Source organism: Capricornis sumatraensis, chromosome 6 (assembly GCF_032405125.1).
Source record: "Capricornis sumatraensis isolate serow.1 chromosome 6, serow.2, whole genome shotgun sequence".
NCBI lineage: Eukaryota > Metazoa > Chordata > Mammalia > Artiodactyla > Bovidae > Capricornis > Capricornis sumatraensis.
In genome coordinates this window covers 33457123-33529211 of record NC_091074.1, presented here as the reverse complement: position 1 = coordinate 33529211, position 72089 = coordinate 33457123, and the positions used below count along the sequence as shown (strand labels likewise).

The 72089-nt window shown below is 39.3% G+C and overlaps 3 protein-coding genes and 2 non-coding genes across 5 annotated transcripts in view; 1 reads left to right on the top strand and 4 right to left on the bottom strand.

Annotated features, from left to right (window-relative positions):
- The first annotated feature begins 20767 nt into the window (after positions 1–20767).
- Positions 20768–22335, top strand: RRAGA (Ras related GTP binding A). The gene has a single exon (XM_068974039.1). The coding sequence runs from the start codon at positions 20981–20983 to the stop codon at positions 21920–21922; it is 942 nt and encodes a 313-aa protein (XP_068830140.1). The 5' UTR covers positions 20768–20980; the 3' UTR covers positions 21923–22335.
- A 6238-nt stretch (positions 22336–28573) lies between these two features.
- On the bottom strand, positions 28574–66605 carry HAUS6 (HAUS augmin like complex subunit 6). Its single transcript, XM_068974331.1, has 17 exons — positions 66478–66605; positions 62558–62653; positions 59662–59740; positions 59026–59158; positions 55874–56021; positions 54189–54254; positions 53802–53850; positions 50906–51076; positions 48877–49070; positions 48028–48049; positions 47452–47554; positions 40650–40731; positions 35495–35561; positions 34998–35183; positions 32749–32884; positions 30132–31172; positions 28574–28679 (listed from the first exon to the last, which is right to left on the bottom strand). Exons 1-17 carry the CDS (start codon positions 66603–66605, stop codon positions 28618–28620), a joined length of 2763 nt encoding a protein of 920 aa, XP_068830432.1. The 3' UTR covers positions 28574–28617.
- On the bottom strand, positions 31749–31820 carry TRNAC-GCA (transfer RNA cysteine (anticodon GCA)). The gene has a single exon. It is a non-coding gene; the product is annotated as a tRNA-Cys (tRNA).
- On the bottom strand, positions 35643–35776 carry LOC138081572 (small Cajal body-specific RNA 8). The gene has a single exon (XR_011145027.1). It is a non-coding gene; the product is annotated as a small Cajal body-specific RNA 8 (non-coding RNA).
- Positions 66606–70793: 4188 nt separating the features above from the next.
- PLIN2 (perilipin 2) overlaps positions 70794–72089 on the bottom strand; it is a 14571-nt gene continuing 13275 nt past the window's right edge. The window contains exon 9 of the mRNA XM_068974140.1: positions 70794–71078. Coding sequence (XP_068830241.1) covers positions 70938–71078 — 141 coding nt within the window. The 3' untranslated portion in view covers positions 70794–70937. The remainder of the gene's footprint in view (positions 71079–72089) is intronic.

Below are 72089 nucleotides of genomic sequence, written 5' to 3'. Positions count from 1 at the left end.
AGCTGTGTCAAGGGTAGATTCGATCTTTGCGGACGTTCCCTATCCTCCACATTTAATTGAGTTCCCCACGCACTCAGCACATCACTCTGCTTTCATTCTCTGCAGAGCATTTAACTACCTACCAGTTAATAAGGGCTTCCCAGGTGGCTCAGTGGTAAAGAACCCGCTTGCCAATGCAGGAGACATAAGTTCAATCCCCAGGTCAAGAAGATCCCCTGGAGAAGGAAATAGCAACCCGCTCCAGTATTCTTGCCTGACAAATCCCATGGACAGAGGAGCCTAGTGGGCTACAGTCCATGGAGTCGCAAAGAGTCAGACACAACTGAGCAACTAAACAACAACCAGTTAATAAAATTAACACTCTCTCCTAGAGTGCAAGCTCTCCATGAGAGAGGAGATCTTGTACACACTTCTCAGAGCCTCACAACCTAGCACACAGACTGACATCTTATTTATATTTATAGAATAACACTTATCTGTGCTCTTCAAAATGTACGCCAGGCCTTGTTCTGCTTGCTTAATAAAGGCACAATCCTCACAGAAACCCTCTGAGGTAGGCTCTGTTGTCATCTGCATTTTTTTTTTCTGGCCAAACCATGCAACATGTGGGATCTTAGTTCCCTGACCAGGGATCTAACCCATGTCCCCTGCACTGGGAGAGCAGAGTCTCACCCTATCGTCACCTGCATTTTACAGATGCGGACACTGTTGCACACAGGAGGAGACTATGCTGTCAGACGGTTCGCCAAGACACTGCTGCTGAGCAGAAAGCTGGGAATTGAACCCACAGGGTCTGGCTTCACAATCTCTGCTAAGTCCTGCACCCGGCTGGCTCTCATAGTAAATCATCAGTGAGTTATCTGTTGAATTTCAAAAAATGCCAAGAATGGAACGGAGACTATACACTTTTAAAATATATATATTAAGAACTATAAATCCATTCAGATCTAACTGAATTACAGGCTTAAGTTCAGCCTGATTCAGATACTGGATATTTAACAGAAAAAAGAAGAGGAAAATGCTGCTCCTTTAAGTGCTTCTTTGGGGGAGAAGAGTGTCTTATCTGTCATTTGCCTGTTCCAATCCATCAACAGCTCTCTCTGCCCTGAGAGCTCACGTTCTGAGGCCCTGACAGGCCCCCAAGTGCTCAGTGTGGGTGTGATGTCTCCACATCTCTGTCTAGGATGGTGTAGACATCCCCCCACCACCACATTTTCCTTCAGAGCTCGTCATACCATGCCAGGCCTGTTAAGCACAGTTTTCACCCCTGTCTTCCACTTGCACAGGCTTCCCTGACAGCTCAATGGTAAAGAATCTGCCTGCAGTGCAGGAGACACAGGAGGTTCCAGTTCGATCTCTGGGTCAGGAAGATCCCCTGGAGGAGGAAATGGCAACCCACTCCAGTACTCTTGCCTGGATAATCCCATGGAGGGAGGAGCCTGGTAGGCTATAGTCCACGGGGTCGCAAAGAATTGGACATGACTGAGCACACTGGAAAAGACTCTGATGCTGGGAGGGACTGGGGGCAGGAGGAGAAGGGGACGACCAAGGATGAGATGGCTGGATGGCATCACTGACTCGATGGACGTGAGTCTGAGTGAACTCCAGGAGTTGGTGCCAGACAGGGAGGCCTGGCGTGCTTCGTTTCATGGGGTCACAAAGAGTCGGACACGACTGAGCGACTGGACTGAACTGAGCACATTCCACTTGCACAAGCTTCCACAGCTACAAAGCAGCAGAGTCAGGGTTCAAAACCGGGCAGTCTGACTCCGGCACTGACTCTCCTGACCGCCCCAGGAAAGCAATTTGCCCGTCCCGGAGCAGCAGCAGAGCTTGCATGGCGCGCCCTCCCAGTGATCTGCGCCACCTCTGCAGTCCCGTGTCACTCATTTCATTCATCCTGCGCATCTGTAGCTTAGCTGCTCCCACCCCACCCCCCATGAGATACTTCATCTCCTCAGATGAACTTTCTCATCTGAAGGCCAGTCTGAAATATTTGTTATCGATGGAGGGAACAGTGTTTAAAACTATCCAGGGCAGGATGGAATTGGAGCACACTTTCTCTAAACTCATCCACTTAGAAACTCTAAGACTAAGTAGATCATTTTAACTACTGTAATTTGAATTACCACAAAGTTGTACTCTGCAATTTCCTAATATCTGAAATTTGACTAATAATACATATTGACTTATACTCTTTTTATAAGATTAAAGGTATTTATGAACACACACTAATTTTGATATCACAAAAATACCATTATTTTTAAACAGGATATAACATTTGAGTGCCTAAGTGTACAACAAAAATAATTCAGTGTTAAAGTGAAAGGTTCCCCACCCCACCCCCCCACATTTGGCTTCTCTATCTGGATTCTGTTAAAGATAAAAAGCCACCAGCAAGCATCTATTAAAAGCTGCTCTTTGTCTTTTTTTTCTTAATAAGAATTTATGAAGTCAATTTTATTTAAATTAAAAACAAGAATTCTTCTTGAAACATGTAATATCAAACCAACTCCTCGATTTTTTTTCCCCCTTCCTCTTAATTTGTAACAGAGACTCTAAGAAAATAAAATCTAAGGTTAAGGAAATTTCCACCGATGTGAAGAAAATATTTTCCAAAATTAAAATAACAAGTTCCTCCCTGGTTAACATAACTGATTTAAGTTGCAGACACATGGCTGCCCCTGAGATCACCTTCCTCCCCAGCCCCATGCAAGGGCCAAATCCACATCCTTTTCAGCAATTTGCAAGTCCTCTATGGGACTACCTTTTTTATGAAATGCTGCGCATACTACCAATGCTACATAAATATTTCATGATACATTACCCAGGCCTGGAATTTCCTGCAAGATTGCATGAAGTCTTTAAAACAGTGCACTGCAAGTCATAAAATAATCAGATATAAAAGTAAGCTGGATCAATCCCTTGATTAACCACAATTTTTTTTAACAAGAATTTCAGAAAAAATAGTGTTACTACAACTTAATCTCAGGAGAGAGATTTGCTATTTATATTACTTTACTAAAAGGCTTTTAGAATTATACTTTTTTTTTTAACATTAGGTAATATTTCTCAACTGGACAGGAGCCCTCCCATTATCATCTACAGTCAAAAATGACCCAGTATGACTTGAATGCAGATGGAAGACTGAATTTAACATCCAGCAGTCTGATACACAGTAAAAGATAAAGAAAATTTAATTGTTGACCTAATTGTCCCTTAATCTTAATAAAATATGTTCTCAGATATTAAAATTAATCCTTCAAATTCCTTGTCTGTAAAATAAAAGCTGGGAACCATTAAGATCCCTTCTAGCTTTAAGAAGCTGATTAACAATTTATTTTATCGTCAGCCCTCCCCTCAACCGCCCCCCCCCACCCCCGCCCCGACCCCCTCCCCAGTTGCAAATTTAGTCATCTGGGATAAGAACAGCTCTGTAAACAGAAAACACCCCCAGGGAAAATGAAGGCTAAGATCAAGGAATCAAATTTCCAAACTAAGCAACGCTCCCCAGGTTGAGAAACAAAGGTAATAATGTATGAAAAAATGGTTTTAAAATTTTTAATTTTCAAAACACTAGAGAAATGTAAGGTGGTCTAATATTGAAGACTTTGAAAGTTTGGCATTTTTTCAGGAACAGGAAGTGCTGGGGACATTCAGACAATCTTAGTATGTGGAAAAGTAGGGTCTCTACACTCGGACACTCAGACACTTCAACGTAGCTGTTGTGTCAAGAAAAGTGATGAGATGGTTAGAAACAATTTTTAAATGCTTAACTTGCTGTATTTCTACATCTCATGAATATGTTCGGTTATCTGGCATTGACTGTACTGAAAAAGAAAGTATAACACTTTATGGTAATAAACCAATTGCCAGATTTTGGGGTACTGTTGTGGACATAAAGCCTTGGGCTCAATTCAGGAAAATGCGTTTGGTTTTTTCAAACCAGCAAAGCTCTTTAAAAAGTTTTATGAGGGGTTGAAGTCTCCAGATTTAAATACTTGCAACACCTCCTGGATCATCGAAAAAGCGTGAGAGTTCCAGAAAAAATATCTACTTCTGCTTTATGGACTATGCCACAGCCTTTGATTGTGTGGATCACAACAAACTATGGAAAATTCTTCAAGAGATGGGAATACCAGACCATCTGACCTACCTCTTGAGAAATCTGTATGCAAGTCAAGAAGCAACAGTTAGAACTGGACATGGAACAACAGACTGGTTCCAAATCGGGAAAGGAATACAACAAGGCTGTATATTGTCACCCTGTTTAACTTATATGCAGAGTACATCATGGGAAATGCTGGACTGAATGAAGCACAAGCTGGAATCAAGATTGCCAGGAGAAATACCAATAACCTCATATACGCAGATGACACCACCCTTATGGCAGAAAGAGAAGAACTAAGGGCCTCTTGATGAAAGTGAAAGAGGAGAGTGAAAAAGTTGGCTTAAAACTCAACGTTCAGAAAACTAAGATCATGGCATCTGGCCCCATCACTTCATGGAAAATAGATGGAGAAACAATGGAAACACTGAGAGACTATTTTTATGGGCTCCAAAATCACTGCAGATGGTGACTGAAACCATGAAATTAAAAGACGCTTGCTCCTTGGAAGGAAAGTCATGACTGGCCTAGGCAGCATATTAAAAAGCAGAGACATTACTTTGCCAAAAAAGGTCCATCTAGTCAAAGAGATGGTTTTTCCAGCAGTCATGTAGGGATGTGAGAGTTGGACTATAAGGAAAGCTGAATGCCAAAGAATTGATGCTTTTAAACTGTAGCGTTAGAGAAGACTCTCGAGAGTCCCTTGGACTACAAGGAGATCCAATCAATCCATTCTAAAGGAAATCAGTCCTGAATACTCATTGGGATTGATGCTGAAGCTGAAACTCCAATACTTTGGCCACCTGATGCAAAAGACTGACTCACTGGAAAAGATCCTGATGCTGGAAAAGAGAACGTGGGAGGAGAAGGGGATGACAGAGGATGAGATGGTTGGATGGCATCACTGACTCGATGGACATGAGTCTGAGCAGGCTCTGGGAGTAGGTGATGGACAGGAAAGCCTGGTGTGCTGCAGTCCATGGGGTCGCAGAGTCGGACATGAATGAGCAACTGAACTGAACACCTTCTCTTTGTCACCTGTGATCTACCCCTCAAGGTATACCACTTCCTGAGCTCTGCTGAGTCCTAAACTGTAACTGCTTATTTTAGAAAACTTAAGGTAAATCTATTTTTAAAAAAAGGAAAGAAAAACCCAGAACAAGGTATTGTTTTCCTTTTAGGCTGATCTGGCAGTGAGTTGGTCAGGAGAAGGCTGCCATCTTGTGGCCAAAAGGAAGAACTGCCTCCAAGAGTTCTCTTCCTCCAGCCTGCAGCAGCAGCTCCCAGGGAAGAAGCCTACCCATCCAGGGCTCCATGTACATCCTGAGCCTCCCCAATAAGAACAACAAAGTGTTCCAAAATCAAAGTTGAAAGGACATTAAAGAACTGTTTGCTCAAACAAAGCCCTAGGAGGAAGAGGAAAGAAGAGATAGGGGCGTCCCTCCCTGGCTGGCAGGCCCACGGGCCTCCACAAGCCTCCTCATTTTAAAAACATGGGGAAACTGAAGCCACGGGAGACTGAGCCACTCAGAATCAAGGCCCCCCTCTCCCCCTGAACGGTTGTCTCATCTGACCACAGGGTCCGGCTTCACACATGCTTTTCCGCTAGATTTCTCATCACTTTTATTTCCCATAATCTCAGGCTGGCAAAGTAAAAAATGTTTGACTTCTAGAGCTTAGAGAACACCTATGAAATTCCTCACATTCCTCCCCTACCCATTTCTAAGCAGACTTAATTGGAGGTGAGGAGGAAGACTTCCAAATAATAAGACTCTAGGTCAGTGATGCCCAACGTAACTCTGCAATGATGGAAATGTTCCCTAGTTGTACTGTGCAATAGAACGGAACACACGTAGCTACTGAGTATTTCGAATGACACTACACACACAACTGAGTACGTGACTAAAGAATTGACATTTTCATTTGATTTAACTTTAAATACTTTAGATGAAGTTGCCACACATGACTAGTAGCTAACCTAGGAGACAGCAGAGCTCGCCTCCCTAATCCATTCCAGCATATCACCTTGACAAACAAAATCCGTCTATCCAAACACATACATTTCGACTGCTCAACAGAGAATAGTGTGTTAGTATTACACAGCACACAGGGCTCTGCCTTCCAAGAATATACAAAGCGGGGAGAAAGCATGCAGACAGGTAACTAGAAACATTAACATAAAATGGGGTCCTTCTCTGATGGGGAGCTACAGGGTTGGGTTAGCAAGACATGCAACTGACCCAGGGCCTTAAAAGGTCATGGAGCAGAGAAGGGACACAGATACTTAAAAGGGGGCAGCAAAGGGAAGGGAACAGAGACAGGAAGCCACAGGGTCTGCCTAGGGGAGGACAGGAAGCCCAACCCAGTGTAAGGAGCGGTTTCATGGAAGGAGATCATAGACAGAACTAGAAAGGTATGTAAGGACCTGTTTCCAAACTTAAACATTAGAGACCCAAGGGGAGAACAATGAGATTTAAAAGGAAGGGACCAATATAGCCTGTAAAGGCAGGCTGAAAACTTTAAAGATGGTTACATGCTGGGGATGGTGGAAGAGATGGTTCAAGTTTTCAAACCCGAGATAATAAGACAAGAATGTCCACTCTTATCGCTTTTATTCAACACAGTTTTGAAAGTCCTAGTCATGGCAATCAGAGACAAACAAATAAAAATAAAAGGAATCCAAGTTGGAGACGTAAAACTGTCACTATTTGCAGATGACATGACCCTAGACATAGAAAATACTAAAGATGTTACCAGAAAATTGCTAGAGCTCATCAATGAATTTGGTAATGTTGCAGAATACAAAATTAATACACAGATATCTCTTGCATCCCTATACACTCACAATGAAAGATCAGAAAGAGGAATTAAGGAAACAATCCCATTTACCATGACACCAGAAAGAATAAAATATCTAGGGATAAACCTACCTCAGGAGGCAAAAGATCCACACTCAGAAAACTATAAAATGAAAGAAGTCAAAAATGACACAAGCAGAGAGAGATACCATGCTCTTCGACTAAAAGAATCAATATTGTCAAAATGACAATACCACCCAAAGTAATACACAGATGCAATGCAATCCCTATCAAATTAACGATAGCATTTTCCGCAGAATTAGAACAAAAACTTTTACAATATATATGAAAATACAAAAGACCCCAAATAGCCAAAGCAAACATAAGAAAAATGGAGCTGGAGGAATCAGGCTCCCTGACTTCAGACTATACTATAAAGGTGCCTCAAAACAGCATGGTCCCGGCACAAAAAACAGAACTATGGATCAATGGAATCAGATAGAAAGTCCAGCAATAAACCCACACACCTATGGTCCCCTACTCTATGATGAAGGAGACAAGAACATACAATGGAGACAAGAGAGCTTCTTCAGTAAGTGGTGTTAGGAAAACTGGACAGTTACATGTAGAAGAATGAAATCAGAACACTCTAACACTATACACACACACAACCCAAAATGGATTAAAGACCTAAATGCAAGAAACCATAAGACTCCTAGAAGAAAACATAAGCAGAACACTGACAAAAATCACAGCAAGATCTTTTTTGATCCACCTCTTAGAGTAATGAAAATTAAAATAAGTAAACAAGTGGAACTTAATTAAACTCAAAACCTTTTTGCACAGCAAAGAAAACCATAAACAAAAAGACAACCCACAAAAGGTGAGAAAATAATTGCAAATGAAGTGACCAACAAGGAATTAATCGCCAAAATTACAAATAGCTTATGCAGTTCAATATCAAAAAAACACCCAATCAAAAAATAGGAAGATCTAAATAGACATTTCTCTAAAGAGGACACACAAGTGGCCAAAAGGCACATGAAAAGATGCTCAATATCACTAATTATTAGGGAAATACGAATCAAAACTACAATGAGGAATCATCTCACACCAGTCAGAATGGCCAGCATCAAAAAAATCTAGAAACAATAACTGTTGGAGAGGGTGCAGAGAAAAGGGAAACCTCCTACGCTGTTGATGAGAATGTACATCGGTGTGGTTGCTATGGAGAACAGTGTGGCGGTGCCTTAAAAAACTAAAAATAGAGCTACCTTATAATCCAGCAACCCCACTCCCGGGCATATGTCTGAAGAAAACCATAATTCAGTAAGATATGCGTACCTCCGTGCTCACTGCAGCACTACTTACAACAGCCAGGACATGGAGGCAACCTAAACGCCCATCAGCAGAGAATGGATGGAGATGTGGTACACGTCTGCAACAGAACACGACTCAGCCATTAGAAAAGGACGTTTGCAGCAACATGAATGGGCCTGGAGACTGTCATGCTGAGTGAGGTCAGCCAAGCAGAGACAAATAGCATGGTGTTGCTTATACGAGGAGTCTTTAAAAAGTGGTACTAATGAACGTATTTACAAAATGGGAATAGCGCCCCAAACATAGAAAACAAACCTATGGTTCCCAAGGGAGGCAAGAGGAGATCGGGGTTGGCATATACACACTACTATACATAAAGTAGATAATGAGAATCTACTGTATATCACAGGGAACTCTACTTAATACTCTACAATGCCCTATATGGGAAAAGGATCTAAAAAGAGTGGAAATAGGTATAACTGATTAACTCCACTGTACAACAGAAACAAGACTGTAAATCAACTATACACCAGTAAACGTTAAATTAAAAAAAATAAAACCAGTGTAAATGGACCATCTAAGGCAACATTAATGGGGCAGATACTGGGAGAGAGGGATCATGCCGACTGTTTAAAGCTGAGGTTGATGAAATAAAGAGATGGACCAACAAGCACTTTGAGAACTGAAATGAGACTAAAAGAAGAGAAAGGCTGATGAATATGAGAGTCAAACCAGAGACCCCTGACTGAAATCCGAGTGGAAGGGTAGGTACAGGAGGAGGAGGAAGGAAGGAAAGAAGAGACCCACAGATAGACTCTGCATCTGATGGGAAATAAGCTATTTTCAAGGACAGAAGAGAAACTGAGAAGGAATATCCCCTACTATAGAATTGGGACAGAGACTTCTCTCTGCACATCCTCTGCACCTCTGAAATGAACATTCCTGCCTTCCTAACTGGAATGGATACTGTGCAAAGATGGAGATTGTATCAGATATTTCAATCCCAACAGCCACAAGAGAACAAATTAAGCCCCCGTCCTACCTGAATAACTCAGTATCTTAAGAGAAGATGAGAGGGTATGTAAAGGGCACCGGGAGAGGGTGTCGTACAAGTTTTCCCTCACTAGTGCGGAAAATTAGCCCCAGATTACAGCACTGCTCTGGATCTGCCTAACAAAGCTTAAAAACAAGACCCATGCTTCTACTTGATCTAGCTCAGTGGTTCCCAATCCTGGCAAATGGGAAAATCGCCAAAAGACAGCTGGTGATTTAACAGCCTGGGCAACCAGTATTGTTTTAAGCTCCCCAGGTGACTCTTGTGAGCAGCCCAGGTTGAGAACCACCCACCGACACCCGAGATGTGTAAGGCTGCTCACCCAGTTTCTAGAGTCCTTTTTAAATCTCCCCACTCCGGATGCCATTTTCAGTATTCATGTAACATAGCTGGCAAACACCTACTGCAGCTTCCAACATGATAACACATTTCCAACACAATCCATTAACAGAAGTCTCACACACACTTTCTCATTGAAACCTTAGAGAATCCTGGAGAAGACGGGTTACCCGCACAAGACCCCACAGTTAGCAACCATCCAAGAGGGCTGACCTCAGAGCCACCCCTCTTTTCTGTTGCTCCTCTGCTGTTCTCAAGCCCAACAATTTCTAAGATGCCCTTGGGAAGCAGGTGAAAGAAGCCACCTTAGGCATTGTGAGATATAGGAGAGAAATCAACAACTCTGACCAAAACCCACAATCTCTCCAAGACCACGAGCTTCACCGAAGTATGGTTCTTAAAGGCAATGGCCAGGAGAGAACCGTGAAAAAAGAGCTTCTTTTCCTTATTCTTGTTCAACTCTACACCACTGTGGACACGAATTTTAGAAATACCTTACACTTCTAAGTAGACGATGTCTCTGAGTGAGAAACTCCAGTTACATGAAAGGATTCCTCTTCCCCATCACAGACGCTTCCAAAAGGAAACCAACAAAAGATGCAAGACATGGCCCGACCTGGCCAGAGGTTTTGTGACCTCGCCCAACACGCCCTGGGCTGCAGGGGGGGAGCGCACAAACTCTACGTATCTGTGCCCACTTTCAGCCTCCGTGCAGTTCTGCGTGGAAGGACCACAGAGACGCCCTAAGGACCAGCCACCGTCGCTGGGACTCACTCAACACGGCCGCGGTAACTGCTAGTTGGCAACACGCCAGTCTAAATGACACCAACAAGGGGGCGCATCCACCATGGTGCTACCGGAGCCCAGGGTCAGGTCTCACTGACTTTCGGAGTCTGAAAACCCAGGCTGGCGGGCCCTGGGCGCGCGCGGCAGCCTTACCCGCAGGAGCACAGTTCGCAGACGCATTTCCCCTTCGTCGAGGCCATCCTGAGGCCTGGGAGTCCTCGCCGAGCATCCGCCGCCGCCGCCGAAGAGACCCCGACGGCCTCGCAGGGAGCGCGCCAAGTTTCGAGGGCCTTGGCAAATACTCTGAATACTGACCCCAAAGAAAACGTAAGCGGCCCTTTTGCCAAGTCCGGGCTTGCGTTTCCTTCCCTGAGCGGGCCTCGCACCGGAGCAGCACCGGAGCAGCACCGAGCGTGGACCGCGCCGGCCGGGCGACCTCCCCCTGCGCGCGCAGCCCGGGCCTCTGCCCGCCCCACCCACGCACAAGCCGAGCAGCCCGGCCCGCGGGGCCTCTGTGACATCACCCGGGTCGTGACATACACCTGTGGGTGGCAGTGATGGCACAAGCACCTGCGCCTGTGAGGTCAGGAAGCTTCCCGCCGCTGACCTGGCGGGCCCAGGACCAAGGTTCCCCATCGGGCTTTGTTGAAATCGCAGGGAAAGCGAAGGATATGAGGACTTCGGAAAGTTCCTGGGTGTACAAGTCCTGAAGCAGCCTGCTCACTTGGACGAAAAAGGCTGAAAACCCCACTGTCATCACACTAGGTGGCATTTTTTATCTCTAGAACCTATGGTGCCCCTGGGTATAGAAAGGCACCCACTGATTTCCAGAAGGCTGGACTAAAACACCATTTCCAGATCTTTCTTGTGGAAATCGTGCCTGCAGCTCCCCCCATAGACCTTGCTCTGAAAACAAACCAGTTACAGGGTGCCTGGGGCTAAACTGCCAACTGGGTCCTCAGTCACTCCCCCAGGTGCTAGTAATGATGCTGGGCCCTGGTCCTCAAGTTGGAGCCCACATCAGAATGACCTGGCTTGATGAAAGCCAGATTGCCCAAGCCACCCCCAAGTTTCTGATTCAGTCAGTCTCAGTTCAGTCCGGTCCCTCAGTCGTGTCTGACTCTTTGCCACCTCATGGACTGTAGCACGCCAGGCCTCCCTGTCCATCACCAACTCCCGGAGTCTACTCAAACTCACGTCCATTGAGTCAGTGATGCCATCTAGCCATCCTCTGTCATCCCCTTCTCCTCCCACCTTTAATCTTTCCTGGCATCAGGGTCTTTTCAAATGAGTCAGTTCGGTTTAGGTGGCCAAAGTATTGGAGTTTCAGCTTCAGCATCAGTCCTTCCAATGAATATTCAGGACTGATCTCCTTTCGGATGGACTGGTTGGATCTCCTTGCAGTCCAAGGGACTCTAAAGAGTCTTCTCCAACCCCACAGTTCAAAAGCATCAATTCTTCGGCGCTCAGCTTTCTTTATAGTCCAACTCCCACATCCATACATGACTACTGGAAAAACCATAGCGTTGACTAGATGGACCTTTGTTGGCAAAGTAATGTCTCTGCTTTTTAATATGCTGTCTAGGTTGGTCATAACTTTTCTTCAGGAGCAAATGTCTTTTAATTTCATGGGTGCAGGCACCATTTGATTTTAGAGCCCCCCAAAATTAAGTTTTCCCATCTATTTTCCATGATCGGACCAGATGCCATGATCTTAGTTTTCTGAATGTTGAGTTTTAAGCCAACTTTTTCACTCTCCTCTTTCACTTTCATCAAGAGGCCCTTTAGTTCTTCGCTTTCTCCCATAAGGGTGTTGTCATCTGTGTATCTGAGGTTATTGATATTTCTCCCAGCAATAGGTCTGGGGTGGGCCTAAGAAGATCTGAGCCACACAGATGCTGCTAGGCCAGGGACCACACTTTGAGAAGCACAGTTTGGGAGATTATTTTGCCCTTTCTATAACTAGTCAGCCCCTGGTACAGTGTTTCTTCAGCTATCCTCACCCTGAGAACCACTACAGATCCTGCCCAGAAGCCACTGGCATCAAACTTTCTAATCTGGGACCCTAGTTTCAACAAGAAGCCTAGTGATTTGGATCAGAAGCAAGCTGCAGAGGCACTGCTCTAGCAGCTGCTGTGGAAAGAAACATGCTTTTCCAGTTAGGAGACATGAGAGCTTCAAGTATTGACAATCCCATGCTTTTCTTCCCCACACTTCCTAACTCTTGCATTAGTTGTCGGGGTTTGGTTTGTTTGTTTGTTTGCTTGTTTGGCTGCACTGGGTCTCAGTTGGGGGCACTCGGCATCTTTGATGCCGTTGTAGGTGAGAACTCTTAGCTGTGGCACGTTGGATCTAGTCCCTGACCGGGGTGGAACTCAGGCCCCCTACACTAGGAGCATAGTCTTAGCCATTGGACCACCAGGGAGGTCCCACCACCACCATCATTAGTTTTTGTGAAAGACTGCTTCAGTAAGTCAGAGGCATTTTAGACTGCAGAAGACTTCAGAGTTTTTTTAGATTTTTTCTTTCATGTAAGGCTCTAGAATGTGTGTGCTAAGTCACTTCAGTCATGTCCAACGCTTTGCAACCCTGTGGACTGTAGCCCACTGGGCTCCTCTGTCCATGCGATTCTCCAGGCAAAAATACTGGAGTGGGTTGCTATGCCTTCCTCCAGGGGATTTTCCCAACTCAGGGATCGAACCCATGTCTCTTATGTCTCTCGCATTGGCAGACGGGTTCTTTACCACTAGCACTGCCTGGGAAGCCCCAAACCTCCAGAATAGAGGTCAGCAAACTATTCCCAACAGGCCAAATTCAGCCCGCCACCTGTCTTTGTATAACCAGCAAACCAAGAAACTTTTTACATTTTTTATAATAGTTGTGTATTTATTTACTTGTTTGGCTTCACTGGGTGTTAGTTGCAGCACATGGGGTCTTCCATCTTCATTTCAGCACGTGGGATCTTCAACTCCAGCATGTGCAATTTTTTAATTGCAGCCTGCAAACACTTAGTTGCAGCATATGGGATCTAATACCTTGACCAGGAGTCGAACCCAGGCCCCCTGCATTGGGAGTGCAGAGTCTTAGCCACTGGACCACCATGGAAATCGCCCTCACTAGTTTTTCTGGAAGAGTGCATTAGTAAGTCAGAGGCATTTTAGACTGCAGAAGACTTCAGAGTGTTTTTGGATGTTTTTCTTCCATGTAAAGCTTCAGAATAGAGGTCAGCAAACGATTGCCAACAGGCCAAATTCAGCCAGCCACATGTCTTTGTATGGCCAGCAAACAAAGAATGTTTCTATATATAATTTTTTTTAATAGTTACATATTTTCATACTCGTTTTGCTGTGCTGGGTCTTCGTTGCAGCACATGAACTCTTACTTGCAGCATGTGGGATCTAATTCCCTGACCAGGGGTCGAAGCCAGGTCCCCTGCATTGGAGCACAGAATCTTAGCCACTGGATCACCAGGGAAGTCCCTCCATTTTTTAATGTTTGAGAAAAATCGAAAGAATATTACATGACCCATGAAACTAACATGACCCACTAAACTATAAAACTGAGTTTCAGTATCTACAAATTAAGTTTTGAATTTTGTCCAAAAATTTGTGGAAATATTCCTGATTTTGCCTCTTGGCCCACGAAAGCTAAAATATTTACTGTAAGACTTTTTACAGAGAAAGTTTGCTGACCCCAGCTCTAAAAAGTCAAAGCGGGAGGTCCAGAGGGGAGCAAACCTTACCCATCATTCTTAAAAACAGGGAAGTTGAAGCTGCTCCTTGCCTTCTCAGTAGGAGGTCAGGGCCTGAAAGGGGAGGGTGGAAACCTGAGGGGACAAGATGGAAGTGTGGGAGCTATTGGAAGCCAAGGAAAAGCCTGCACGCCATCCCTTGTCATTAACAGAGAACATCACGTGGGCCTTAGAGAGGAACTACAGTGATGACCACCAGCCTTCCCTTGGTGCTTAAAGATTATCTATGAATCTTCCAGAAGAAGAATGGCACACTCATGCCTCCAACCCCCATTCAGACCACCCTTACAGGTAGCAACTTTGTCAATTAACCCACGGCCCTCCCAACTTCCCCCATCTCTGCTCTCAACAGAGGGTGGAGATCTTGAAAGATGAAGATGGTAAGGACAAAAATGGTCTCATTTTCAGCCTCAAAAATTGCCTCAGCACCAGTACAAGACCACCTTTCCTCCCCCTCCATGTGACACCTTACTGCTCATATTTCATCAGTTCCAGCCAATGCAGCCCTAACTTGTATAAACACTTCTCTAACTGGGTTCCCAAATGTCCCTTCCTATGAAGAATTTACAGTCATTTGCTATGCATTATCAGCCTTGTGTTCTTTCCCTTAAGTTCTCTTGTCTATCTTTAAAACTGACATAAATCTATCATACCCATATTACAAGTAAGGAGACTGAAGCTAAGCGGTAAACTCACCCAAGATAACACAGGTAGTGAGGACTAGAGTTGAGATTCAAGCCCTTGAATCCTTCTTTTCAAACTCTTCCACCCAGGAAAAAGAATGAATGGGTAACCTGGAGACCTTAAGGACCACTGCAAATGGCATTTTATCTTAAAAATTTGTATTCACTTCATAATATTGAAGCAGAGAGGAATCTATGGTCCTTGCCCGCCGCCACTGCACCCCCCTCCCCCACCATGCCCTCTGCCTGCCTTCTGTCTGTGGAAACCTTTAGTCAAAAATAAGTTTAATCAGAGAAGTGAGAAATGCAGAAACAAAGGAAAACAATCAAAAGAGACTAAATAATAATAATGTAGTCACTAAGCATAGTTGAGGACCTTTGGTTCTTTCTCAAGCACTATAGATAATATTCTGAGCCCTATCCTGTGAGCTGTCTTACAGATACTAAACACCAGGTGGACATGTTAACTACATAATGACCAGACTGTACCCAGGACATGAGCTGCCACAGTTCCAAGAATTGGCCTCAAGGAAATGGGAACAAACAGACCTTGGAAGTGAAGATGAACTATACCTAAAACTACCCAGATGACCAATTTGAAGATGACTGTCAGAGCCATGTACTGTTTCTGCATGTAGCCCCCTCCTTCTGTCTATAAAATCTCTTGCCCCACTGGTTGCTGGCAGAATGGGGCGGGTTATGGGCGGGGGTTGAGGGAGGGCTGCCAAGTCAGCCTTTGGACAGATACCCGCCACCCTTCCCCCACAGTTGCCAGCAACTGAATTAAAGGAAAGTTTCCTTTCCACCAACCTGGCCTGTTTACTGGCTTTGAGGCAGTAAGCAGTCAGACCCACATACACTGTTTCAGTAACAATATGGCCATCTTTAATATTTCCCCAAAACCTTTTTATAAAATTGACATTCAGTGAAGCTACATAATTTTTTTCTGGGCTTCTAACCCATTCAAATGTACTGCTATGTATACCATCTGAAAGTCTACTCTTTGTGGAATATTGTTAAAAATCTACAGTTACTCCTCTGAGTACAAAGTACTTCAGCAAGATTGTGTTTTTTAGCATCTCTAACCATTTGGAATTGCTTACCTTCATTGGCACCAATAGAAGACTAGCCCATTGTGACATGTAAATTGGGCATCTACCATTCATTCATTCCACAAACACTTATTGATCTCTTATGATGAACCAGACACTCCACTGAATGACAGAGACAAGGGGCAGAGGCCTCACGGAATTTAACATAGGAGAAGCAAGTGACCAAAATATTACCCAAGAGTATCATTATGGACTGTGTTAAGTATCAAGAAGGATAAATAGGGTGACCTAGTGAATCCTATCAAATATTTGAGAAAGAAAGAATACAAATCCTACACATAATCTTTTAGAAAATAAAGAAACAGTATGGAGATTCCTTCAAAAAGAACTGGAAAAAGGACTGCCAGAAAAGACTACCCAGAAATCCCATTGCTGGGCATATACACCAAGGAAACAAGAATTGAAAGAGACACATGTACCCCAACGTTCACTGCAGCACTGTTTACAATAGCCAGGACATGGAAGCAACCTAGATGCCCATCGGCAGACGTATGGCTAAGGAAGTTGTGGTACATATACACAGTGGAAAAAAAGAATGCATTTGAGTCAATTCTAATGAGGTGAATGAAACTGGAACCTATTATACAGAGTGAAGTTAAGTCAGAAAGAGAAACATCAATACAGTATATTAACACATATATATGGAATTTAGAAAGATGGTAATGATGACCCTATATGCAGGGCAGCAAAAGAGACACAGATATAAAGAACAGACTTTGGGACTCTGTGGGAGAAAGTGAGGGGGGACGATATGAAAGAATAGCATTGAAACATGCATATTACAATATGTAAAATAGATGAACAGTACAAGTTTGATGCATGAAGCAGGGTACTTAAAGACAGCGCCCTGGGACAACCCAGAGGGATGGGGTGGGGAGGGTTGTGGGTGGGGATTCAGGATGCGGAACACATGTACACCAGTGGCTGATTTGTGTCGATGTACAGCAAAAATCACCACAATATTATAAAGTAATTAGCCTCCAATTAAAATAAATTACTTTAAAATTTAAAAAAAGAAAATAAACACTTCCCAATTAATTCTGTAAGGCCAGTATTACTCTGATTCCAAAGCCAGGCAAAAGTGTCACACAAGAACTACAGACCACTATCTCTTGTAAATCTAAATGTAAAAATCCTTTTAAAATATCAGCAAACTGAACCAGCAATATATATAAAGGATTATATTCCATGACCAAGAGGAGTTTATCCCAGAAATACAAGGCTGTTTTAATACTGGAAAAATCAATTAACGTAATATACCACATCAACAGAATGAAAGACAAAAATATTTGATCTCTCAGCGATTCAGAAAAGGCATTAACAAAATCCAATACCCATTCTTGATTTTGTTTTTTTACAAATTCCTCAGGAAATTAGGAAAAGAAGGGAGTTTCTTTGGAGGACTTCCCTGATGGTCCAGTGGTTAAGAATCCACTTGCCAATGCAGGGGACACGGGTTCAATCCCTGATCCAGGAAGATTCTATATGCCAACGTGCAATTAAGCCCATGTACCACTACTGAGCCCCCGCTCTCAAGCCCACGAGCCACAGCTACTGAAGGTGGTATGCTTAGAGCCCGTGCTCCACAAGAGAAGCCAACAAAATGAGAAACTCCCACCTCGCAACCAGAAAGTAGCCCCCACTCACCACAACTAGAGCAAAGCCCACGCACAGCACTGAAGACCCAGAATAGCCAAAAATAAGTGAGTTAAATTCTTCTTAAAAAGAAGGGCAATTCCTCAACCTGATAAAGAACATCTGCAAAAAAGCTACAACTAACATCATGCTTAGCAGTAAGACAGATAGCTTAGTTGCCCTGCTGAGATGCAAGCCTCTTTTAACATATGCAAATTAATCAGTGTGATACACCATATTAAAATGAAACATCAAAATCACATGTTCATCTCAACAGGTGCAGAAGAAGCATTTGACAACGTTCAACTTCCATTCATAATAAAAATTCTCAACAAAGTAGATGCAAAAGGAAATTTCCTCAACATAATAAAGGCCATTTATGAAAAGTCACAGCCAACATCATAAACAATGGGGAGAAAACAGAAAACTTTTTTCCTATGATTCAATACAAGGCAAGAATGCTCACTCTCGCCACTTCTATTTAACACAGTAGTAGAAATACTGTAAATATCAATCAGACCAAAAAAAAAAGGATAAAAGGCATCCAAATCAGAAAGGAGGAAGTAAAATTCTCACTGTACAGTGACATGATTTTATACATCAAAAACCCTAAATACACACACACACATATATATCTTAGGACTATTAAATTCAGTAAAGTTGCAGGATTAAAAATTCATGCATAAAAAGCAGTTGTGCTTCCAAAAACAGACACAAAGATCAACGGAACAGAAGAGAGAGCCCAGAAATAAATCCATGCATTTAAGACAAAGGCAAGAATAAAAAAAGGAGAAAAATCAGCCTCCTCAATAAGTGGGTGCTAGAGAATCTGAACAGCTATTTGTAAAAGAATGAAATTAACATTATATATGAAACTAACACCATATACAAAAATAAACTCAGACTGAAATGTAAGACTGACTGGAAACCATAAAACTCCTAGAAGAAAACAAAGGTAGAACAAACACCCTTTGACATAAATAGTAGCAATATTTCTTTGGATCTAATTCCTAAAAGCAAAGGAAATAAAAGCAAAATTAAACAAAAGAACTCAAAAGCTTTTGTACAGCAAAGTGAAAGTGAAAATTGTTTAGTCGCTTGTCTGACTCTTTGGGACCCATGGCCTATACAGTCCATGGAATTCTCCAGCTCAGAATACTGAAGTGGGTAGCCTTTCTCTTCTCCAGGAGATCTTCCCAACCCAGGGATGAAACCCAGGTCTCTGGCATTGCAGGCAGATTCTTTATCAGCTGAGCAAAGGAAACCATCAATAAAACAAAAAGACAATCATTTGCAAATTATACGATTGATAACGGGTTAATACCCAAAATACTAACCCCTTACGTTGAGCTCATACAACTTAACATCAAAAAAACAAACAACCTAATTTTTTAAATGGGGCTACTGCTGCTTTCTTCACAGTTCAACTCTCATATCCATACATGACCACTGGAAAAACCATAGCCTTGACTAGACGGAACTTTGTTGGCAAAGTAATGTTTCTGCTTTTCAATATGCTACCTAGGTTGGTCATAACTTTCCTTCCAAGGAGTAAGCATCTTTTAATTTCATGGCTGCAATCACCATCTGCAGTGATTTTGGAGCCCAAAAAATAAAGTCTGACACTGTTTCCACTGTCCCCATCTATTTCCCATGAAGTGATGGGACCAGATGCCACGATCTTCGTTTTCTGAATGTTGAGCTTTAAGCCAACTTTTTCACTCTCCTCTTTCACTTTCCTCAAGAGGCCTTTTAGTTCCTCTTCACTTTCTGCCATAAGCATGGTGTCATCTGCATATCTGAGGTTATTGATATTTCTCCCAGCATTCTTGAATCCAGCTTGTGCTTCTTCCAGCCCAGCGTTTCTCATGACGTACTCTGCATAGAAGTTAAATTTTAAGCAGGGTGACAATATACAGCCTTGACGTACTCCTTTTCCTATTTGGAACCATTATGCTATTCCATGTCCAGTTCTAACTGTTGCCTCCTGACCTGCATATGTTTCTCAGGAGGCAGGTCAGGTGGTCTGGTATTCCCATCTCTTTCAGAATTGTCCACAGTTTATTGTGATCCACACAGTCAAAGGCTTTGGCATAGTCAAGAAAGCAGAAATAGATGTTTTCCTGGAACTCTCTTGCTTTTTCCATGATCCAGCGGATGTTGGCAATTTGATCTCTGGTTCCTCTGCCTTTTCTAAAACCAGCTTGAACATCTGGAAGTTCACGGTTCACGTATTGCTGAAGCCTGGCTTGGAGAATTCTGAGCATTACTAGCGTGTGAGATTAGAATCTAAAAAAGTCAAACACATAGTAGCAGAAAGGAGAATAATTATTACCAGGTAGGGGAAACAAGGGTGATGGGGAGATAATAGTCAAAGGATACAAAGTTGCAGTTACGCACGAAGAATAAGTCTAGTGATCCAACCTACAACACGATGACTAACAGCACTGTATTGAATGCTGGAAATTTACTAAGAGAGTAGGTTTAAGGTGCTCTCACTGTTTTTGTTTAGTCGATTAGTCGCGTCCGACTCTTCTGCGACCCCAAGGACTGTGTAGCCCTCCAGGCTCCTCTGTCCATAGGACTTTCCAGGCAAGAATACTGGAGTGGGTTGCCATTTCCTACTCCAAGGGAGGTTAGTAAAGTTGCTCAGTCATGTCCGACTCTGTGCGACCCCATAGACGGCTGCCCACCAGGCTCCCCCACCCCTGGGATTCTCCAGGCAAGAACACTGGAGTGGGTTGCCATTTCCTTCTCCAATGCATGAAAGTGAAAAGTGAAAGTGAAGTCTCTCAGTCGTGCCCGACTCTTAGCAACCCCATGGACTGCAGCCTACCAGGCTCCTCCGTTCATGGGATTTTCCAGGCAAGAGTACTGGAGCGGGGTGCCATAAAGCACACCGCCCATAGTGGTGTGCTGTGTTTTTTCGGCCACGAGGTGGCAGCAATTCTCCCAACTGCCCATGCACGTACAACTTTGCGACCGTAAGCTCAGTTTAAATAGGAGAACAGAACACCCGAGTCCTGTGTTCCCCTTCCAATTTCTCCTTCGGGTGGTTTGTACTGGGTCTCATTAATACAGCGGTTTTTCAAAGCGCGGGTTCTCGCGAGATCGCCACCGGAAGTGGGTGGCTGCGGAGGCTCAGAGACGCCTCTCCCCGGAAGCCGCTCGTTTCTTCGGAGCTGCTGCAGCGGTCCGCCCCGTGGCGCTCTCCCCGCGGAAAGAGCTCACCGGACGCGGCCCTTCCCAGCGCCGAGCTCGCCCTTTCGGCTTCCCCAGCTGTACAGAGGCGCGACCCAGCCGGCTGAGCCCCCGAAATCCCCGGCTCCTCCCTCCGTCTGCGCTGCAGTTAGGCCGCGCCCAGAGGCCCAGTCCGCGGCAGCTCCGGCGGGTGATGCCAAATACAGCCATGAAGAAAAAGGTGCTGTTAATGGGGAAGAGCGGGTCGGGGAAGACCAGCATGAGGTCGATTATCTTTGCCAATTACATCGCTCGCGACACCCGGCGCCTGGGTGCCACCATTGATGTGGAGCACTCCCACGTCCGATTCCTGGGCAACCTAGTGCTGAATCTGTGGGACTGTGGCGGTCAGGATACCTTCATGGAAAATTACTTCACCAGCCAGCGAGACAACATCTTCCGTAATGTCGAGGTTCTGATTTATGTGTTCGACGTGGAGAGCCGCGAACTGGAAAAGGACATGCATTATTACCAGTCGTGTCTGGAGGCCATCCTCCAGAACTCTCCTGATGCCAAAATCTTCTGCTTGGTGCACAAGATGGATCTGGTTCAGGAAGATCAGCGTGACCTGATTTTTAAAGAGCGAGAGGAAGACCTGAGGCGTTTGTCTCGCCCGCTGGAGTGTGCTTGTTTTCGAACATCCATCTGGGATGAAACGCTCTACAAAGCCTGGTCCAGTATTGTCTATCAACTGATTCCCAATGTCCAGCAGCTGGAGATGAATCTCAGGAATTTTGCCCAGATTATTGAGGCCGATGAAGTTCTGCTGTTCGAGAGAGCCACGTTCTTGGTCATCTCCCATTACCAGTGCAAAGAGCAGCGCGATGTCCACCGATTCGAGAAGATCAGCAACATAATTAAGCAGTTCAAGCTGAGCTGCAGTAAATTGGCCGCTTCTTTCCAGAGCATGGAAGTTAGGAATTCTAACTTCGCTGCTTTCATCGACATCTTCACATCAAACACGTACGTGATGGTGGTTATGTCGGATCCGTCGATCCCTTCTGCAGCTACTCTGATCAACATTCGCAATGCCCGGAAACACTTTGAGAAGCTGGAGAGAGTGGATGGTCCCAAGCACAGCCTCCTTATGCGTTGAATATTGCCAAAATGCGCTCTCTGAAAATGCTCAATTGCCTTTCCCCCCACCTTTTTTTTTTCAATATTCATAATGTCGTGTGCTTATAAGTGGGCTTTGAAATGTGTGCTGCTTATCATTTTCATCTTTCTTCCCTTCTCCCCAGTCTTTTGGACGCTATTTACTCAGTTATCCAGTAGAGCTTTAAAGATGGCCTTTCCGAAAAGTTGGTATGGGGTAACACTAAAGTAGGTGGTGGTGTATGTGTGTATGTGTGTTCTGATTACCTGGTTATAGTAGATATACACATCAAAGCCTTTACAATATCTTCTGTATTCCTTACAAGGTTGCAAAGATGGAATGTTATTTTATCAGTAAGGTATTAAAATGCGTTTATAATTTCTTCCTGGCTTCAATCATGAATAAACATTTGCTGTTAGCAGTTTAAAATATGGTCTTATTTGAAATAATTTGAAGGTGGTTAATATTAAAGCTATAGATTCTGACTGCCCACAGGTATTGCTTAACTGGTAAATTTGATTGTGTGATCTTGGCTCCCCCATCACCTTAAGGATGTTACTTAGCAACTGCAGCATTGTGGTTAAGAGAATGGTCTCTGGAGCTAGATCACCTGAACTGAGTTAGTATTCGAGCACTAGTATTCTAGTACTTTCACTTACTATCTCCATGAACTGAGCAAAGCACTTAATTTTACTGTTTGTTCCCTCATTTGTAAAATGTGGATAAGAATAGCACTACTTCATTGGATTAAAACAATATGGAAAGCATTTAGAATAGGGCCTGGCACATACTAATGTGTCAGTTGTCAATACTACCTACTAAGCCATTCTCCCCCCGCCAACTGCGAAATTACTGGATGTGAAGCCTAGCAAAATAGGAGCTACCCACTAAATCCCAGGTATTCTTAAAGACTTAATGTGCATTTTCGTATCTAACCTTCGTAATTTGTAAGGCAGATTACTTTCATCTCTGTTAACAGATGAGAAAACTGCCATGACCTTATTAAGGTCATACAACTGCAACTTAAGCAGTGAAATTGCAGATCCTCGCCCCTTACGTGCCACTACTTCCTCCACTGACAGAAAAGTTAATCATAAAAATCCTAGCTTTTTAGCTATACATTATTCCTTCATAAAATTTCCCAAATTTCACAGATTGTGTAAACTGAAGCCTAGTAAGTTAAGTGACTTCTCTTAAAGAATAGTGTTTCGCCTTGGGCAAGATCACTTTCCCATCTGTATTTATCTGGAAATTGAATAATTTTCAATCCGATTCTTAGATTACCTACTTTCAGGAAAGAATTCTAAGGTTCCTGTTTTGAGTTGGCAATGTGATATAGTGAAATAAAAAAGACCTAAAATGCTGTTTCAGCTGCCTCATACATTGTTTTAAATGAAATCTAAATATCTTAGAGACAAAACACCTCTCATTTTACAAATGAGGCATTATCTCTGTATTATACAGACATGTAATATAAGTGATAGGGAATTTCCAAACCTTTATAAAATTATTTAACATTTATTAAATCCTTTATAACAGCAACTGTGGATAACAAGGTCCCTACCTATGCAGAGCAAGAAACTATTCAGACACATTATTAAACTAATAGTATAGATGTACTTTAAAAAATCATTTTAAATTCCACATTTAATAATCTAGAGCTAGGTGGTATAATAATGTATATTGTGAAGACTGTAGTATGTAAAACATTTACAAATAGTCCCATGGAGGACTTACAGATATTTTAAATTTAGGATGTGGCTTTGACATTGACAGTGCATAAGAAGAAAGGTATATCAACTATATATTGGCAAATTAATGTGAAAGAGAATTTTACTTTAGCAAATACTTTTACATTAAGGAAAATGTCCTTAAACATATTTCATTTTAGTATACTTAGGGGAAAAAATAGTGATTCCTTTTATATAGTTCTCAAGGATTAAGTAAAATTTACTCCAAAGCTCATGGTTACGAAAGACATGGTAAAGAATGGTTTCAAAATACTTGTATTTTTGTTTTCAATTAAATTCCCCCAAATTTATTTTCTTTAACATGATATAGTCTTTATTCCACTTGATAACAGTTTTCATGTTGAGCAATATATGTTTGTCCTCTTTAAGCATTTAAAACAATTAGGACACATAGGCAATATTCTTGCCTGGAGAATCCTGTGGATGGAGGAGCCTGATGGGCTGCTGTCCATGGATCGCACAGAGTCGGACACGACCGAGGTGACTTTGCATGCATGTGTGCACTGGAGAAGGAAATGGCAACCCACTCCAGTATTCTTGCCTGGAGAATCCCAGGGACGGAAGAGCCTGGTGGGGTGCTGTCTATGGGGTCACACACAGTTGGACACGACTGAAGTGACTTAGCAGCAGCAGGCATTATCTGAAGTTTCATACTAATACAGAAGTCAGTTTATACACCTTCATCTTATGAATAGTGAATAAAATGACATTCTTGTAATGAGAAAAAGTACTTTTACAGCAATAAAGTAGCCCTCCCTCTTTACCATTACCTTTAATTCCATCATACAGAAGGCAAAGGAAACAACTCCAATACTTCAGTATCGGCTAGGACACACCCCACACACACATCTACATAGGTATATGTGTATTTAATCAATACAACTGGAGAAATCACAACCATGAAAAAACATGATAAAAGCAATAAATGAAAAATACTAAGTGAACAAAAATTAGCATAAGCTATAGGGGATTTTAGAGAAGGGAAAGGACCATGGATAAGGAAAGAGACTTCAAGGTGAATGTGAGATTTGTTCTGAACCTTAAAGGACAAAGGGCTTCCCTGGTGGCTCAGCTGGTAAAGAATCCACCTGCAATGAGGGAGACCTGGGTTCAATCCCTGGGTTGCGAAGATCCCCTGGAGAAGGAAACAGCTACCCACTTCAGTATACTGGCCTGGAGAAAAAGAGTCAGACAAGACTAAGTGATTTTCACTTTCTAAAGGACAAATATAATTGTGATAAGCTGGGAGATGAAACTAGGATGTTCCAGCTTCAAAACTGTGAATTAAGATTTTAAAGACACATGCTGACCAAAGCACTTTAGTTAAAAAAAAAAGGGGAGACCATAGTGGAAGGGGGAATAGATTAATCTATGGAGGGAACCTTGTATGCCTTAAAATTTGAACTCAATTCTAGAATTACCATTTTAAACAAAATGGTATGATCAAAGCAGTCCCTTAAGGACAAAAGGCATGTATGCAGGCAATAACAGACAAGGAAGAGACAGAAAGCAATAAGTAATGATCAAAACAGTTTACAAGTGACAGATTTAATATACTTTTGTTTATACAACTAGCATACAAAGGACAGGGAAGAATGCCAAAAACTCTCAGCCTATCCCAGGTATGACTCATTTAACAATGTGGTTTTTGTAAATCCATTAATATTTAGAGATATTTTGATCTTCAGATTCTCAGCAATATAGGGCCTATACTTACTGGTAAGCTTCAGCTTCCTTTCTGTTCAGTTCAGTTCTGTCATGCAGTCATGTCCGACCCTTTGCAACCTCATAGACAGCATGCAGCACACCAGGCTTCCCTGTCCATCATCAGCTCCTGGAGCCAACTCAGTCATATTCATTGAGTTGGTGATGCCATCCAACCACCTCATCCTGTCATCCCCTTCTCCCACCTTCAATCTTTCCCAGCATCAGGATCTGTTCCGATGAGTCAGCTCTTCACATCAGGTAGCCAAAGTATTAGAGTTTCAGCTTTAGCATCAGTCCTTCCAATGAATATTCAGGACTGATCTTTTAGGATGGACTGGCTGGATCTCCTTGCAGTCCAAGGGACTCTCAAGAGTCTTCTCCAACACCACAGTTCAAAAGCACCAATTCTTCGGCGGTCAGCTTTCTTCACAGTCCAACTCTCACATCCATACATGACTACTGAAAAACCATAGCTTTCACTAGACAGAGCTTTGTTGGCAAAGTAATGTCTCTGCTTTTTAATATGCTATCTAGGTTGGTCGTACTTTTCTTCCAAGGAGCAAGCATCTTTTAATTTCATGGCTGCAGTCACCACCTGCAGTGATTTTGGAGCCCAAAAAAATAGTCGGTCACTGTTTCCATTGTTTCCCCATCTATTTGCCAGGAAGTGATGGGACCAGATGCCATGATCTTTCTTTTCTGAATGTTGAGTTTTAAGCCAACTTTTTCACTCTCCTCTTTTACTTTTCATCAAGAGGCTCTTTAGTTCTTCACTTTCTGCCAAACAGCTTCCTTATCAAACAGCTAAGATCTATAAAGCAGTATGGTGTGAATAGTGTACCTAGCTTCTTTAAGATACCCCAGGACTAAAGGTGAATCTATATTCCCTGGCACTGACTCTCAAGTTTCTTATTGAGCCTAACAATTACCAGGGAAGCATATTTAAAAGTGGAAATTTCTAATCCTCAGGTTAGACCTACAGAATCCACATTTTTTAAGATGTATCCCAGGTAATTTCTTGAGTCCTTCTTAGACAAGTCATTTAAGGAAGGTCCCTAGCTTTGGTATCATTATCTATAAAATAGGTACAATATCACTATCTTACAAAGGTTTAAGAATTAAATGATATAATTTGTATTATTAAGTATCTAATACCTATTATTAAGTATCTGGGCTTCCCAGATGGTGCTAGTGGTAAAGAACCCACCTGCCAATGCAGGAGATGTGAGAGACTCGGGTTCAATCCCTGGGTGGGGAAGGTCCCCTGGAGGAGGGAATGGCAATCCACTCCAGTATTCTTGCCTGGAAAATCCCATGGACAGAGGATCCTGGTGGGCTACAGTCCATAGGGTCACCAGAAGTCAATTATGACTGAAGCAACTTAACATGCACACATATTAAGTATTTAGGAATGGCCCTGGCAATTTGTAGATGCTAGTATGATAGCTGCACCCTCTCCTTAACATGTTAATTTTGAACTTACCAGTACTGGGTTTCTTAAGACTAGAGAACAGTTTCCTTGTAGACCTGCAGAGTCCCTATTTGTTCTATTAACTAATAAAAGAATATGCCACCTGAGGAGAAGCTTTTCTCTTCCACTTTCTTTTCCACTGCTAATAGAGTAATTTCTATGTGTTTTTCTTCTGTCTTTTCTCACACACATACACATACATGCCTGGCCTTCAAACTTGGATCAAACAAGCAACACAAAAGAAAATAAGCCAAAATGAGTCATGAAAGATGAACTATTAAGCCCATCTACTTCCAGAACTCTCTCCTTCAACTTTTCTCCTCTTCTAGCCAGTTTCTTGGCAAATGGACAAAGCTGTGATGGTTAAGAGCTGGCATTAAACACAGGGGTGCTGTAGGTGCTATAACCCTTCCAGCATGTACTTAACCTCCTGGTTCACAGAGGGTAATGGAGATGGCAGGATGGCATCACTGACTCGATGGACATGAGTCTGAGTGAACTCCAGGAGTTGGTGATGGACAGAGAGGCCTGGTGTGCTGTGATTCATGGAGTCGCAAAGAGTCGGACACGACTGAGCAAATGAACTGAACTGAATGGCATATATTCACCTGAATGCTAAAGACAAGCCTTTCTGTTGGCTGTGAGGCCTGACTAAATCAGGCAGGAAACTGTACAAGAGACCTCACCTCTGACTCCCATTTAGAGTCCAGAAAGCCCACTCCTGCAGCCATATATCCTACACCTTTGGCCTTTTAGTTCTGAGAGGTCTTGTTGGTTTATTATGGAAAGAAAATAGGGTCAAACCCTAGCTTCTTCACTGACTTAGCTGTGTAACAACAAACAAGTTATTTAACCCCAAATTCAGTATTTTGAAGCTGTTCTATAGGCAGTTGGGGAACTAATGGTTTTTGAGGAGGAAAGTAACAATACTAATTAGCTCCCCCCAAAATAGTGCCCCTCCAGAAAACATACAGACTAATTTTTTATTTTTTTCTGTTAAAAACCCAGAGTTAAATTCTCAAAGTCTAAATTAGACTAAACATAAAACTGCTATACAACCCACTGAATGGATTTATAGTTATTGTCCCTCAAAAATATCTAGTCATCTTCCACTTTTTTCTTTTTTCTAAATTCATTCTACCCCAGTCTTCACTATCATCACAGGCACTTTATTCTATCAAACATCATTTTTCAGGATCAACCTACTTGAATAATCATTAAGCCTCTTTAGAGCTTTCCCAAACTTAAACTTTGTCATTTGGACTGTACATTTACTCTCCTCACTTAATAGAAGTTATTTCCCTAAAAAGAAAAATCAGTGTATCTAATAGCTATTAAGTAAACCACTTGATAAAATTATATCAAAAACTACTCATTTTTATGTTAATTAACTGAATTAGGACATAATAAATTAGCCTACTAGTTTGTCATTTACTTCATGCTTACAATATTACTCTGGCTTCCTGGGTAGCTCAAATGATAAAAAATCTCAAGATTAGTCAAGAAACCAAAATGGCTTCACATAATTTGATATTTGCTTTCCAATACTTCACAGTTCAACCCCCTATCCATACAAAGCAAGAAAATCCAAACATACTCTCCTTACCTAAAAACAGTAGAAAAGGCTAACAGGCATTATTTAAGACTTTTTTAGACCTTGAAAAACAGTTACACTTCCCATGTGTATTTAAACTGCAAATTAGTTTTTATTTTGTGACATTGCTTCAACTTAAGTGCATCATAGTTAAACTGACTGGGCTACTGCTTCATCTTGTCGAGTCAGATGGAGATACTTTTGCATCAAGGCTCTTATTCAAGATTTCTTCTTCTGCAAAATTGATTTTAAAAAGAGAAAAAAAAGATAAACATTATAAACAAAAAGTATGTCAAATTCCACGTAATAGCAAACTTTAGTCTTCAGAAAAAGTTCACAGGCAAATACATAACTGTGATAAAATTACCATCATTCTCACTGACGTACCTCTTTGCCAGAGGTACATCTCTCCTAGAATACTTTTTAACACACCAAGTATTTAATTATGGGCAAATCAGAATGATTTATAATCTGTATTACCAGATGTATATCTGTTCTAGCATGCTTTAAAGAGCAGTTTTTGTTTTGTTGAAGTACAGGTGACTTACAATATTGTATTAGATTTAGGTGGACAAAGTGATTTATATATTTCTTACTACCTATATTATATTGATTTTTTATTTTTATAACATATTACACATTATACATATTTCATACTATACTACATATTTTTCCATTATTTTCCATTATAGGTTATTATAAGATTGAATACAGTTCCAAGAGCAATTGTTTTTAACTCTTTATGATCAGCCAAACTTATCTGCCATCCAGCTTCAATAATTATTAATACTAACTGTTACAAGTTGAACTGTGTCCCTTCCAAAAGAAGCTCTAACTTCTGTACCTCATGTTGAAGTACATGTTCTGTACCTGATGTTGAAGTTCTCACCCCTGTACCTCAGAATATGGCTTTATTTGGAAACAGGGTCACTGCAGACATATTCAGTTAAGAGTAGGACGGGAGCACAATGGGCTGTTAGTCTATACGATAAGTATCCTTATAAGAAGGTACATAGAACGCAGGGGAGAATGCCGTGTACAAGTGGAGGCAGAGATGAACTACACTGCCACAAGCTAAAGAACACCTGGGAGCATCAGAAGCTAGAAAAGTCAAGGATCATTCTCGGTGATTTCAGAGGGGACATGGTCATGCCAACACCGTGAGCCTGAATACTACCCTCCAAAACTTGTTTCCTCCAGAGACAAAAAAATTTCTGTTGTCTTAAGCCACCAAGTTTGTGGTACTTTGTTATGGCAGCCCTAGGAAAGTAGTACACTGACCCATCTTGTTACCACACCCCCATCAAATTACCATAAAGCAAATCATAGATACTATAAGTTTTGAGATATTTCTCAACGTGTTTAGAACCATCTTCCATTAGTGAAGATTCTGACAAGATCTATTTTCAGTAGTTTGTATTACAAAAGCAACAGGTTCCAGGATTTTGGTTTTGTTTTCCACCCCTGTCCCATACCAGTTGTAAGCCTTATACATCATCTCATCACAAGAGATTCTGAAAGTACCCATAAAAATGATGGGTTCACTTTTCTTATCCTGACTGAAGGAATAAGGAATATATTCTGTCACATTAACAAGATTGTGTAATGTTCACTGAATACTATTTTTACGAGAAGCTGAAAGAAAACTTTCAGCAGGTCAATATGCCACATCTAGTTAAATCTTACCTGTTAAATCAGGTAGAAGTTCTCCAAGGTTACATGGTATTGCGGTCTTCAATCTTTCTTCCACTGGAGAAAACTTAATTAGTGGTGAAAGAGACCGTTTTCTTTCACCAAGGGACATGCGTGAAGATGGTTTTGTATAGTCAATGTGCAAATCATGAATGCCCAAAAAATTAAGCATATCATCAGTCTGCATCTTTTGGGGAGTAAGGCTCAATTCTGGTTTGTGTCTTTCAAGTATTTCAGGATTAGAGAGGTAAATTTCTTCCCTTCGCTCGGACGGAGATTTCTTCAGAGCCTCATATCCACTGCAAGTAGCCTGTAAATTGAAGTCTGATTCTGGAGTAGTCTGTTTTTCTCCCACAACATCTGTGAAAATGCCACTGTGCATAGGACTATTTGGTTCCAGTTTAAAAGTGGCCTCTGTACTACTGGGGCTAATAAGACTTATGTTACCAACTTCTGGAAGAGTTTCATGTAATATGCCAAAATCACCATCTTTAAAACTGGAACTAATTCCACTTGATACCTGAAAACAGTTCCATAACATACTGTTATACATGGAAAAGTCTTCGTAAGAAGCTTTTGACTGGTCTGATATTTTAATATTATCTTCTTCACTGCTACCTAACACATTTCTTCTATTGCCTACAGCAGGGGAAAATGTCTCTATTTGGCTAGTTTCTAAAAGTTTGTTCTGTAAAGTTGTACAGTCCAAATCTTGCATACAAATTATGTCCTTATTTAACAAATCTGATGGATTTTGTGTTGCTGGTTCACCTATGCAAGTGGTCACCACGGGTTTCTGAGGCACACACTTGAGGCAATCTGAAACAACTTTCTCTTCAGGCAGATGAGAATGACTAGAATCGGACACAGTGGCTGCTGACAAGAAACTGGCCATGCTAAACTCTTTTTGATTATGCATCACAGGTAAGGATTCTGGCAATTCTTCTCTATGTTCAGTATCCACTTGAATTGGTTCTGTACGTCCATTATCTTCTATATCAACAGCTTTTCTCCATGAGCTCCGAATTTCACTTACTAATTAAATGAAGAGGGAAATAACACAAGTTGCTAATAAATTCCCAAACAGAACATGCATTTAAACATTTCATTTCTAGTGCTCAAGATAAAGCTGCTGACTCAGTATATGTTCATAGGTATGCCAGCTGAATGACAAGGCTCCACAATATTACCAAAGCCCAACAACATCAAGAAACCCATCGCCAAATGATCACACAATAAACAGAAGCTGTTCCTGAAATACGCATATACTTTCACACAGCACATACAAATTACATGTGTTTAAAAGATATTTTCTTGTCCATCTAGGCCGGGGTTCAGCAAACTTTTTCTATAAAGGGCCAAATAGTAATACATCAGGTTTTGCACACCATCTTGTCTGTGGCAACTGTTCAGTTCTGTCACTGTTGTGTGTGTGAAAGCAGCCATAAAAGATATGCTGAGAAATGAACAAAGAGAGAAAGAAAGTGAAGTCGCTCAGTTGTGTCCGACTCTTGGCAACCCCATGGACTGTAGCCTACCAGGCTCCTCTGTCCATGGGATTCTCCAGGCAAGAATACTGGAGTGGGTTGCCATTTCCTTCTCCAGGGGATCTTCCCAACCCAGGGATCGAACCTGGGTCTCCTGCATTGCAAGCAGATGCTTTAACCTCTGAGCCACCAGGGAAGCCCGACAAATGAACAAAGTTGTGTTCAAAACAACTTTATTTATAAAAACATACAGTGGGCCGATGTGGTTCGCAAGATGTAGTTTGCCAAACACCAACCTATACAGTGGCTAGGTTCAACCTGAACTGAATCCATTTAACTTTCAATATGTCATTTCTAGTAGTATAATGGAAATTACACTTACTCACTCACCCAGGATGATGTGCCTACATGAGGACAAGAATATCAGAACTTTGCCTACACGATACAGGTTGTAAGAAGAAACTACTGGAGAGTCTGACTAGCTTGGGAGCAATAGATGAGATCTCTGTACACACAGTTTTTGGCTGATGCTGCTGGTTGTTGACTAGAAGAATATAGCCTCCATACTCTGTAAGTGGGCTTCCCAGGTGGCTCAGTGGTAAACAATCTGCTTGCCAATGCAGGAGACATGGGTTTGATCCCGGGTTAAGGAGATCCCCTGGAGAAGGAAATGGCAACCTACTACAGTATCCTTGCCTGGGAGATCCCATGGACAGAGGAGCCTAGCAGGCAACAGTCTATGGGGTCACACAGAAGAGTCAGACAACACTTAGCAACTAAACAACAACTCTATAAATGTTGATCACAAATCAGATGTGGAGGCAGAGGATTTTTTTTTAAGTAATCAGCTAAAATATTTTCCAGGAAAAAGCCAAGTAAAACAACAAAAATAAAACTGTATAGTTATCAGGGCAAAATAATACTGCTGAAGGACTGCCATACAAGTGACAGTGCTCACAGTATTTCAATAAAAGTCCCCCACATCAAAACAAATATAGCCAATGCCACTGAACTGAAAGATACAGAAAACAATTTTAAAGTGAATTTCAGAAGATCTGTCAGACCATGGTTCTAACAGTAGTATGTCTAAGAAAGAAAAGTGACCAAAAGCATTATTAACTTACTCAAGTTTTCTGGAGTTCGGGGAATTTGACTCCTTGTTAAGAACGGGTTAGAAATTAGAGAGTCAATTAGTTCTTCTAATTTTACTTCTTTTCCTTCAGAGAGCTGTGGTGAATTAGATAAAACTGCCCCTGCAACCTAAAACAGAAAAGAAAAAGTAAATCAAAAATATAAAGCCCACTGGTAGACTACAACAAAAGCCATAATGACAGCAACATGCACAAAAATAAGCTCAACAATGTAGCTCCCAGACACTTCACACAGACTATATAAGCACAGTCCTGTAAGGCGAACTCAAACCCCAAACCCATTTCCGCCCTGCTTATCTTAAATGAATATCCTGTTACATAGAGAAAAAGATAAATCTTTGTACCTGCAAAAATTTAGACACAGATAGTTCTGACTGCAGTGATCTGAGCTATCTGCCACACTTATGAGCTTCACAATTCCATATCTGCTAAAATGACCAGTTCTAGGACTTCCCTGGTGGCTCAGATGGTAAAAGCATCTGCCTACAATGTGAGAGACCCAGGTTTGATCCCTGGGTTGGGAAGATCCTCTGGAGAAGGAAATGGCAGCCCACTCCAGTATTCTTGCCTGGAAAATCCCATGGACAGAGGAACCTGGCAGGCTGCAGTCCATGGGGTCGCAGAGAGTCGGACACGACTGAGCGACTTCACAAAAAAAAAAAAGCATACATGGTTCGTCTTAAAGTCCACTGAACAGTGGCACCTCTATTAATAGAGTACATTATGGTGACAACATACTTCTTTCTCAGTAACCTCACCATCAGACATAAATTAATGAACAAAACATAGGAATATATTTTTAAAATAGAGAAATGTGTACAATATGAAAATAGCACTCTATACTAAATTTTAATAAAACCAGAAAACAAAAATAAGCAAGTTAAAATCTCTGTACCCTAAGATTCTTAAAAAAGAAACTGCCTACAACCATAATCAAACTGAGTCCAGTTCACCCTCCTCCATGAAAAGAGATGGCTTCTTAGAATTCTAACACTAAATATTCCTTGTCATAAACACCACTCCTGTTGTTGTTTAGTCACTAAGTTGTGTCTGATTCATTTGCAACCCCACGGACTGTATGCAACCCCACCAGGCTCCTCTATCCATGGGATTTCCCGAGCAAGAATACTGGAGTGGGTTGTCATTTTCTTCTTCAGAGGATCTTCCCAATCCAGAGATTGAACCCGAGTCTCCTACATCAGCAGGCAGATTCTTTACCACTGAGACACCAGGGAAGCCCTGTCATAAACACTATTAGAATTAATTTCACTTTTCAGAGCTTTATCAGATGTTAGGACTCTCCTCTTCCCTCCCTCCTCATACCACTGCTACTATCAATTCTTTTAGCCAAAAAACGTGCCTTTCCTCCCATATCAGGAAAGAAAAAAAGAATGACTAACCATCTTTTCTTTAGTACAGAGTCAATCAGCTAATACAGAGAAACAACAAAATTTTAGAGATTTAAAAATACTTAGAGACCATGAAACAATGAATGAATCAATATGCACTAAACCAAAATTTTCTTCCAGTTGCTCAGGAACGTAAAACAGCTGATATACTGCCCCGCTGTTTATCCAAATTCAAACAATGGGAAATATGTAATAAAAATAACATTAAAGAATAGCCTAGCCATTTAATTTATATAAAGTGAGTTCTAATACTCAGCATTAGTAGTATTATATGGTCACTTATCAGTGAAAAGTAGAAAAGTATTAAGGAACAGAGCTGGTTAAGAAAACCAAGATCATAAACAATCATGCATTTATTCACTTCTGAAATATTTAGAAAGCAGGACAAAACTTTCGCTTAGTGATAATACATATTGTATAGCCTTTGTTCTAAAATTCAAAAACAGAGGAAGCTCAGCTAAGAAACAGATAAGAGTATTTTAATAAAGTATAATCATTGGGTATTATCTATCTAACAATTTATATAATGATTAATTCAAAACATATTATACTTGTATTATTTTTACACTCTTGGATAGTTATAGAATGATACATGGGTTCTAAACCATGGATGTAATCTTAACTAAGTAAGTTTACTTCATTATATGTTTCCTACTTTAGGGGAGGACAAACTTTGCTTTTGTCACGTAATAATCTGTGACCTCCTTTCCAAAAATACCCCTAGTTAATCAATAATTAACTATACTTCACTTATAACCCCAATACCATCGAGAAAATAACATATCAGTATACTTATTACAATCTTTTTCTAACCTCTTCTACCAGATGATCTTGCTCTTTCTGGAATGGATTGCTTTTTTTAGCTGGCAGAGACCCTCCACATGCACTACTATCTGTATTCTTTGCAATATTTGATGATGAAGAGTCTTCCACTTTAAATTCTGGTGTTTTCTTAGGAACTGTTTCATTTTTCTCTCTAATAGTTATCAACTTCGTGTCCTGAAAAAGATAGTGTGTAATGTTAAAAACTTAATAATGGTACCTGATCTTTATTAGAGGTTCTAGAGTTATCATGAACCTATAAAAAGTTGTTAACATTACTATAAAAACTATGTTCACTGACGCAATTTTAAAATTCCAATATTCCCATTTAGAAGTAGTAAAAAATGTATAAATAGGAATGGTACATAATGTTCACAAACAGGGAAGTGTGAAAACAGAAATTTAATTTGAGATACAAACAAAAGTAAAGAGTATTTTATCATAAATAACTATGGTCAGAATTAATTTTAAATTGTTTTAAAACGTACCTTTTCAAGTAATGTAACAATGTCTCCACCTAATGGTGGAACCGGCTGTAACAGGAAAGAAGCAGGGCTAAAAGGAAAAATATTATTAAATCCAAGTTATGAATAAGAAACAATTCCATTCACTTGATATATCTGAATATTCTAAAGAAACTGTCTGCCCCGTATCTGTCCGTTACGATTTCTCTCAATTCGTCCCGGTCATCAAAAGGCAGTGTATTATTCTAGGGAGGTATAGTGACAATTAGAGCAGTACTTCAGCCCAATTTGTGTATCAGCCTCCCAAATTTGAACATTTTCCTTACCCACTATGTATTTTAAGTCAACAGCATTTTTTACACAGGTTAGATGACTTGATGAACACTCAGAAACTTGAGTGCAGGGTAAAAACAAATTCAGTTAACTAGAATCACATTATTGCCAGAAGATCCCACGGAAAAGGAAACGGCAACCCACTCCAGTACTCTTGCCTGGAAAATTCCATGAACTGAGCAGCCTGATAGGCTACAGTGCATGGGGTGGCAAAGAGTCCAACAAGCGACTTCACTTTCACTTTCTTTCAGGCTTCAGATAACAGAAGCATTGTAGCAGAAACTGTAAGCTTCTTTGGATATTTCAGGTCCAAAAGCAATTTCTCTTATGCTGAATTTTCTATGGCAAATATATTATAGTAAAGTCATAAAACTTTTAATTTGTGACATTCTACCCTTGTGCGCATGCTAAGTTGCTTCAGTTGGATCCAACTCTTTGTGATCCCGAGCCCACCAGGCTCGGGATTCTCCAGGCAAGAATACTGGAGTGGGTTGCCATGCCCTCCTCCAGGGGATCTTACAACCCAGGGATCGAACCAGCATCTCTTATGTCTCCTGCATTGGCAGGTGAGTTCTTTACCACCGACCACTTAGGAAGTCCTATTCTACACGTTTTGACTTGTCTCAGGTCAGAGAAGGAAATGGCAACCCACTCCTGTATTCTTGCCTGGAGAATCACATGGACAGAGGAACCTGACAGGTCATGGCCCACAGGGCTGCAAAGAGTCCGACACAACTGAAGCGACTAAGCACGCAAGCACGCATTCTACACATAGTGTTCCTTAATCTCTTAGATTCTCTTGCCCCTTTTGGTAAACATGAAAACTTTATGCATCTTTTTACTATAATTACAAAAGAGGGTATTAATTATTTTTTAAGCCTTCAAAGTAACGATAACTTTAATCATTTATCTTCATCTTGAAAGTGCTTTCAAATTCAATCATGGATTGGGTCTGCTCACTGACCAAAAGCTTTACAGGTAAAGTGAAAGGTAGGATTACCACTTTCAACATCAAGCATGCCGATTTTTTCCTTTCTGTTCACAGAAAAGTACAAAACTAACAGCTTTGCAAATATTTCACATAATAGCAAATATTCCTTTCAAACTTTTTCAAATGTGCCCTTCTTGAAATCTACCTTCCAAACATAATTCAAAAATCACTGAAATTGCTCAAGCCTCAGCTTTGTCTTGACAGGATATGATCTAGATATCTAGAGCAAAAGCTGAGTAATTACTATCTAGTGTGACTTCATCCAAATTTTTCACCAAACTTAACAAGAAAATGATCAGAAACCCCTTTAAAGCAGGGCCAGCAAGTTATGGACAAACACCGCTAAGATGCCACCAAAAGACTGGTGAGCTCCTTGAGGACAAAGACTATATCTTACCAAAGGCTATTCCCAAGTCCTAACAGTGCCTGGCACTTGGTAGTACCACACATATTTGTAACTGATAAATGGATAAATTGATTAATGGATAGATTGATCAATGAATAAATGCCACTTGAAGATGAGGTTCTATAGATGCCACCAAATTTTTCTATTTGAATCATTCTTGCAGAGTGTCATAAGAGAGAAAAATGAAACCACATTCTATACCTCTTCTCTCTCATTTCTCAAGTGGCAACGTGCTGTTAGTCTTGCTAATATTCAATTTAACTTTAAATTGAATGGAGCCCTGGCTCAGTCTTTACTCTCTACCCACTTGCCATGCCAAAACCGAGGCCCAAGAAATCCAGATAAAAAGGGTACTGATCCCATAGTGGAAATTTACCTTAAAAGCACTTCCAAAAGAAAAAATACATGCTTTTTATAGTAAAATTTTAAGGAAAACTGAAAGTCTAAAAATAAATGAAATATTACAAAGCATTTTAAGTGGTTATATAATGTTAAACACATACACAAACTTAAAAAAATGCATTTATGCTATGATAATGTTGGGAAATTTTGTATTTTAGAATACAAGACTATATTCATGCTTTGATGCTTTGATTAGAACTAAAATTATAAGTAAAGTCTAAAAAGAACTTGGGAAAGAATCTGAAAAGTGATTTGTTAGAAATTTTAGCCAGTTTTTTGAATTTTTCATTTGTTGTTGTTGTTACAATATGTCTACAATTGACAGAAATAATTAAAGAAGAAGGAAATAATAAAATGAGATTAGAATTCAATTTCTAAGTCTAAGGATGTTTATTTGGAATGCATGCAATATCACACTGCCCTATCTTTGAAGTGCAATAAAGGAGAAACTCTAGAGTTTAAAGGTCTAGAAGAACTGCATCACCACCACTAGAAATATCATGGAAACCTCCTTTCCAGAAACCATTACAAAGAAAGGTACTACCCACAGTGTGCAGCAAAGGCATCACCAATTATTGAATTCTGATTGTAGGTATAGTGAAGCTTCCATCACTTTGATCAAAACCAAGCCAGGAGATTTATGGAGAAGACTCTATATTTTAGTACTTGTGAAAAGTCAAACAACACACTTACTCTAAAAACTACATTCATTTCACGTTTTTTAACTGAATAGCTTAACCATTTTCACATATGCATTTCCTAATTAACTATAGTGACACTGATGTAAGATGATGGCTCTATAAATATTTAGTGTAACAGCTGTACTGTATGCCAAAAAGGGGTATTTCTTTAAGTGCAATCTACCCGCATTACACATGAAACATTTTATTACAAAATACCTTTTCTAATAAACAATTCTGAGAAGAAATTTTACTTCTACATCTCAGTAATTCAACTCTTCACCTCTCTTCTATTCTTCTATTAAGCAGTAATAAACTTTCATTTCCCATTAAGCATTTATCCTTCATCACCAAAAGCTTTCCTCTACCTTCTTTTAATATCCCAACCTATAAGTAAAATTAAGTATCCCAAGACAGTTAAAAGCTCCAGGAGCTTGAAAGAGGATAAAGGAGGAACTGAAAATTATTTAAAACAACTTTTTCCTATTTTAAGAGAATTCTATTTGAATTAAATTTTTAAGGACTAAGTGTCTGGCTCCTGTAGAATTCTGATAGTACGTCTTAGTACAAAATTCTACCTCAAGAAAGAATCTTAAGGTTCATGTTGTTCAAAAATAAAATCAGATTTGTAAATTACTCTACTAACTCCATTAATCTTTAGTCCAGCAAGAGACGTTAACCAAAATAAATTTGTTCTCTCAAGAAAAGACATGAAAAAAATAACTGAGACTGGGAGCACCAACTATTTCCCTCTAAGAGACATGTTTTAGGAACAACTGTGATAAGAGGGTAAAATTAGCAAGCCCAATAACTTCAGTTTCTTTAACACCAGGTCTTCACTGAATATTTCATTAAATTTCTTTTAGGTATTTAGAAAATCAACATCACATCCATAGCTAAAAACAAAAGTAAAATTATTTCACAAGTAGTCTCGACCTTCTATGAACAGAAAATTACTGCAGAGGAAACTGCCAATAGCATAATTTCACATTTAAGTTTTAACTCTGGTTATGGTGTTTTTTGAACTGTGGTGTTGGAGACAACTTTTGAGAGTCCCTTGGATGGCAAGGAGATCAAACCAGTCAATCCTAAAGGAAATCAGTCCTGAATATTCACTGGAAGGACTGATGCTGAAGCTGAAACTCCAGTACTTTGGCCACCTGATGCGAAGAACTGAAAAGACCCTGATGCTGGGAAAGACTGAAGGCAGGAGGAGAAGGGGACGACAGAGAATGAGATGGCTGGATGGCATCACCGAGTCGATGGACACAAGTTTGAGCAAGTTCTGGGAGTTGGTGATGGACAAGGAAACCTGGCGTGCTGCAGGGGTCACAAAGAGTCAGACACAATTGCACAACTGAACTGAACTGATGGTGTTTTAAATTATTATAACTTACTAAGAGCGTACAAAATGCAGGAGGCCTGAAGTCACTTAAAATTTAGAATCTTATTTTTAGAATTATTCTAAGTATTTTGTTTCCATACCTGTGCCTCATTAAAATGGGGAACGTGAACTAAAAGACACCTATTTAAATTGAATGGTAATCAAAAAAACAACAAAAAAGGAATCTGTTTAGGATGTCTGTGTTTGACTGCTAGTTAATAATGTTTATTAAAGGAGAAACATATACACATTTAGAGATTTTTGCTTTTATAATCTGACGTCAGTTTATTTAAGAGCCAAAATAGAACAGTACAGAAAAAAAGGCAATAAATAAAATAAGACTACTACTAGTTAGTTACAATAAACTAACTAGGTTCAGCTTAATCATGCTAAACTTGGGGATTCGACTGAATCAGAAGTCTTCCCCCCCAAAAAAATTTTAAGCATAGAACTCTTTCTATCAAATGGCATATAAAACCCCAATATACAATACAGATAAAAGTAAGCTGCTCAGGTTGAAGTGGCAAAGGATGGAACAGCCACAGACTAAGTCTGACTCATCCACAGCATCGGAGGGAGCTGCAGGACACAGACTGAAAACCACCATCTAGGTAATTTCAGAAGTCCCTAAACACTTGGATTTAGTCAGCAGTCAACAAGTGACTTCAAAGTTCACAGACACAAAAATGCGAAAATCCCCAAACTTGTATTAGATAATTTTCATATATATCTTTCTCTTCAAAAATTAGGTAATCCCCATGAGTTTTGACATTTAGATAAGAACAGAAGAGGAAAAAATGACCATGCATCAGAAATGTTGAATCTTTCCAGAAAAAGGGGATCCACAGTGGGAAAACACCATCTGATTAAGAGAAGAAAGTTATAAGCTATCCCATACTAGAGAAGCTTGAAAACTTGCTGAAGATGGAACTAAAATTAATGAAGAGGAAAAATAATCAATACGAAAATCAAATCTGTTTTACCTGTTGGCTGGATCAGATTTAGTTTCCAGTGTATCACTTGCTCTTCTGCAATTATTTTCCTGGATATGTTGCTTAGGTGTAACTAAAGGAATAGAAAAATTAATTGCTCTTTAATTATGCTTGTACATTCTAATATTTAGAGCTCTCTTGAAGTTCTAAACAGAAGAAAATAAAAAAATAAAATAAATGCTAATAGGAAAAGATAATTATTCAATTATTAACTATAAAGTAATACACATGACAGTGATGGAGAATATGTACAACAGGCTCTTCTAAAAAGATAGCTCACACAAAGTTTCCCCAAAAGGGACAATCCACAATTCCCTAGTATTATTTATAGCCATGTTTCGTGTTTAAGTACACAGACAATGCACTTACCAAATAAACCAGCCAAAAAGTTATAGTACTTAGCATAGTTTAACCCAGCATCTACAACATCAACTGCTATGTATTTATTCTTCAACATACCATTTAATAACTATGTCACTGCAGTACTAACAATGGGGAAAAAAATTTTAAATGGAGACTTGCCTTCAAGAAATCAGTATAGGAGAGACTATTGATAAGAAAAGCATTATGACATATTATTATAGTATTATAATACAAGTGCACACAGAATGCAAGAAGGCAGAAAGGCACCTGGTCCAGAGTAGGGAACATGAAGAAGCCATCAAAGTACTAGGAGAATAAGGTGCACGTTTGGTGTGCCAGGGCATAGCATATATCTAGTGGAGAAGCATGACAGGAAATAAAATTGAAGAAGTCATGGCTGTATGTGAAAGGATTAGATATTCCAGAAGCTCCTCTTCTTTCAACATGTTTGATTCTGAAAGATCATTTATACATGTCCAGGGTGTTACTATATAAGAAACCAATGTGTATTGTAAAGTTTTCTTTTAATTCATCATAATGCCACCTTTTAACATTTTCAATGTCCTAAGCTTTTGAACCTACTAATGATGATGTAGTTTCTGTTATTTATAAACCATTCCAGGGCTTCCCTGGTGGTTCAGAGGTTAAGAATCTGCCTTCCAATGCAGGGGACTTTGGTTTGATCCCTGGTCCAGGAAGATCCCTGGTCCAGGAAGATCCCACATGTCGTGAGGTAACTAAGCCTGTGTGCCACAACTACTATGCCCACCCTCTAGAGCCCGTGAGCCACAACTGCTGAGACAATGTGCTGCAGCCACTGAAACCCACATGCCCTATGGCCTGTGCTCCGCAACAAAGAGTAGCCCCTGTTCACTCCAATTGGAGAAAGCCAACAGAGCAACAAAGACCAAATGCAGCCATAAATAAATAAATAGATAGAAAACTCTTTTAAAAAATAAATAAATGGAAGTCTTAAAAGCAACCAGAGATCAAAAATTACCTACAAATGAATGACAATTAGACTGACAGCAAATGTTTCAAAAAGAAGGCAGAAAGTAATGATGGCATATTATCAAAGTCTCAAGGAAAAATTAGTCTTGATCTTGAATCTTATAACCAATCTATCATTCAAAAGTAAAGAAGACATTTCTCCAAAGAAGACATACAGATAGTCAACAGACACACGAAAATATGCTCAACATTACTAATTATTAGAGAAATGCAAATCAACACCACAATATCAACCTCACACTGGTTAGAATGGCTACCATAAAAAAATCTACAAATAATAAATGCTGGAGAGGATGTGGACACAAGGGAACCCTCCTACACAGAGGAATGTAAACTGGTGCAGCAACTATAGAAAACATATGGAGATGCCTTACAAATCTAAAAGCAAAACTACCATTTGATCCAGCAACTCCACTCCTGGATATATATGCAGAAAAAACAAAAACTCTAATTTGAAAAAACACATGCACCTCAATGTTCATAGCAGCACTATTTATAATAGTTAAGACATAGAAGCAAACCAAGTGTCCATCAACAGATTACTGGCTTACGAAGAAAGTGGTATAACTGCGCATATATATGTATATCAATGTGTGTGTGTGTATATATATATATACACACACACACATATATATATATAATGGATATTTTGGGCTTCCCCAGTGGCTCAGCAGTAAAGAATCTGCCTGCAATGCAAGAGCTGCAGGAGACTCAGGTTCATACCCTGGGTGGGGAAGATCCCCTGGAGGAGGGCATGGCAACCCACTCCAGTATTCTTGCCTGGATAATCCCATGGACAGGGGAGCCTGGCAGGCTACAGTCCATAGCATCACAAAGAGTCACACACAACTGAAGCAACATAGCACACATGCAGACATAATGGATATTTATATGAATATTTCTCAGCCATAAAAGAGTAAAACATTGCCATTTCCACAACATGGATGGACCTAAAGAATATTAGGTTTATTGAAACTAGTCAGAGAAAGACAAATACTATATGGTTCACTTATATGTGATTTCTAAAAAGTAATGGAAATTTTGTCTAACTCAGTGAAACTATAAGCCATGCCGTGTGGGGTGTGGGGCCACCCAAGACAGATGGCTCATGGTGGAGAGTTCTGACAAAATGTGGTCCACTGGAGAAGAGAATGCAAATCACTTCAGTATTCTTGCCTTGAGAACCCCATGTACAGTATGAAAAGGCAAAAAGTTACGACACTGAAGGATGAACCCTCCAGGTCAGTAGGCACCCACAGAAGAGTGGAGAATAACACCAGAAAGAATGAAGAGACGGAGCCAAAGCAAAAACAACACCCAGTTGTGGATGTGACTGGTGGTGGAAGAGAAGTCCAATGCTGTAAAAAACAATATTGCATAGGAACCTGGAACGTTAGGTCCATGAATCAAGGTAAATTGGAAGTGGTCAAATAGAAGATAGCAAGAGTAAACATCAATGTTTTAGAAATCAGAAAACTAAAATGGACTGGAATGGGCGAATTTAACTTAGATGACCATTATATCTACTACTGTGGGCAAGAATCCCTTAGAAAAAATGGAGTAGACATCATAGTCAATAAAAGTGTCCAAAATACAGTCTTTGGGTGCACTCTCAAAAACCACAGAATGATCTCTGTTTATTTCCAAGGCAAACCATTCAATGTCACATTAATCCAAGTCTATGCCCCAACCAGAAATGCTGAAGAAGCTGAAATTGAACAGTTCTATGAAAATCTACAAGACCTTCTAGAACTAACACCCAAAACAGATGTCCTTTTCATTATAGGGACTGGAATGCAAAATTAGTAAGTCAAGAGATACCTGGAGTAACAGGCAAATTTGGCCTTAGAGTACAAAATGAAGCAGGGCAAAGGCTAACAGAGATTTGCCAAGAGAATGCACTAGTCACAGCAAACACCCTCTTCCAACAACACAAGAGACAGCTCTACACATGGACATCACCAGATGGTCAATAACGAAATCAGATTCATTATATTCTTTGCAGCCGAAGATGGAGAAACTCTATACAGTCAGCAAAAACAAGACTAGGAGCTGACTGTGGCTCATATCATGAGCTCCTTATTGCCAAATTCAGACTGAAATTGAACAAAGTAGGGAAAACCACTAGACCATTCAGGTATGACCTAAATCAAATCCCTTATGATTATACAGTGGAAATGACAAATAGATTCAAGGGATTAGATCTGATTAAGAGTATCTGAAGAACTAAGGAGAGAGGTTTGTGACGTTGTACAGGAGGCAGCAATCAAGACCATTCCCAAGAAAAAGAAATGCAAAAAGGGAAAATGATTGCCTGACGAAGCCTTACAAATAGCTGAGAAAAGAAGAGAAGCTAAAGGCAAAGGAGAAAAATAAAGATATAACCATCTGAATGCAGAGTTCTAAAGAATAGCAAGGATAGGTAAGAAAGTCTTCCTCAGCAATCAATGCAAAGAAATAGAGGAAAACAATAGAATGGGAAAGACTAGACATTTCGTCAAGAAAATTAGAGATACCAAAGGAACATTTCATGCAAAGACGGGCTCAATAAAGGACAGAAATGGTGCAGACCTAACAGAAGCAGAAGATATTAAGAGGTGGCAAGAATACACAGAAGAACTGTACAAAAAAGATCTTCATGACCCAGATAACCACAATAGTGTGATCACTCACCTAGAGCCAGACATCCTGGAATGTGAAGTCAAGTGGGCCTTAGGAAGCCACACTATGAACAAAGCTAGTGGAGGTGATGGAATTCCAGTTGAGCTATTTCAAATCCTGAAAGATGATGATGCTGTTAAAGTGCTGCATTCAATATGCCAGCAAAGTTGGTAAACTCAGCAGTGGCCACAGGACTGGAAAAGGTCAGTTTTCATTCCAATCCCAAAGAAAGGCAATGTCAAAGAATGCTCAAACTACCACATAATTGCTTTCCTCTCACACACTAGCAAAGTAAGGCTCAAAATTGTCCAAGCCAGGCCTCAACAGTATGTGAACCGTGAACTTTCAGATGTTCAAGCTGGACTTAGAAAAGGCAGCGGAACCAGAGATCAAATTGCCAACATCCGCTGGATCATGGAAAAAGCAAGAGAGTTCCAGAAAAACATCTATTTCTGCTTTATTGACTACACCAAAGCCTTTGACTGTGTGGATCACAACAAACTGTAGAAAATTCTTAAAGAGATGGGAATACCAAACCACCTGACCTGCCTCCTGAGAAATCTGTATGCAGTTCAAGAAGCAACAGTTAGAACAGGACATGAAACAACAGACTGGTTCAAATTGGGAAAGAAGTACATCAAGGCTGTATATTTTCACCCTCCTTATTTAATTTATATGCAGAGTGCATCATGTGAAATGTTGGTGTGGATGAAACACAAGCTGGAATCAAGATTGCTAGGAAAAATATCAATAACTTCAGATAGGCAGATGACACCACCCTTACGGCAGAAAGCGAAGAACTAAAGAGCCTCTTGATGAAAGTGAAAGAGAAGAGTGAAAAAGCTGGCTTAACATTCAAAAAACAAAGATCATGGCATCCAGTCCCATCACTGCATGGCAAATAGGTAGGGAAACAATGGAAACAGTGACAGACTTCATTTTCTTGGGTTCCAAAATCTCTGCAGATGGTAACTATAGCCATGAAATTAAAAGACGCTTGTTCCTTGTAAGAAAAGCTATGACCCTGCTAGACAGGATATTAAAAAGCAGAGACATTACTTTGCCAAAAAAAGGTCTGTCTAGTCAAAGCCATGGTTTTTCCAATAGTCAAGTATGGATGTGAGAGCTGGACCATAAAGAAAGCTAAGTGCCGAAGAACTGATTATTTTGAACTGTGGTGCTGGAGAAGACTCTTGAGCATCCCTTGGACTGCAAGGAGATTAAACCATCAATTCTAAAGGAAATGTGTCCTGAATATTCATTGGAAGGACTGATGCTGAAGCTGAAGCTCCAATACTTTGGCCACCTGATGCAAAGACCTGACTCACTGGAAAAGACCCTGACGCTGGGAAAGATTGAAGGCAGAAGGAGAAGGGGACAACAGAGGATGAGATGGTTGGATGGCATCACAGACTCAACGGACATGAGTTTGAGCAAGCTTCGGGAGTTGGTGATGGACAGGGAAGCCTGGCATGCTGTAGTTCATTGGGTCGCAAAAAGCTGGACATTACTGGGCAACTTTCACTCAAACTAAGTATGCCAAGAGTAAAAAGGCCCTTTCCAAGCTGAAGTGAGAATATAATGCCAACCAGATATGTCAACAACTATCAAAGTAATTGTCATCATAAATAATGCTCTGAATCTGAAAGTCTTCATTCATCAAACTATGCAGTCTTTTCTGTCTACACTTCTGCTGGCTCCTATCCTTGACCCGTGCTCTCTGGTCTATGATGTTTCCCAATTAGTGTCTTCCTCACATACACCTGACTCTCAAACAAATCACCTATGCTAGTTGTGGTTATCCTTTTCTTCCTAAGTCCTGTGCTGACTGCTGCCATGATCAAATACCTGCCTGAACTCTACTGTGACCTACTCCTCACTGGCTACATATTTCAACATTTTTTATTCACTTATTCCTCTACCTATCTACCTTACATTTACTGAACCCAATAACAATTTCTTGTACACAAGCAGCAGACAACTGGGGAGACTAAGTATGAAATGGCTATTAGATATTGCAGAGAAATTAACTTTGAGGTGTGACAATGGTATGATATTTGAGGAAACTGGATGAGATATTATAGAACTATTATTAATTTTAAATATATAATTAATGGCAATTAAACAGGAAAGTCCTTATTTTCATGAGAGTGCATGCTGAAACACTTAAGAGTAAAGTGTTAACATTTCAAATGGTTTAGCAAAGAAAAATACACATTTAAAGCAAAAATCTCAACTGCAGAAACAGGCAATGGTTAGGTATTCTTCTTTCATGTTAAAAAAATGTGGGCTTCTACACAAAAACTTATAAATGAATATTAACAGCAGCATTACTCATAGTAGCCAAATGGTGGAAACAATACAAAGATTAATGCAGTAAAAAACTGTGCAAGTAAAGAAAGGAGACACAATAAGCTTATTATATGGTGTAGGGCAAATTCACAGAGACTGGAAGCATGTTGGTCATTGTCACGGTCGGGGAGAGGGGGAAATGAGGAGTGATTGCACAATAGGTACCAAGTTTTCTTTTGAGATAATAAAAATCCACAGAAGTAGCTAGTGGTAATGGTTGCACACCTTTGCAAATTTACTAAATGCCACTGAGTTGGACACTTTGCAATGACCAAAATGCTATATGCATTTCACCACAAAATATAACTGGGAAAAAAAAAACATGAAAGAATATGTAAGAACTATTATTATAGTGAGAAATATTAATGAAGGCAAATTTAAAAGAGAAAAAAAGTAAAAAACCAACCTGGAAGTGAAGCAGGATACTGTAAAAGAATGCTCTTCGCATATGCTTCCTCTGAGGCAGGATCAAAAGAAAGTGGAGACATAGGCGGTAAAAGATCCACAGCCTCAAAACAAAGAATTTGTTATTTTGAAATATACACACTTTACTCAGTACCATAATAACAATACTAAATTAACCTATGAAAGGATGATTTCTTTTTCCCATAATAAAGATAGAATTGCCAAACAAATTATATAACTGTTTTAAACTAAAGAATACAATATTAGAAGAAGACTACTTTGTCCTCCAACTATGCCTCAAATGTAAAAGAACCTAACATAAAGAGAAATATCTCATTTTCTTTTTAACACAATCCATTGAATCTAAAAATATTAACCATATCATAACAACACCTTGATGAACATTCTAATGTGTATTTAGAAAAATCACAGAAACCAAAATATTTGAAATGTAGGCTCAGATGAAAAGATGAAAAGCATATACACATACAGCATTTCTAAGTCACTTGTTACATGATAAATCAAGAGATTACAAGAAATTAAACTATTCTCCAAAAGGCAAGTCAACATTACTTACTGGAGTAGAACTCTTAACTATACTGAAAGGAGATAAGCCAAGAAACTCTTTCCACTTTTTATGCCATTCTTCTTGTTTTTCAACAATAGAATGTCTTATAGTTTTGAGAGCTTCTGTTATTTTATACCTATGATGGAATAAAAAATAACTTCATTCAAAACATGAATATATAAAAAGGAGTAAGAAAAAGTACTGAAATAAGAATTTGTGGTGTATCTGGGAAACCTCTGTAACTTCTCAGTTTTGCTGTGAACCTTAAACTCTTCTTTAAAAACCTCAATTTAAAAAATTTAACAGCCAATTTTAAAAACTGAAAAAAAATGAACAAAAATAAAAAAGAATACACAGGGCATTCCAGGTGACACAGTGATAAAGAATCCACCTGATAATCCAAGAGGCACAAGAGACAACAGGTTTGATCCCTGGGTCAGGATGATCCCAGAGAGTAAGAAAGGGCAACCTGCTCCACTAATCTTGTCTGGGAAATCCCAAGAACAGAGGAGCCTGGTGGGCTACAGTCCATGGGATGGCAAAAGAATCGGACACAACTTAGTGACTAAATACCATACCACCACCACAAAAGAAAGCTAGAGAAAAGCTTAAATTATTTCATTAAGAACTATCGCTCAGGACAAGTAATATACACCAGACAAAAGAAAACTACATTAATTTTTCTTTCTACTTCATGTGTCTCTCTAGGAGTTGATGACATATGGTTTTTGAGTACCAGTAAAATTTTCACATTTGTTTGCCAAAGCTACAGAGGTGTTAACTAGAGCTGTGCTGAGAAATTATCAAAACCATCCTACTCTTCCCCAAATGAAATAACAGAAGATCTTCATAGTGTACCTCATATGCTTCAGATCTGACAGTCTTTCTCTCTGAAATCTGGTCTCTTCTTCAAGGAAGTGAAGGTCTATTGTCAGTCTTGCTTGGTCAGTCTGACAACATTCATATTTCATTACTTTCAAGACTTCATTTAATAACCAAAAAACTGTTAAGATGTTCAATTTTCCAGCCTCATAAATATTTCCTATGTGTAACTAAGGATTCAGAAAGGAAAAAAAGTGGTGAACTATATATTCTTAAGATAATAGAATGCTATAAGAACATATTTATGTCTCTCACTAATATATAAAAAGGCTACAAGAGTGGGAAAAAAAAGCTACACAAAAATAAAATGATGTAAATAATTCTGATCCAAAGAAAACTACTGTGGAAGAATTAACACACCATGTTACATTTTTGTATCGTGTAAAAAAAGTTGAAAACTAGAATAAAATAAATGCAAAGAAATGGAAAGCAAAATAAAGATTGAGGAGAAAGATCAGGCTTCGATAAAGATCATGAATTCATTTTTTAACAACAGTTGCAAATTGAATGGCCCCTAAAGACTGATTCCAAACTTACACATTTTTATTTGGCCTGTACAGTTCCAAAGTTTTAAAATCATGTGAATTAGTTACCAATATTTTTTTAAAAGATTTCATCATTTCCTGGTGCTTCCCTGGTGGCTCAATGGTTAAGAATCCGCTTGCCAATGCAAGAGACATGGGTTTGATCCCTGGGTCGGGAAGATCCCCTGGAGAAGGAAATGACAACCCACTCTGGTATAATTGCCTGGAGAACCCCATGGAGAGAGTTGCCTGGTGGGCTACAGTCCATGGGGTTGCAAAAGAGCCAGACATGACTTAGCAACTATGCAACAACATTTTTTACTTTATCCCTATTGTTACACACAATTAGTATACTTAATTTATATGACACTACCTGCCTAACTCCTATAGAAACTTGTGTTTACAGATCCTAATTTTTTATGTACTCTGAATTTGAAGTGCGTGACATGTTACCCATTAAAGTTCTTCAGGGTCACAATATTTTATCTTTATATCCCCTTATTGTTGTTTAATTGCTAAGTTATGCCCAACTCTTTGCAGCCCCATGGACTGTAGCCTGCCAGGCTCCTCTGTCGAGGGGATTTCCCATGCAAGAATATCGGAGCGGGTTGCCATTTCCTTTTCCAGGGGATCTTCCCAATCCAGGGATCAAACCCAAGTCTTCTGCATTGGCAGGAGGGTTCTTTACCACTGAGTCACCTGGGAAGCCTTTATATCCCCTACATGACAATAAAGTCAATCTTAATAAATTTTAATTTACTAAGAAAAAAAAAAGTAGTGATTCAGATGTAAATGTCCTATAAAGCAAGTGGAAAAATTTGATACAGTTTGCACTGAAGAGGAGAGACTGGAAATAACAATTTGGTAATATTATTGTACAGGAGGCTGATGAGACCATGGAACTGGGTAAGAATGTACAGATAATTTATAACATGAGGAAGAAACGAGACCATTAAAGGAATAATAGGAAACACATTCACTTAAGAGTCAGAGAAAAAGGAACCAATGGAAAAATGGAAACAGTAGTCTGAAACACCACAGGAGGGCAAAGACACTGAGATCACAAAAGCTAAAAGAAAAGACTTTAAAATAATCGAGTCAAGATCAAAGAAAAACAAGAAAACGGAGAGTTTATAAAAAGAAATTTTTTAAAAAGAAACTTAGCTATCAGAGATCATTATTGCTCTCTTTGAGAATTTATAAAGAATTAGGTACCATATCATCTTCCTATTAAGTACCTCCTACTCTCTACACTGTATGATGTAGCACCATAAAAGGTATAGACAATTAATAAAAGTTGACAGATATAAATATACACACCCTTAACAGTACCCCTCGTTATGAAAGATTCACCAGATACACACACTAAAGTAAATTCTGAAGACAGTAGAAAAAGATTGTAAGAAAAACAATATACAATACATAAAATAATTAAGTAAAAGGAGTTTTCACAAAAGCTTCCTTAATTATCAAATGCTTACCTGACCCATTTGTTTCTCAATTTTATCAAGTAAGAGGCTCGGAATATTGATAGCAATGTTAGTTCCATCTAAAGTATAATTGTTATCAAGACTAAGGACTGAACTAACAACTTCTCTCTCTTTTTCCAAAAATATAAGTGTTTCATTCACTGAAGTCCACAAAGACCGAACCTTTGAAAACATAAACAAATATTAAAGTCTACATATAATCAGTCTATACATACATTAAAGAAATGTAAAACACAAATACATGCTCTTTCCCAGGAACAAATGAAATATTCCTGGAATGGCTTCTGATAAAAAAATTAACTACTTTAACAGTCTAAAAGCACTGATACTACTTTCAACAGCACTTTACAGAATTTCTCAGGAGAATCTAGACCATTATGATTTGCAAAACATACCTAAGAAACCTTACATTCTCAAGATGCAATTAGCATTTCCTGTATTCTGATACGCCATCAATCTAAAGGAGATTTTTTTCATGAGGAATAAAAGATTTTCAGGAGAAAAAAGAAAACACCATATATCAACTTTTAAGAGTCATTCAAGTTTCAAAGAGTTAAAATGTCAAAAACTATGTATTAACCTATGTTTATTAAATTAATTATACGAATGGTCATAGCACTCATTTGTAATAGTCAAAAACTGTAATGAATCCAAAGAATTACCTTGAGTAAAAAGAGTATATTTTGCTATACTCATAAAATAGAATATTAGACAGCAATGAGAATGAACACATACAAGAGCATGGATAAAACAGCATTAAGTGAAAGAAGCTGAATACAAAAGAATATATTTTATACATGCCCATTTATGGGTCAAACAGGCAAAACTAATCTTTAGTGTAAGAACTGAGGATAGTGTTTATTCTTAGAAGGAAACAGCCATGAGTGAAAGGGGGTTCAATGCTCCCGGGGTGATGGCAACATTCTGTTCCTTAAGTTAAATGCTGGTTACATGGATGTGTTCACTTTGTGAAATTTTGTCAAGCTACATACAATGATTTTTGCACGTTTTTGCACGTATGTCATTATGCCTCAAAAGAATTTACAAAAGTAGAGAGAAGGAAAGAAAATATATTTGTGTTAATGTCTGTGTCTTCTCACAGCACAAAGAAAAGTTGTCCCACAAAGGAAGTCTCATTGGCTGGCCATCTAGACATCTCATAGGATGGCATTTCCTTGGTGAATGTACAAAGATCTAGGATCTGGGTCTCAGATTTTTCAAGTCTAGAAATTTTATCTTGTCAGTGGCTCAAAGTTGACTCAGGGAAACTAAATATTACCTAAACTCAGGAGAGATAGCTGTGAGCTTCTCTGGTGGTCCCATGGCTAAGACTCTGCACTCCCAACACAGGAGGCCCAGGTTCGATCCCTGGTCAGGGAGCTAGATATCATAAGCCACAACTGAAGATTTTATATTCCACAACTAAGACAAATAAATATATAAAATTTTTTGCTATGAAAACTCTTAATGGATTTCATACCAACCTAACCTATTAAGCTTACAATCAAAGATACTACATTCAACAACAGAAATAGTCATATTCACTGAACTAGAAGCTCCATAAAGGAAGTGACTCTGCTTGTTTTCTTCAATGCTCTAGTCCATAATATCTAGAAGACTGTCTAGCAAATGATCGATGAATAGTCAATGAATTAATGAATAATTATTTCCTGTTGTTGTTTAGTCACTAAGTTGTGTCTGACTCTGCAATTCCATGAACTGCAGCACGCTGGGCTTCCCTGTCCTTCACTATCGCCTGGAGTTTCCTCGGATTCATGTCCATTGAGTCAGAGATGCCACCCCATTCTCCTTTTGCCATCAATCTTTCCCAGCATCAGGGTCTTTTCCAATGAGTCGGCTCTTTGCATTAGGGGGTCAAATTACTGGAGTTTCAGCCTCAGTCCTTCCAATGAATATACAGAGTTGATTTCCCTTAGGATGGACTAACTTGATCTTCTGCAGTCCAAGGGACTCTCAAGTGTCTTCTCCAACACCACAGTTCAAAAGCATCAATTCTTCAGCACTCAGCCTTCTTTATACTCCAACTCTCACATCCATACATGACTACTGGAAAAACCACAGCTTTGACTATCCACACCTGTGTTGGCAAAGTAATGTCTCTGATTTTTAATACACTGTTCCAGGTTTATCATAGCTTTTCTTCCAAGAAGCAAGTGTCTTTTAATTTCATGGCTGCAGTCACCATCTGCAGTGATTTTGGAGCCCAAGAAAATAAAATCTGACACTGCTTCCACTTTTCCCCCTTCTATTTGCCATAAAATGATGAGGCCAGATTCATGATCCTGAGGAGGGCACTCACCTTTTCCAATGACAAACTGCTAAAAAGTCAAATCAGTACTCCAAAGCAGCTTGGTGACCACAGAATAAGAACAAAGAGCTTAAGAGAGATTTCATCCAAATACAGACCTAAGAAACTCTCCTACCCCACATTTGTTAAAGCCAACCTCTGAAAGCCTCAGATCATCTATATCTGCCAGATTCCTCATGCCAGTCTCAATGTGACTTCTCATTTTTCTTCCAAACTTACCACTATCCTCCTTCAAATCATGTATTTTTTTGCTTAGATAAATATCACTGATTAACTTACAATCAAACTGAACTTTCCTTGCTAGAGTGAAAGATTTTAAATTAACCAAATTTAAAACTGTGTTGTATATGTTTAGTCTGATTGATTATAAGCTAATTTTTTCTATTATATTCAAGTGTCTGAAAGGCACCTGTTGATACTTTTATGTCCATACAACTTATGAATTTAAAAAATGTATAACACTGTTACAAAAAGAGACATACATGAGTTCAGTTAAGTCAGTGAACACTGCATATCACAAAAGAAAGATTAAATTTCTCCCTTCAAAAGTTGTCTCACCTTTTGAATTTTCTCTTGTATATTACTTTGGTCATCACAGGGTTCCATTCTAGTTAAAAATTAAATAATCTCATTAGTCAATTTTTTAAAAATGGTAACTTACCATCTAAAGAGCTAATTAATCTGTAATTAATCTGTAAACCCACCCACTAACAACCATTCTTATTAAAAGCAAAAATAAAATTCAACCTCAAAGCTACCATAATTTATTAGAAAATTATGGAATTTTCTAATTCCTAGTCCTAGACTAGGAACCTGTTTTTGTCTTATTATCAACTAGGTATTGAAATGTTATTTTAACTAATCTCATTGTTTGTTTTTTAACCTATAACATGCAGGAGGTTAAACTAATACTTCAGGCAACTTTCAGCTCTAGAAGTCACTTACTTTTTTATTTGGTTTTGCAGTCCCATATATTCTGATCTCAAATTTCGTACCTGTTTAACTGATAATCTGCAACAAAAACATACAAAATGACAGCTATAATTCTACTACAACAGTATAGACCACTTTGATATTTACTCCCATTTCATATCTTTATTCAAGGCCTCTAAGGGCTACTCTTCCAAACATACCAGTAGCTAGTCTTGCAGGGCTCCCTTTAAGAATTACAAGAGTGATGTAACATATAGGCAGGACTACTGAGATAAACCAGAACTTCTTGGTTCATAAACTCTGACTTCAGGTAAAAATGCTGGAGGTCAGACTACCCTGCTCTCTTATCCTTACCTCACATTCTTAGGGGATAAATTCAAACGTTACCTAAGGCAGGCTGCCGGCGACGGAATGAAACACCAACACTGCAGAGTGGTTTAAATCTTTATATTTTAACACTTGCTTCTTACAGCTGCTTTATTTTATATCCCTTGCACAACAACCTACAGGGTAAGCTGCCAAGCACTATGATTCCGAGACTATACAGTGCGCAGGTGCAGGGCAAAATAACCTTTACCTTGACTTATTTACTGCAGCTAAGACTTTGTTTTGGGGAACTTCCTTATCAACTTAGAATCCGTTTTGTCCTAGGGTCTGTTCCTTTTGAGGAATCAGAGAAACATCCTTGTGTGCAAGAAATGTTCTTTTCCCACGGGAACAAACAGGATTCTTAGCTGAACATCTCGTTTGCAAGAATGTTTAGCCCTGGTTGAGAGTCTCGTTTGCAAGCACTTCTCAACCTTCCTTAAACCTAGTTCCCTACACTGGGCAGAACATCTCGTTTGCAAGAATGTTCAGCCCTGGTTGAGAGTCTCGTTTGCAAGCACTTTTCAACTTTCCTTAAACCTAGTTCCCTACACTGGGCAGAACATCTCGTTTGCAAGAATGTTCAGCCCTGGTTGAGAGTCTCATTTGCAAGCACTTCTCAACCTTCTTTATACCTTGTTCCCTACACAGGCAACATTGCAGTTTTAAAGAGATTTTAAAGGATTTTGTAGCTTTCATAATAGATAAGACAGCATTTAAAAAGCTATCTTACTACAGTTGTTTATAATTATTAAAAATCAGACATAATCTATGTCTTGGGAGTAAGAACCTTGCCTCTTTGTTTAATGCTGTAGGACCAGTGTATAATCAATATCTGGCACACAGAGGTACAAATTTAAAAAAAAATGTGCTGAATAGATGAATGTAAATAAATATAAGACAATATAAAACAGCTAAAGAAACCAACATACCTTCTCAACAGATGCTAAGTAGACATTAAAAGTAACACATTAAAGCAATATGGAAAAATTTATAGAATAAAATATCAAGAGAAAAAAGGATACAAAATAGAATGAGCACTATAATTACAGCTTAAAATTTTATTTTCATGTTTAAAAGAAAAAATACCTGAAGAAACTGAATTTTTGAACAAAATTGACATCCTCCTTTTCTCTAAACTTTCATTTACAGCATGCCTAAAGTTTTAAAGTACTTTATTCAGAAGTGATCAGGCTTTAAAATGGAAAAATAAAAGGTAATTGCCAAGGGGTTTTGAGGTATTCATGAATTACTGCCACCAAAGGGATACTGATGACATTTGTTCAAAAAGAAAGGAATTTTCATTTTCTAACTATCAAAGTATTACTTACTGTGCATTTTCTTGATATTTTTGGGTAACACAATCTTCTCTTTGCAAAACTTGTAAAAATCTATTACGTGCTACAAGGCATCTGGCAAGGCATATGTGCAAATCTTGTGGTTTTACATTAAATGTCTCTGTAAAACGTATAGAAGAATCTACATGGAAGATAAAATATAGAAAACTTAGATTTGTGCTATGCTGGGCTTAGTTGCTCAGTCATGTCCAACTCTGTAACCCATGGACTGTAGCTCCTCTGTCCATGGGGATTCTCCATGCAAGAATATTCAAGTGGGTTGCCATGCCTTCCTCCAGGGGATCTTCCCAACCCAGGGATCGAACCCAGGTCTCCAACATTACAGGCAGATTCTTCACCATCTGAGCCACAAGGAAAGCCCAAACTTAGACTTACAAGCTAATTAATATAAAAAATGTGAGACTGTTGAGAAATTAACAACCTCACTTAGCTAAAAACTCCTTAAAAGCTGGTATGACAATATACACAAAGGTACAACTCATTTCAATAAAAGCAAGGATGACCTGTTTTTTAAAGAAGGCAACTAAAAAAGGATTGGAGACTTCCCAGATGGTACAGTGGTAAAGAATCCGCCTGCCAATGCACAAGATATAAGAGAGAAGGATTCGATCCCTGGGTCAGGAAGATCACCTGGAGTAGGAAATGGCAACCCACTCCAGTATTCTTGCCTGGAAAATTCCATGGAGAGAAAGAGCCTAGCAGACTATGGTCCATGGGGACCATAACTAACTAAATAACTAAATGACTGAACATACATAAAAAAGGATTATCTGAAGTTGAGTTATTTTACATAACTAAAAATTTTTAGAATCCATCTGCCCAAAATAATTATTATCACAGCACAAAACATCCATGAACAAATACACTATTACACATAAGCAACTTCTTAACACACCTTTTAACAACAAAGGAAGAAAATAAGAAGGGATGAGGTGAGATCACATCACCTTCATTGCTGCCATCAGCCTACTTTTCTTCCTAGTAAGACCAACAGGATAAGACAACCAAATAAAACCAATCTCCATTTCTCAAGTAATTCTTGGCTATGTTACTAATCATCAAAGCAGATCCTGAGAAAAATCCATCCAATCATTTTAGAGTCTGGGTTTTCATGTGCAATAAAATGTAATAAATCCTACTTTAAGATGGCTAATACAATAAAGATAGATATGCTGGAAAACAACGGCCTCACACCATACTTAACATGACAAATCCAGGTGCTAGATCACCCACAAAAAAAGAATCAAAAATTCTAAATATTTAACAGGAGATGAGTTTATTGGATATAGAAGTCATCCATAAACTGAATATGGTAAATGAAACTGCTTTAAATAAGCAATCAGATAACCCATGCCTAAAAGCTTTTTGTACAATAAACTCTTGCCAAATCCAAATACACATGATTCATATAAAACAGTTTGGGTTACATGTAACTAAAATGGATCATCTAATAGAAAAACTGGTTAAGTGCTCATGCCACATTAAATTTAAAATATACAAATACTTATAAAATGAGATCACACGTACATGTTTTAAAAAACCATGCAGAGAAGATAAACTAGAAAAAAGGTACTGTACATATATATATATACACACACAAATACACATACGCACAAACACAATATATACTTTGAACACACACAAAATGATATACATATAAAGTTTGTCATTGTACCATTGTTTTTACAGCAAAATATTAGGGGGGGAAAAAGCCAAATATCTGTCAGAACAAATGTGTGATTAAATACACTATGACACACCCATTCAAATACCCAGTTCCAAAGAGAGAAAAAGAATAAGATCTATGAACTGATATGTGATGATCTCCAATATACACTGTTACATAAAAAACACAAGACTGAAAACCGTCACCATTTAGGGTTTAAAAAGAATATATACATATTTGCCAGAATTACTGATTCCAATGGCTGCTTCTGAAAAGGGAATCCAGGTAACCTAGATTATAGATAGCACCGCTATAGATATCACTAGACAGAAGTGGAAGACACTTTTCACTTTCTAAATTTTGAATCATGAGAATGTATTACTCAAAATAATTAAAATGTACAATATGACACTAAAAAAAAAAAACAAGAAACAACAACAACAAAACACCTAAAAGAAATAAAAATGTCAGCAGTGGTTATCTCTAGAAACTGGAAGATGGGATTGTACTGCACCAACGTTTTCATCTTTTTCCTCCCATGTTTTATGAGCACAACTCAAACAGAGCAGCATATTTAATAAGCTACAAATGGCATTAAGTCTTAGCATCAAAATCAGTATTTTGTTTCTAAGATTTAGCAATTAGATCAAATCCCTTTAAAACACAATTTCAAACCAAAATATTCCAACACATTGCCAGTAGTCAAACTAAATCTCTAACAAATTCAATACAACATTTAATACAATGTATTATACACAAACTATAACCTGTAGGTCTGCTACTGCTGCTAAGTTGCTTCAGTTGTGTCCGACTCTGTGTGACCCCATAGACAGCAGCCCACCAGGCTCTGCCGTCCCTGGGATTCTCCAGGCAAGAACACTGGAGTGGGTTGCCATTTCCTTCTCCAATGCATGAAAGTGAAAAGTGAAAGTGAAGTCGCTTAGTCGTGTCCGACTCTTTGCGACCCCATGGACTGCAGCCTACCACGCTCCTCTGTCCATGGGGTTTTCCAGGCAAGAGTACCGGAGTGGGCTGCCATTGCCTTCTACAAACCTGTAGGTCTAACCTGGCCCATTTTTGTGAGGTCAGCAAACTAGGCCTGCTTTCTACATTTTTCAGGCGTTGTATTACAAAAAAATTTTTTTTTAATTCACAGAAAAGTGTATGTGACAGAGACTCTTTTGTGGTCCACAAAGTGTAAAACATTCACTGTCAGATCTCACATAGAAAATGTTCCCCAACCCTGTATTAGAACATAATAATCCGCATTGCTACTTATGTTCATTATGACAGGATTTCAAACTGCAGTTCCAATAAAACATTAACTATTTGCCTGTTGAGATAAAATAATATCTTTATCTTATTTTATTAAACTCTCTTGATGATTTACAAATTATAAGAAATAATAAAAACCAAGAATCAAAGAGAAAAAAAAAATCTTACCATAAGTTTAACTTACTTTTAGAATGGGTTTTTATATATTTTACTGCAACAAATCTTGCAAAGTGATACATTACATGAATAAACTTAGGACCAACCGGAAATAGAAATAGTGAACCAACAACTTGAGGAAAGCTACTTCCACATTCGGCCTATGATAAAAAGAAACAAGATAATTTGAAGACATTATCAATGATAACCTTTATATTTACATCATACTGTTTTTGAAGCACAACAGGATTTATCAGAATTACTACATTTGAACCACAAGTTAAATTCTTGAATCTTTCTAAGCTCTTGGTAGGCTCAGTCACAAAAAGTAATTAAAAATTAAAGTCACAATTATTGATACTACTTGGGGACACAAGCTAAAATAATCTAGAGTCAAAATTATTTCTTTAAACAAAAACTGTTATATAAATTCCTAGGAACTCAAAAACCTATTTCCAAGGCACTTAGTCAAAAAACTGCTTTCCCAGAAACAGAGTCCAAATCAAAACCACCAGAAAGTATTATTCTGATATTTCTTATTTATACTGTTAGCATAAAAGCATTAAGAAGCTTTCACCTTTAAAAAAATTAATGTACCTCAATAAAGCCAGACAAAAAATTTCAGTTTTCAACTGCTCAAAAGTTTTAGAAAGAGAATACTTACAGAAATCTTTTTCAACCATTCACAGAAAAGTTTTCGGAATTCAACATCACGCTTTTGATCAAATGGAGGCCAACAATGTCTTTAAAACAAAAATAAAAATTAGACTTATGAACAGAAAAACAAACTCAGCAAAACTTTAAAATATCAAATTTATCTCCTAGCTCAGCTGATAAAGAATCTGTCTACAATGCAGGAGACCCTGGTTCGATTCCTGGGTCAGAAGATCTGCTGAAAAAGGGATAGGCTACCCACTCTAGTATTCTTGGGCTTCCTTGGTGGCTCAGCTGGTAAAGAATCCACCTGCAACGTGGGAGACCTGGGTTTGATCCCTGGATTGGGAAGATCCCCTGGAGAAGGGAATGGCTACCCACTTCAGTATTCTTTCCTGGAGAATTCCATGGACTACAGTCCATGGGTTGCAAAGAGTCAGACACCACTGAGTGACTTTCACTCACTAGAAACATTATTGCTAAATCAAGGCTAAGTTGGGAAAAACTCAACATTCAGAAAACAAAGATCGTGGCATCCGGTCCCACCACTTCATGGCAAATAGATGGGGAAACAATGGAAACAGTGACAGACTTTATTTTCTTGGGCTCCAAAGTCACTGCAGATAGTTACTACAGCCATGAAATTAAAAGACACTGCTCCTTGGAAGAAAAGCTATGACCAACCTAGACAGCATATTAAAAAGCAGAGACATTGCCAACAAATGGCCATCCAGTCAAAGCTATGGTTTTTCCAATAGTCATGTATGGATGTGAGAGTTGGACTATAAAGAAAGTTGAGTGCCAAAGAATTGATGCTTTTGAACTGTGGTGTTGGAGAAGACTCTTGAGAGTCCCTTGGACTGCAAGGAAATCAAACCAGTCAATCCTAAAGGAAATCAGTCCTAAATATTCATTGGAAGGACTGATGCTGAAGCTGCAACTCCTATACTTTGGCCACCTGATGCAAAGAACTGACTCACTGGAAAAGACCCTGATGCTGGGAAAGATTGAAGGCAGGAGAAGGGGACGACAGAGGACAAGACAGTTGGATGGCATCACTGACTTGATGGACATGAGTTTGAGCAGGCTCTGGGAGTTGGTGATGGACAGGGAAGCCTGGCATGCTGTATTCCATGGGGTCATAAAATGTCAGACACGATTGCATGACTGAAATGAACTGAAGGCTAACATTCATAAATTTCAACTAAAGAGAGACCACCCTGTAAGAAATTAGGGCTTTTTCCTTATAAACATCTATAGGGTTAAACTCTGTTTAGTGTGAATAATCAATGAATACATAGGGATGAATATAGGAATGAATCACTATTAAAATTACTGAAAATCAGTTAAAGAAGACAACATGCTCAATGAATTTACTAGGCTAACATAGAAAGATGGTGTAAATAAATTAGTATGTTAAGCCCAGGGCAAAAGAGAGAAACATAAATGGTTACATATGAAAAGCACAAGAAGAATGGCCTAAGAGATCATGACCCCTAGGGATAACCCATATCACAGTCAGTTAGGTGCTACTGTTCTGTGGACAAACAAGATATAAAATTATTAAAAATTCAGTTTTAGTAAAGAATAATGGATTTTAAAATTTGCCTATTGTTTCCCACTGATAATCAGTTTTATCTACATTTTTATTCTGAGGCATAATTATTTGCTGAGGGCCCCATATTTTTCATATTTCTATAGCATAACATACCTTGTGTATTCACAGAAAAAAAATTAAGTATGCATAGAAAACAGTTTAAAAGGCTGGAATAACAACAGTGATATTTTCTAGTGGGGTTTAAGAATGATTTTTACTTCTTTAACTTTTTCTGTATTTGCTGAATTGGTTTAAATAAACTCTATTTTGTTTATAATAAGGAAAAAAATCCAAAAATCTATTTTTATCTGAGCAGGGGAAGCCCTATAACTTAGTGATGCCTGAATGCCTGCTAAGTTGCTTCAGTTGTGTCTGACTGTTTACAACCCTCTGGACTATAGCCCGCCAGGCTCCTCTGTCCATGGATTCTCCAGGCAAGAATACTGGAGTGGGCTGCCATGCCCTCCTCCAGGGGATCTTCTCAACCCAGGGATTGAATCCCTGTCTCCTGTATTGCAGTCAGATTCTTTACTGCTGAACCACCAGGGAAGCCCATAATATAGTGATAGGAATTTCCAAAATATGCTTCAAATATACTTGTTCTCTTGGTCACTCAAAACTTTAACTGAAGACAAGACTATTAAATTATCATAAATAAAAACAATGGACTTACTATTTAAGATAATGATGACACAACATAAATATTAAAACAAATTTGAACTTTTTTATGACAGATGAAACCCAAATCGCCTACAAAATAACTTGGAATCAAGGTTAGTGATTATTCACATTTTTACCTCTGCTTATACTATTTAATATACAACAGTATAGGACAATAGGCTAAACTTAATAGGAATGATCTTTGTCTATAGCACTTGATACTTCTATATATTATGACAAAAATAATAATGATTTACAGAGATTTTAGGAAATAAAAACAGACAAAACAAATAACATTGCCTATAAAAAAAGGAGTAAAGAGGTAGTTAACAACAAAAATCAAAACAAAATTAAGTGCATGGCTAGATTAGTATCAATTAACTATCCTAATAATTAAGACTGTGAAGAAGTTAGGAATTATATATGTATAAAATAAAATCCATATACTTATGAAATCTACCATGAATTCAAGTACTGAAAAAAAGGACTCAGATTAATAAAGGTTAAGTACTAAATCTGTAAGACTCAAACCTAATATTTATAACATACATTCAAAATAATAGTTGAAAGCCAAAGTTGAAATTCTCGCTATATCAAATCATAATCCCTTTTTTAAGTCCCTCACAAAAATAAAATAACTTTTACTCACTTGAAAACTTCTTTGGTGAGAGACTTGTCAAGTGTTTGAAACAAAAAATAAGAAACTATGTGAAAGGCATCACGGTTCAGCTTGTCAAACATGTTCCTATGGTTTAAAAGGAAATAAAGACAGGAAGAGGTTAAAAAAAGAAAAGGTTAATAAAACAGTATCACAAAAAGCTGTGTAAGAGTTTGATACAGATTAGTAGTTTTCATTCTGTTCAAGAGGTCAAAACAAATTAATTTTTCTATTTCATGTATGCATTTATAACCAATTAAGTAACACATGCAAGTTTTTATATTTTGGCTCTGAAAATATAGATCAAATAGAAAACTGGTAGAACTTTATTTCAATGAACACATTCTACAAAAAGAAAGGGAAAGTCTAATTAGGTAAAGAGAAAACCACGGCTAAGATAAGTGATGATGTGATACCAACCAACATTTTCTGACAATAAAAGACTTAAAATTTATTGACTGTATTGGTCAGGTATTATTTTAACTAAGCCTTTGACAAGCAGTAACTCAGCTGATCTCCACCAGTCATATGAAGTTAGTGACTGTACTTGCAGCTTTAACATGAAGTATTTTATTTAATCTCAACATTAGAAAGTAGTTTGATTTTCCTCATAATACAGATGACATGACAAATAGATCTAAGTACCTCTGTGAACACATAAAGCTATTTTCCTGAAATAAACTTTCTGAGTTGGAAAAACATTAACATTAAAATTCCCACGCTTAACTTTTTGTCAAATAACTCTTATCCTTGGAATGTTTCTATTCCTCAAAAAAAAATACAAATAAAGTTCCTACCTCCTTATCATCTCTCAAACCTGTTATTTTTTTTTTCACATAGTACCCTGTTCTCTTCAACACTTCTAATTTTAAAAAGGATAACTTTTAAAGAAAGGTTTGCTCACCCACTAGACTAAAATTTTATAAGGGAAAAGTTTATGTTTGCTCTGTTCACCACTGTATACCCAGGTCCAACACTGTGTTCAATTAATATCTGTTGAGTAAAAAGTGAATGAATCACCTTTTCTTTCCATTCCCACTGCCTTCTGTAGTTTAGGTCCACCTAACTGCAAAGCCTTGATTCTCCCTCCAATCCATTCTCTGTAATACAACCAGCATGATTTTTCCAAAATGCAAATCTCTGGGGCAAGTATCTAGGAATGGAATTACTTGATCATATGTTAAGTGTACATTTAACTTTACAAGCAAAGTGACTATACCATTACATGCTCACAGAAACTAGAAACACATAAAATTTTGCACCAACATATATAAGTAAATGTGGGACTTCCCTGATGGTCCAGTGGTTATGACTCTGCACCCCATTGCACAGGGTGTGAGTTCAATCCTTGGCCAGGAAACTAAGATCTCTGCATGCTGCATGATACACACAGCACAGCCTCTCTCTCTCTATGTGTGTGTGTGTTTGTGCGTATGTGTGTGTGTGTGTGTGCGTGCGCACATGCGCACACACGTTCATATTAAAAAGCAAATACATTATTTTCCCAACAAAGTTCCATCTAGTCAAAGCTACGGGTTTTTCCAGCAGTCATGTATGAATGTGAGAGTTGGACTATAAAGAAAGCTAAGCGGCAAAGAATTGATGCTTCTGAACTGTGGTGTTGGAGAAGACTCTTGAGAGTCCCTTGGACTGCAAGGAAATCAAACCAGTCAATCCTAAAGGAAATCAGTCCTAAATATTCATTGGAAGGACTGACACTAACGCTGAAACTCCAATACTCTGGCCACCTGATACGAAGATCTGACCCTGATGCTGGGAAAGATTGAAGGCAGTAGGAGAAGAGGACGACAGAGGATGAGATGGCTGGATGGCATCACTGACTCAATGGACATGAGTTTGAGCAAGCTCCAGGAGTTGGTGATGGATAGGGAAGCCTGGTGTGCTAGAGTCCATGGGGTCACAAAGAGTTAAACATGACTGAGTGACTGGACTGAAGTGAACTGATGTGTGCGTGTGTGTGTGTGAATCAACTAAGTGAATCAAATTTTTTTTTAATTTTAAAGCAAATTTGATGCCATATTCATGCTTAAAGAATTTTAAAGGGGATGTCTGTTTCAAAAGAGTAGATCCCTTCCACTAACCAACTAAGATGACTCTAAAGACATGGTGGGGGAGATGGGGGGTGGAAATCTATGACAATGTTGTAAAAAAAAAAAAAAAAAGATCACTGAACCAAAACTTGACTGATTTTAGTTAATTTTGAAAGGCAGAAAGCAGACTGCAATTGTACAAACCACAGCAGAGAAAAAACTAGGATTGCCAAAACAATAGAAATGATACACTGACAATGGGAATCATTCTCAGTGGAGGCCTCAAGATTTAAACTTCTCTGTCATACTTTGGGGCATCAAATCATGTGACATAAATGTAACATTTATTAATACAGAATCATAACTTGATAAATGCTACCCACTGGTTGTCAATTTTTAGGCTAGACAAAGCATTTCTATATATAAATAGTAGTAACTTCTAAACAAATAGTTCCCAAGCAAAACTTATTATAATTACTGCTCTAACCCTTGACAGCAGGTGCTCACTTGTGTCCCACCAACTGGAGCCCTGCCAGCTCTTCTGGCCACAGGATTCTCCAGGCAAGAAGGCTGGAGTGGGTTGCCATTTCCTCCTCCAGGGGATCTTTCCCACCCAGGGTTCCAACCAGCTTATCTTACATTGGCAGGCAGATTCTTTACCACTGAGCCACCAGGGAAGCCCTACACCCATATTACTGATGAGGAAACTAAGGCACAGAGAGGTTAGGAGTCTCTAAATCTTGACACTAAAACAATTTCAATACAGCTGAAAAAGTCAAGAAAAGGGAGAAGGCAAAAGAGGGTAGTAAGTGTAGGTGAACTAATTTTCGTATAAAGAAAAGGCTACTTTCACTGTGAAATTACTTAGCGGGAAATCAAGAGATACTTTTAAGATTAATACATCAAGAAATAGAGGACTAAGCACATTATTTAAATACTGTCACAAGAAGGATGGAAATAACGTAATTACGAATGTCAAGAAGATTGAGAACAGGATCCCAAATTTTCGTTGGCCTTCAGTGGGGAAGATAATACTGTGTAAAGTTGCTAAGACACAGAAATATAAAAAAAGTTTCTTTTTATAATGAGACTGTAACATTTATAGCAGAGTAGGAAGGAGCTTTTACTTTTCACCTTAGTACCACTCTCCGCTGGTTTTTTGCTAACTGTGGCATCAGTTCATTTCAGTCGCTCAGTCGTGTCCGACTCTTTGCGACCCCATGAATCGCAGCACGCCAGGCCTCTCTGTCCATCACCATCTCCCGGAGTTCACTCAAACTCACGTCCATCGAGTCGGTGATGCCATCCAGCCATCTCATCCTCTGTCGTCCCCTTCTCCTCCTGCCCCCAATCCCCCCCTCGCCCAGCATCAGTCTTTTCCAGTGAGTCAACTCTTCGCATGAGGTGGCCAAAGTACTGGAGTTTCAGCTTTAGCATCATTCTGTGGAATGCTTCAGTCTAATAAGTAAAAAGTATAAACTAAAGAGCAACTACTTTAAAAGCCCCCCTTGAGTCCTAACGGCGTTTCTATACAATGGAAGGCGATGGCTCTCCGTTACCAAATCGCCCCCTCCCTTGACTTCACAGACCAACCAGATTCACGACCAAACCAGGACTAAGCCCCCACCTCCAGTTTCGCCCCAACTGCAGACTCGACTTCCTACAAAGCGCTCCCGGCTAGGTTCCATAACGGACAGTCTCTGCCACCAGGTCAGCTGCCGCTAGGAGCAAAGGCTTTGTAGCCAGCGCCGCACCACAGTAACCGACTACCTAATTATCAACCCGCCGGTCCGCAACAGGGCGGGCTGCACCAACGTAACCAGTCTCAGACACCCCCGCCGCCAGCCCAGTCCTCCTTACACTCCGAAGTGCGTGTGTGACACGGTATTTCCGCAGGCTATGGTCGCCAGACAAGGCTCGAAGCCGAGCGCCTGCAGGTACATCCACAGACGCTTCTTTTCGAAAGAAGTGACCCAGGCCGACCTCATCTTCGCGGTAGGCAGGGCCCGCCAAAGGAAGAAAGCACAGGCTCCAAGGACTGAGAGGGCCCCTCAGGGTTCTTCCCTAAGGGCAGCCTAAGGTGGCTGCGGCCCCTCCACTGCCAACACTTGAACCTCTCTCGTTCGGAGCCATTTCGCCTCAAATGGCCTCAAGTAGCCTGAAATTCTAAAGTCTCAGGAAAATAGAACCTCTAACTGTAGTACCGCACAGCGGCCAGAGCGAAGACACCACAAACCGAGCGTCCCGCGCTTCCGGAAGACGCCGCCCGACTCCTGGCGGAGGACGGACTTCCTGGGAGGATTATATCTCCCGCCATGCAATGCGCCCTCCCCTCGGTCTTTTCCGCCCAAGACCGGCGGGGAACAACAAGACCCATAAGGCTTTGCGGGGCTGGGGAACTTTTTCGCGCTTGCAGGCTTTAGCACGGCATTGTTTGGCTTCGCGCTTTCTGACTTTTTGTCTGATCTCTGTGTTTCCTTTCGCTCGTATATGCCTACTACGTCAGATAAAAACCACAGGCCGTTATTCAGTGTAGTAGAAAAGGCATTCTCAGCTATTCTCAGTATATGTGTAACCCTGAGCATGTCGCCTCATTTCTGAGTGTCGGGTCTATTATTAATAAAATCTTCTATGCCCTAAAGTGCCCTAACCCTAAAGTTCCTTTCAGCTTCTTACTTTAAGAAATCTACGCATATACCTTTCCTCTGCAGCCCTGTCAATTGATGATTGCTTTCTCCTCAACGTGCCGTATATCAATACAACCAGACCTGGAAATGGGGTGGGTATCCTACTTATTTCTTATCACCAGTTTAGCCATTATTGCCTCACTAAAACCACCAGCTTATTTGAAATGTATGCGGTCACCCACAACTCTTCCTTGTGGAGGTCAAGTATAAGATCTCCAGGTTGCTGGACCTTGTTCTGAAATTTCGCATTTAATTCTCTGTCTCCAACGTTACTCCTGTAATAATTTTTTGATGATTTCATTGTCCATGTATTGCCCTTTCCAATGCCCTGGCCTCTCAGTTTCTTGACCTCTTCTCAGCACCCTAGCCCCCTTCTCTTTGCCAGATTTATCTGGCAGAAAACAAATCACTATTGAATCAGTTCTCTGCCTACTCCATACCTGAAGTTTAGCAGTTTAATGCAATCATGATGCCTGGTGTCATCCAAAATTCATGATAACTGAAGTAGACTCTTAGGCCTGCCCCCTCCACCCTACTGTTTTTCCCAAATCTCACTCTCCAGACAATTATACATATATTCTTTCCTCTCTTGATCTTCCAGTATCTTCTTCCTCCTCACTCTCAATGATGAACTTTGTTCTTAGTCGATAGGTGCTTCCCAAAAAGAACCTCCATCAACAATCTACCAGTCTGCCTATATCTATGCCCATATAGTCTTCCTTGTCTCATTAATCTGGGTGATTCAGGGCGTAGCTACCTAAGACCAAGCCTCTCACTCATTTGATATGCTGTATTCCTTTTCTCACACTCCAGTATTTGTCCTCTACTCTCTCCTGCATCATCAGTTCTCCCCTCAGTATATAAACATGCTGTTAATATCGTCCATATAGGCCATTACAGATTATTGAATAGAGTTCCCTCTGCTATACAACAGGTTTTTATTACTACCTATGTTATATATAAGGGCTTCCCTTGTGGCTCCAGCAGAAGATGCAGGTTTGATCCATGGGTCCAGAAGATCCCCTGGAGATGGAAATGGCAACCCACTCGTTTTCTTGCCTGGGAAATCCCATGGACAGAGGAGCCTAGTGGGCTACAGACTATGAGGTCGCAAAGAGTCGGACACGACTTAGTGACAAACTTTCACTGTCACTTTTCACGAAATTTTATATGTAATAGTGTGTATATTTCAATCCCAATCTCCCAGTTTATTCCTCCCCTCCCTTATCCCCTGGTAACTATGTTTGTTTTCTACATCTGTGAGTCTACTTCTGTTCTGTAAAAAAGGTCATTTGTACTCTTTTTTTTAGATTCCATATATAAGTGATATCATATGGTATTTGCATCTGACTTACTTCACATCTCTAGGTCCATCCATGTTGCTGCAAATGGCATTATATTGTTCTTTTTCATGGCTGAGTAATATTCCATTGTATATATGTACTACGTCTTCTTTATCCACTCCCCTGTAAATGGACATTTAGGTTGCCTCCATGTTCTGGCTACTGAAAGTTGGGATGTAGGTATCCTTTTGTTTGTTTTTAATAATACAATTTTTTTTAAAATTTTGCAAGTCCTTTTATTTTTAATACTTTGGCTGCACCTGGTCTCAGTTGCAGCATGTAAGATCTAGTTCCCTGACCAGGAATAGAACCCAGGCTCTCTGCATTAGGAAGCATGGAGTCCTAGCTACTGAACACCCAGGAAAATCCCTGTTTTCAATAATATAATTGCAGTTTTTTTCATTTCCCCTCCCCTTTTTCTTACAAGTAATCTGTTGAAGAACCAGGGCTACTTGACCTGAATAATTTTCCCTGGTCTGGATTTCACTGATTGCATCCTCATGATACAGTTCAACATGTCCCACCGTCCCTGTCCTCTGTATTCCCTTCAAATTGACACCTGGCTCCAGAGGATTGACCAGACTCATGTATGATGCCTTTGGTAACACTAGATGATGGTTGGTGTAGGCTTCTTCATCAGAAAGTATGCAATATCTGTTTATACCATTGACAGGCATTAATGCTAAGTGCCTAGATCCATAATTCACAAATGATTGCAAAATGTTGAAATTCTAATTTACCGTTTGTTACAGGCTGAATGTTTGTGTCCCCCTGCCAAAAATTTGTAGGTTGAAACCCTGTTGCTCAATGTGATAGTATTAGAAGGTTGGGTCTTTGCGATGCAATTAGGGTTAGATGCAGTCATAAGGGTAAAGCCCTCATGAATGGAACTACAAGAGGGTTTGCTTCCTGTCTCTGCTCTTCCCACTACATGGTGATACACTGAGAAGCCAACTCTCTGCAACCCAGAAGGGCCTTCACCAAAACCTGACTCTGCTGCACCCTTATCTCAGACTTCCAGCCTCCAGAACTGTGGGAAACAAATATTTGTTGTTTCAACCACTTAGTCTAAGGTAATTGGTAATAGCAGTCCCAACTAAGATACCAATTTCTTTTTCATTTGTCAGAGGGAATAGGAATACTTTTATGAGAGACGTTTTCCCTCATTTACTATTTGTTTACCTAGGAGTGAAGACATAAAGAAGGATAAACTCTTGATTCTTTCATTTTATTTACCAGTTTTCAAGATAATGAGTTGGTTTGCTATCATCCCCCTAAAGTGACCAATTAGGTTATTAGGTTGTGTGTGTGTGTATATAATGATATTTTGAATCCCATCAAATGTGAACAGCATCAAATCTTCAATCTACTGTAATTATTCTTATTGAAGTTCAGATTGTTCCATCTTTAGTCAATGGGAACTTCTTCAAATCAGCTTCTTTTCTACCTGAAATAGCAAGAAGGTCAAGGCTCATTTTGTACATTTCCTGCCCCAGACCTGGAATCAGCCATTTCTTCAAGACGTACTGCTTTCTCTAGTGGGAAAAGGTATTTCAGAATTACAATCTAGACAGTAGGGATGTTCCTCAATACTGCGCTAACCATTGTTTGTACAATTTTCTTAACTAATACTTATGTAATGCTGTTCTGTGCCAGGCATTGCTCTAAGATTTTCCAAATGTTTATGCTTCATAATAAACCTACAATTATCCTTACAGATAAGGAACTTGAGGTACAGAAAAACTAAGTTTAAGGTCATATAGCTAATAAGTGACAGGGCCAAGATTAGAACCCAGAGTCTGAACCTTTACCCATCATGATATGGTTCCTCTCATTTGACCTGTTTTTAGTCATATGCCTACCCCCAGGCCAGAGAAAACAAAACAATCCTTGACTAACAGACCCACTGAGACAACCCCTTCTCCCCCACGCCAAAAGAAACAAAGGTGCTGTTAGCGGAAGAAACAGTAATAAATTCGAAGAGGAAAAGAAAACAGTCCAATATATCAGTTTGAAAAAAAAAAAAAACACTGATTCAAGAGCCCATTTTTTATTATAGGCATTTTGATTATTAAACTTTGAAGAATTATATAAAATAATATATAATGCAGAACTAGAATCTGTTACAAAAGATTGGGTCAATCAGGGTTTCATTACAATTAAGACCAAGTAGTCAAAAAAAGAGATGAACCCCTAACAATTAATCCCTAAAGCCACAGGAATGAACACAAGCAAACATGAAGTTTAATGTGACACAAACTGTGTATTCAGCAAATGGAGATTTTTCTTGTTAGTTATTCAATATTTTGCCCTGAGAAGGCTCAGGGCCATTAGCATGAGAATGATTTGGTCCATCCTCCTCTTCCAAAGCTATAATATCTGGAATTTCATCAGTCTCAGATGTGAAGTCTGTGATACTGAAATCAAGTGCCTGTAAAAAAAAAAAAAAATCTTGGATATTAAACCAAACACTAAAGAAATGAGTGGTCAATTCCAGGTGAGCTCTTAGAAACACAAATTAATACATGAACTTTACTTTCTCGAAAACTATGCTTTCTTGAAGATGTTTATAGTCTTATCCCCACAATTCATTCATATTATAACTAAGAAACATCTCTTTACAAGGAAACCAACTAGTGGTAGAACATATGAAATGAAAGCTTTTGAAATTACAAGCTATGAAGCATTTCTGGTTATTCATCTATTATTCTCCTAAAAACAATAATACTCCACTTTTCCATGTTCTGATTTCCAATACTATAAACAGTTTGGAAAATGTCTAGGAACTGAAGAAGCAAAAGGTTTTGAATAGTTGAAACAGCCATCACAAAGCCCTAGCTCTTGTCTGCATAGAGAAGGCTTTTAGGGATAAGGAGTTCAATTAACTCTTACTTTACATACAGTGATGATAAGCAAAGTAGTATTTCTTAACTAACAGATGACTAGAAACAGAAAAGGTATAATAAGTTACTAAAGGCTAAATCTTGATAGTAGAGGAAAAAAATCTAGCTGATTATCTAACGGAGACAAAATAACTAACAACAACAAAAACCCATCAAAAAACAGATGGGAGAATGAGGAGTTAGCGCTTAATAGGTTCAACCTTTATGCTTGGGATAATGATATAGTTCTGGAAATGGGTAGTGGTGATGCTGCAGAACACTGAAAATGTACTCAATACCAATGAACTGTACACTTAAGAAGAGCTAAGATGGTAAACTCGATGGTATGTATGCATGTGTGCTAAGTCACTTCAGTTGTGTCCGACTCTGTGCAATCCAATAGACTCTTTAGCCCACCAGGGTCCTCTGTCCATGGAATTGTGCAGGCAAGAATACTGGAGTGGGTTGCCATGCCCTCTTCCAGGGGATCTTCCTGACCCAGCAATTGAACTCAAGTCTTTTATATCTTATGCATTGGCGGGCAGGTTCTTTACCACCAC

Coding starts and splice junctions, on each gene's coding strand:
- RRAGA (XM_068974039.1), top strand. CDS start 20,981: ATGCCAAATACAGCCATGAAGAAAAAGGTGCTGTTAATGGGGAAGAGC.
- HAUS6 (XM_068974331.1), bottom strand. CDS start 66,605: ATGAGGTCGGCCTGGGTCACTTCTTTCGAAAAGAAGCGTCTGTGGATG. Junction 51,077..53,801: donor TACAAGAGAAAATTCAAAAG/GTGAGACAACTT, acceptor ATGTTTTCAAAG/GTTCGGTCTTTGTGGACTTC. Junction 31,173..32,748: donor CCGAACTCCAGAAAACTTGA/GTAAGTTAATAA, acceptor TCATTTAATTAG/TAAGTGAAATTCGGAGCTCA.